This window comes from Falco cherrug, chromosome 3, assembly GCF_023634085.1.
Source record: "Falco cherrug isolate bFalChe1 chromosome 3, bFalChe1.pri, whole genome shotgun sequence".
NCBI lineage: Eukaryota > Metazoa > Chordata > Aves > Falconiformes > Falconidae > Falco > Falco cherrug.
In genome coordinates this window covers 15,647,599-15,719,687 of record NC_073699.1, presented here as the reverse complement: position 1 = coordinate 15,719,687, position 72,089 = coordinate 15,647,599, and positions in this window count along the sequence as shown.

The following is a 72,089-nucleotide window of genomic DNA, read 5'->3' as shown; positions in this document are numbered from 1 at the left end:
TTACAGTCTCTTTCCTATTTCTCTAAAACACATTGCTGTACTATAAACCTGAATTACTTACAACTATTACTGTTCCTGTCAAAAAAATAAAAACCTCCAGCCAGATTTATTAATGTCATATGAAGCATCATAAATACTCTCAAATCAACTGTATTCTGCATTTCCTTACTGTGCCTGAATCATAACTATTCAGAAATGCTTTACTTTCATTTTTTAAAATTGTGTTCCCTTCCAGTCATAAGATCTTTAGACTAAAAAGCCTCAGATCTGATTCATTTTCTTTTTGTAGGAATTAAAATCCAAGGCATGACCTTAGAGGACTGAAAATTGCTTCCTGATTTCATCTTTAAATCTGCATTCTACTTTTTTAATCCTCTGGGTAATAGCTAAAATAGTATGACAGTTGAAAACATTAATAATATGGGTGTTACTGCCATACCCTGGCTTGGAAAAGGTTTTGCTTTTTAACACAGAAGAGTACAATCTGTCACAACAACAACAGTTGCAAGAAGCCGAGGGAAAAAGCTTCCTTGTAGTGTAAGCAATGGACAGCCTTATCTTCTGTCTCACACAGCACAAAAACTGTTGTCTAGTCACTGTGCAGGTCTTCAGTCAAGGAAGAGCAGATGTTAGGTCTGAAATGAAGAGAACTGTTTCATCCCAGATGAATATGTGGCATCTACTCCAAGCGGAAAAGCCTCAGAGATCAGTAACAACACCACTAAAAAAGGGAAACATCTCCACCTTCCCCTCCCCCGGCCCCCTTTTTCTCTCTCACACACACTGACACAAGCTCTGAACGGTATCTCAGACAACTAAGAGCTTTGACAAAGTTGAATGTAACGTGGGTGCTGGGCTAGCTTCAATGAAAATTGCAAATATCTTATGGTTAGGGGATACAAATTCTGCCTAAATTAACTGATGGGATTCATGCAACACTTGGGAACACCAAGTCCCTTTGCAGTTCCAGGAATGACCCAGGTTTCTCAGGAGAAGATAAGAGAGTAGTTAAACTAAGCCCAGAACTACTGAGATGCCCTGGTAGGGGATGTTAACCCAGAGTATAAACCCTGGGCTCTGATTGTTACTGCAAAGATAACTAGCATCGGGATTTTTTCTTCCAATAGCTCTTTAATGTAAAATATCCACAAGTTCTTCTCAGCAGAGGTACAACCCTAGACTTCTCCTTTCCCATTTTGGTACCCTAGCCACCAGGAGTCTTAGCCTGTCTCCTTACAAAGACACACAGAGCCCTGTTATCTCAACAGTTACCTGGGCTCTGGCAAATAGTGAGCCAAGCACAACTCTCTTTGGCTAGCAGAGAGAATTGTTGCACAAAAAAAAATTAACCTGATCACCACTGAGAAAGTAGATCATGTATTCATGTAAGCAAGAATGTACAGAGTCAGATCTGTACAGTGTGTATAAAAAGCAAGACCCATGGGAGAATAAAAACCCTTTTGGCACAATGTGTGAGATGGAATATTCTAGTCAGCTTAGAGACGTTTTTGAACAACACAGGTGTCACAAAGACCATATCTGATGGTGATGGAGAACTTCAGCTTTTTTCAGGAAAATTTTACAGCAGTATAATCACTTTATCAGGTTCTGAAATGTACTAAAACCTTTTCTTTTTCCTTTTTTTTTTTCCATAAGGGGTTAATGAATTCAACTAGAAGAATGACTATTTCACCTTTATTTCCAGCTAATTAGGAGGAATTGACTGAGGATCCAAAGGTAAATAGTAATTTGGGAGAAAATGACTGTGAAGAAACATTCACTACTCTAAGAAATGGGTGAAAAGCATCAGTTGAGTGAGATAGGGAAGAACTTGTTCACCTGGTAGGCAAGAAGGTAGGTAGGATCTCTAGGGAAGATAGTCCAGTTCAAAGCAGGCAGGTGATCTGTTATAGATTGTATCACATACTGAGAAGTAAACTCTTCTAATGCAAAGAATAGGTAGGTAGCGAAGCACAGTGTGAAGTGGTTATGGCAGAATGGAGAGCCCTTAAAACTTTTGCAAACAGTGTTAAAAAATTGTACAAAATGTAAAAGTAAAACCAGATGACTTGGGATGAACGTAAATGGATAGTACATTGTGAGAAGAAAAAACCCCAGAAAAATATACAAAATAAGTTATTCCTAGTGTATAAACATTTTGAAGCAAGACTGAAAAAAAAACCCTACAGGGAAAATAAAAGTTCATTACCAGACAGGAAAGGAAATCCTGCAAAAGGCTAGTGACACACAGAAGGAAGGCTTCAGTGGTCTTTGCCTTCTCTTTTAAGGCGTCATTAAAAAGGTGACATATGACCCAAAGTCAGAATGAAGTTCAACAAAGACAGAGTGAAGAAGCAAAGAAAAAAATATTTAAAAGGACTGTTTAAGGAAGACTGGTATATAAACAACTCAGCAGTTCATCTGAAATTTGCTCTGCAGTACTTATGGGAGTAGATGGCTAGTCGCCACATCATTTGTTTGTATCTTTGGTACCACTTGAGGGATGGGTGGTAGTAAGAACTAAAGAGAGGCAAACATCTGATCCATCTTTAAAAAGAGAGAAGGATCTCACAGAGAAGTTAAGGTGGCTCAGCCTCACTCAGGCTGTTGGAATGAAACTCCAATACATCGCTACTGCATAAGCATTAATAATAATAATGTGGTAAGAATGAGCCAGCATGGAGTTTTCAAAACAAATCAGATCAAACCATTCCAATTTGTTGTTGTGGGAGGAAGGCGAAGGAGTTGCAGATAGTCTAGATAATTTGCATTGCAGATAACTTTTAAACTTGAATGTTTAAGGATTTGACGCTGTCTCCCTTTATATTCCTACAAACCAGCCAGGGAAAAATGTTCTAGATAAGATCATTATATTTGCACAAGTGATTGGTGAAAAGCACTTGAAGAGTATTTTACTGGGAGGTTACAGCAAACTGGAAGAGTACTTTACTCCATTTCTTCCTCTTTGTGGCATTTTAATTAATAAGTGCTGGAATCAAGCACGTAGTGATGAAATATTAGGATGACCTCCCAGTGAAATGAAAGTTAAACTGTGCACATCACCTTACATTGCAAATTTTATGTCAGCCAACACAGATACACTGGCACAGAAAGGGTGAGTGTATCTCTGTGTGGCATTAACAGCTGTGTTGCATGTGAGAAAAGGGGTAAATATGATTTTATGAGGCCCAACTGTAGTACTGGGAAACCTCAGTGTAAAGAAAGACAGAGAGGTATGTTTTTTGAAGGAAAGTTAACACACCTGGGCCTGTTAGTCAAGAAAAGGGAAAAGGGAGGCAGATGCAGAGCTGTAGAGCTGAATCCGCCCTCCTTGCTTTGCCTAAGGCAGGCTATATCTGTCTTCTTGTTTCTTAAAGATTAATATTGATAAAAATTCCGCTGCTTCCCCAAGGCATTTATTCCAGCTCCCCATTATTTCTAATGTTGTATTTTCTCTTAATCCCCCTTATCTTTAAGTTAGACCCCATTTTTCTCTCTTCTCTTGCAGGCTTTTTTTAGATCTGTGATAATTTGTTTTGCTCTTCCTCGAGTTCTGTGCAACTTCTCTAAGCACATTGCCCAGCCCTGATTGTTCTCTTTAATGTAGCTCTTTTAAAGAACTGCCAGTTCTTTTTAACACTTATTGTGTAGACTAGCCTCCCACAAGCCCTAATCTGCCAATTCTCTAAATGTATTGAAGTCTGCTCTCTTCCACTCTATTGTTTTATCTCTTTTTGTTGTTCATCCTTTGCAGTCTAAGGGTTGTGAAACCTGTCATTTCACTGGCTCTCTTAAGCTTTCCATTCTTCAATCATTATTCCTTATTAGAAATAGATCTGGTAAAGCCTCTAACAATTTGCTCTGAAGTTTCCCTACTGAAAACAAACCCCATTTCTTAGTGCATTGCAAGGACTGGATGAACAGATTTCTCTTTCCAGATGTCCCCTAGGGAGTGAAAGTTTGGGTTTTTCAGACAGGCCAAGCCCCATTTTCTGGAGTACTTCACCAGTTTCTCTCAAGGAGTCTGATCCACCTGGGCTTCACAGTTTGATGTTCTTTACGAGATGCCCTCTATGACAGCCACAATGTTCTCCTTCCTTAATTACTAAGACATTTTCAGCAGTTCTAACCCACTAGATTTCTGATCTATACTTCCGATTATATAAGAATGCAATCAAAACATAAGAATATGTGGCTTCTCCTAACAGGTAGAGATGTGAAAATTTTTGCCACAAGATTTAGCCTTGATGAAAGTAACTGTGAAGAAAGCATCTCCATTTTGCCTTAGTTTCTAGGCTGTCAGTCAGAGCACCATTTTCTTTTATTTACCCTTTGAACTTTTCATGGCTACACATATCTACTCTTTTCATATCGACATACCCTATTGGGAAACTCTTCTCCAACTTCAAGCCTTTGCTTTCTTTCTGACTTTCATCCCATGACATACTTGATTTTAATTAAAAGGTTAACAGGCTAACCATCTGGGGCTTGATGAAGCAGAAGTGTCAGCCATCTTCCAGTATAAGGAGGACAATGATATATTATTCTATGTCTTCAGTAGAGGAGGACAAAAAATATTTGGGTCAGTTTTTCAGCAAAAGACACAATACAAATTAGAAAAAGTTTCCAGGTTTAAGACAGATGAAACATAGGGGTGGATTTTGTGGAATATGCTTCAGTAAGAGGTTTAAAAAAATGGGTTAGATAAACATCTGTTGGCAGTCATTTAGATCTATTTGAAAGATTAATATCATTGTGACCTATGAACGCAGAGCTATACAAAGTTCTTGGAGACCATTACAAAGTCCTGTAAATATAGATATAATTAATGGCTTCATGTCATGCCATCTCAAAAAGTAAATAGCCTGCATAAATAGAGAAGACATTGTGTCTTCAGCATAAAAAATATTGAAAGAAAAAAAGAACCTTTTTAACATTCAAAAGAGATTTCACTGTTGTGATAAAGAGATATCACAAAGAGTAATAAAGAAAATGTGAAATGTCAATAAAATAAAATGTTCCTTAGACTCTTCACAAGATCCTGATTGAGTTTGAGCTCATTATATAAACAGGACCTTCAGCAGAAGGCAGGAGCTTGCACAGAAAATCAAAGTAAAAGAACGTTCTGCTGGTATTAATAACTCTAGAGGGCAAGATCAGCATTGTACTTGAATATAAAATTCAAACCTCTCAAATTTCATGCTTAAAAAATAAATGGCTGAAAAAGTGTTTCTTTGGCTTATTTGAAATTTCAGTTTTTATATATTGGGAAAACACATTCTAAGACCTGAAAAAATAGATGTTGAAAGACTGTTGTGGATATGTGGCTAGGCTAGAAATAAAGCCTATCGTCTCTTATCTTGTACTCTGCTATTGCCACAGGTAGCAAATATGTATCAGTGTGTTATAGCAGGTTTAGCAAACGACTTATCAGTTTGCATGATGCCCTTTTTTTTCCACACAGCTGGTACAGTAAGAATAGGGAGATACCAAAATACTTGGAACTATATGAAAAAATATAATGAATTGTAAAAAACAGTGCTTTTTTTTTTCAGCTTCTGGACTTAAAGCAACTGATCCATTAAAGTAGTAGGACCCTGTCCGGTGATTTAATTTGGCTGAAAAGAGTCCTGTTTTCCTTAGATGTTTTTCCTCAAGCTTTTTGATGCCAGCCATTACCATCAGATGGATCTTCAGACTGCAAATCAAAAGTCCTGAGTATAAAATCTGAATTGTAACCAGAAAAAAATAGGCTGTCAAACCTGTCTCTTTTTTTAGTAGCGTTTAACAACATTTGTTTACTTTTATTTGCTCAAATGAATTTGCTCAAATTTGCTACAAAATGAAGATCTGTTATTAACAATCCCTAGCGATCTGGGATGGAAATCATCATCAGCTGAACCATAGGCATTAGCTAGTAGCTGTTCTCCAAGCTCTAGTGAAGACATGACAATTTGCCACTGAAGCATGGTCCTTCCTTCATGACTAAACAAATTACCCCTTTTGTTCTTCACATTTTTTGGCACTTTCTTACTCTTCTAATGTAGTAATATAAAGGCATATATAATACAGGCATGCAAGTATACAGGCACATGGTATAGATATGTGTAGATATGTACATATGTACATGGCATCCCATCCCTCAGGCATGTCAACTGCAGTACTCATCTTGGTGTCATCAGAAAACTTGCCAAGGATGCACTCAATCCCACTGTCCATGCTACTGGCAAAGATGTTAAACAGCACTGATCCCAGCACAGACCCCTGAGGAACACCACTCATCCCCAGACTCCAGCTGGACCTTGACTCATTGACCGCAGCTCTTCGAGTGTGACCATCCAGCCAGATCCTTATTCACCAAGTGGTCCATCCATCTAATCCATGTCTCTCCAGTTTAGAGACGAGGATATCGTGTGTGACAGTGTCAAATGCTTTACACAAGTCCAGGTAGATGACAGTGATATTCCATTTATACACATTGGTTATAGCATATCAGCATTGACTTCAGCACCATTAATCTACTTTTACTGCAATGTTACAAAAGGTGTGATTGAAGTTGTACCTCTGTAAGAGTCAATCCCATCATCAGGAAATGGTTCATTAATAGGACCTTTAGGAACAGATGATGTTAAATGCTTGGTTATAACTGCATGAAAATAACTTATTTTATTATTACTTTAGCTAGGGGTCTTTTGGGGAATACTTAATGAGAGAAATACAATCTTATTTCCGAAGAGTTGCAAAGTATTTTAAAATCTCTTCACAAAAAAAAAAAAAAGGGCCAAAACACTGGGTTCTCAATGTGTATCTATTTTTCTATCCAGCCTTTTGCTTTTCAGAGCCAACATTTAAATCATCTTCTTGATTACATGGAATAATGTGTGCACTAAATTGAATGTTAATGTTGTTTTCTGTGCTTTACTAGGAAGAAATGGTTCGAGACACCTGTTTTATTTTCTCCAGACACATCTGGGAAATGGTATCATTTGTGGAATTGTGCTCAGAAACTGATAAAAAAGCCTTTGGTTAAAAGGCATTTTAGCTTAGACTTGATAAAGTAAATGAAATGGTTGTCGAATCTGGTAAGGTTGTTTCTGTTTCTTCAGGGTTTTTTCGTTTGTTAGGTTGTTGTTGGGGTTCTTTTGTTGGTTTTTTTGTAAGAAACAAGCAAGCATGTAATTTAAAATGCTTTTTGTTTCAGAGAAGGTGAACAGCAACAGCAAAAGACAAAATGAAACCACCCTGACCTCCCTACGTGACTGAGAGCTGCTAATTCTAAGAGTCGCTCAAACACCAGACATTGCTACAGACTGCTAAAGTGCATGGCAGAATTCTTGGAAAATCAAGTATGCGGGTCTCCTGCAAATAAGAACACATCAGTTAATACCCATATACATGTATATCACACAGAAAGCATTTACCTTCTAATCCCTACTCATAGACATTGACCTTCTGGAGAAATATGTGCAAACTTGTATTACAGCTTGTGGTAGCAGTAGCACTTCGGTAGGTAGTCTCTATGGCCACACTGCATGCTTCTTTGGTGAGAATATAAGAATAATAAAGCATAAAGGTCCCTGATGATTGTGGAGGTTCTCCGAAGCAACAGTTACATCCCATATTCAAGCACAGTTGGTCGCTTTGTGCACACCAAGAAGGTCTGAGAACGCTTCTGAGGAGAGTATCTCTTAATGTGGGTGCACAAATAGTTCAAGTGCCATCCTGAATAAAAATCAATAAGGTGACAAAGAAAAGTATCAACATGAACATGACATTTCTTTCCTGTTTACTGAGTAGCTCTGAGCTCTTGAATGCATCTGTTGCTTGAAATATGAGCTATTTATGCAGAAACAATAAATATTTGCATTTATACATTCAGTATATGATTTCCACTAATGAAACAAATAGATAACCTAGAGCTGTCTTAGTCAGAAACACAGGTAGTTTAAATAAATAAAAATCTACACTACAGACATTTTCACATATTTCAGTTAATATTACTGGCATTTGCAGTAAACAGAGGAGAAAAATTTATTTCAAAATGCACCTGACTTTAACTGTTCTTCCTCTCATCCCCTTTCTCTCTGAATAGAAGACAGCTGTGCAGATATTGAATGGTAATTTCTTTCTGGATTTCTCCACTGCTGATGTTTTATTTATGTAATTTTATTTTTTTATATTACAACTTGCTTGAATTCAATAGTTTTACAGCAAGCTGTACTCAGTAAACTATTTGGAAATAAAATTCCAACTTATTCCAATTCAATTTATATGATGAAAAACTGAATATTAACTGAAAGTATTTATTGCACCTTTGCTAATGCAGCACATCTTATCACTGTCATAGATAATTTGAAGCGATCTGATGCAGTGTAATAGAAGATGAACATTTTGAGGGGGGTCAAATTTTATCTTCACTAATTGGGTGCAAATGTGTGTAGAAAGTGATCCTTACAGTGAGCACTAGCAACTAGTGTAGTCCTCCTGAAGTGTGACAGCAGATGTTATTAGTCCCATTAGGTAGTACTAGTTTGGATAAGACTAAGGTGTGGGTTTTTTTATTTGATGGAAAAGCAAAAGGACATTAGATTCCATTTTGAAGGATTTGCCAAACTAAAAGATACTACAAATACAAAGGACAAAAATAAATTCCTGAAAGTTTAATAAAATAAACAGAAATCAATAAAAACAACAGTCTCAATGCAAGAAAGACAAGGTTAGAAAGGAATTATAGCTAAGAAATCTCAGTGCAACAGGCTATAGGAAATATGATGTGCAGTAATGGGCCATGGTGGTTAGGCAGACATTATTGGACTAAAAAGATAGTTTTGCAGTTTCTTTTGAAATCTGTTCAGAAAACAGATTGCTGTTCAGATGGCAGGTGTCCAAGGGCAGCCCTAGAAGACCTCAGGGTGTCTCATACAGTCTCAGGACACTTGTGTCCAAACAGCTCAGGATTACTTTGGATATGAAATTGTAAAATGCTTTCTTTTTATGCAGCACTACTGAGATTGCAGTTTGATTTCAGCCTGCTGTCAAACGTAGGACTGGTCATTAAAGATATATGGTTTCAGACAAGACACAAGAAAAGACACAACTAGAGAAGAGGAACAGGCAAAGTGGGTTTCCAGAGCTAACTGGCCAAGCTTAGTTAAAACCTTACAGAAAATGTAGTGCTACATATTCACAGAAAGAGATGCTGTTGTAAACCTATGATTGCAGTCTCATGCAATTGATAGGAGCTTATTTTATGTGAAAGAAACTGGTTTGATTGCCATTTGAGGTTCAAAATCGATGTGGGAATAAAGACAATGGAGGTGCAAAATGTTCCTACTGGGTGTACTGTAAGCTTGAGTTTCCTTTCTCATTCAAAAGAATAGCATACAAAAAAAAACCACAAACCAACCAACAAAAACCCATTCAAACCAGCTGATTCCCTTTATCATAGAATCATGGAATTATTTGGGTTGGAAGGGACTTTAAAGATCATCTAGTTCCCAGCCCCCTGCCATGGGCAGGGACATTTTCCACTAGGTCAGGTTGCTCAAAGCCCCGTCCAACCTGGCCGTGAACACTTTCACGGACGGGGCATCCACAGCTTCTCTGGGCAACCTGGTCCAGTGCCTCACCACCCTCACAGTAAAAAATTTCTTCCTCATGTCTAATCTAAATCTACCCTCTTTCAGCTTAAAACCCTCCCCCCTTGTCCTATCACTACAGGCCCTTGTAAAAAGTCTGTCCCCATCTTTCTTATAAGACCCCTTCAAGTACTGAAAGTCTGCAATAAGGTTTCTCCAGAACCTTCCCTTCTCTGGGCTGAACAACCCCAACTCTCTCTGCCTGTCTTCATAGCAGATCATCTTCATGGCCCTCCTCTGGACTCGTTCCAACAGCTCCATCTCCTTCTTATGTTGGGGGCCCCAGAGCTGAGCACAGTGCTCCAGGTGGGATCTTGCAAAAGCAGAGTAGAGGGAGAGGATCACCTTCAGGTTGGTGGTCACGCTTCTTTTGATGCAGCACAGGACACAGTTGGCTTTCTGGGCTTCAAGTGCACGTTGTTGGGCCATGTTGAGCTTTTGGTCCACCAGCACCCACAAGTCCTTCTCCTCAGGGCAGCTCTCAATCCATTCTCCACCCAGCCTGTATTGATCCTGGGAACTGATCCAACCCACTTGCGGGACCTTGCACCTGGTCTCATTGAACTTCATGAGGTTCACACAGGCCCACCCCTCAAGCCTGTCCAGGTCCCTCTGGATGGCATCCCATCCCTCAGGCATGTCAACTGCAGTACTCATCTTGGTGTCATCAGAAAACTTGCCAAGGATGCACTCAATCCCACTGTCCATGCTACTGGCAAAGATGTTAAACAGCACTGATCCCAGTACAGACCCCTGAGGAACACCACTCATCCCCAGACTCCAGCTGGACCTTGACTCATTGACCGCAGCTCTTTGAGTGTGACCATCCAGCCAGATCCTTATTCACCAAGTGGTCCATCCATCTAATCCATGTCTCTCCAGTTTAGAGACGAGGATATCGTGTGCGACAGTGTCAAATGCTTTACACAAGTCCAGGTAAATTATACCAGTTGCTCTTCCCTCATCTGCCAGCCCTGAAACCCTGTTGTAGAAGGCCATCAAATTAGTCAGGCATGATTTGTCCTTAGTGAAGCAATGCAGGCTTTCACCAATTACCTCCTTATTCTCCATGTGCCTTAGCACAGTTTCCAGGAAGATCTGCTACATGATTTTGTTGGGCAGAGGTGAGACTGACTGGCCTGTAGTTCCCCAGTTCTTCCTTTTTCCTTTTTTAAAAATGAGTGTTAAGTTTCCCCTTTTCCATTCTGTGGGAACTTCACTGAATTGCCATAGCTTCTTAAAGATGATGGATAGTGGCTTAGCCACTTCAGCCACCAGTTCCTTCAGGACCTGCGGATGCATCTGATCAGGTCCCATGGACTTGTGTACCTTTAGTTTCCTCAGATATTCTTGAACCTGGTCTTCTCCATCAGTGGGCAGTTCTTCATTCTCTCAATCCCTGCCTTTATTTACTATGACTTGGGCAGTGTGGCTGGAATACCTGCTGGTGACCAAGGCAAAAAAGTCGGAGTACCACTGCCTTCTCCAGATTAGGGGTATCCAGGTCACCCAGTTCCTTCCAGAGACAGCCCATTTTTCCCCAGTCTTCCTTTTACTATCATGGTACCTATAGAAGCTCTTCTTGTTGCCCTTGACATGCCTGGCTAGCTTTAATTCTATCAGGGCTTTACCTTTCCTAAGCTGGTCCTTGGCTGCTCGGACAATTTCTCTGTATCCCTCCCAGGCTACCTGACCTTGCTTCCATCCTCCGTAGCCTTCCTTTTTCTGTTTGATTTTATCATCATCCCCTTCTCTTCATGAAATGATTACTCTTTTTTTATTATTATTTTGAGTTCAGGAAATAATTAAGCTGACCTTAAATACATAGTGAAAGTTTAATTTGCATGCAGACTCAGACAGACACGCTGATCACTTTCCATCCAGCACCTCCTTTCTTCCAGTTAAGAAAGGACACAGATTTGGGTTTTTTTCTGAGAACCTCTGTCTGTCCTGCAGGCATTGTCAGGCCTGAGTCCTGTTTCTCTTGCAGCATTACAGCCTGGGGATGGTGCACAACACACATTATCTAGGAATGGCACCAATGAAATGGTAACTCCATAGGAAATGAGCAACTTGTTCCTTTTGTTCTCGGGATGGTTCTATCTGGTTGCTGTGCCCTGGCACTGGTGGCAGAGCACTGGGGTGGACTCTGCGGGGGGGGGGGGGCCGGGGCTGCCCCGGGCTGGGCCAAATGGGCCCCCGCAGGGCACAGCTGAGCCCCTCAGCCGAGCCGGGGGCGCCGGGGAGGGGGAAACAGGTTTGGGCAAGGGCCAGAGGCGGCCCAGGCAGAGGAGGAGGCAGCCGAGGGGGGAGCAGCAGCAGAGGCAGCCCCAGGCCGCAGCAGGAGGAGGGCAGGAGGTGCCGCAGGCCCGGAGCAGGGCTCCCCTGCAGCCCTGGCGAGCCCCCGCCGGGGCAGAGCCCCAGCCCGCAGCCCGGGGAGGGCCCCAGGCCGCAGCTGGGGGCTCTTTCCTGCAGGAGCTGCGGCCCTGGCGAGCCCCGGCGGGAGCAGGGGGTCCCTGAAGGGCTGCAGCCCGGGGCAGGGCCCGCGCTGGCGCAGGGAGACGGGGCAGGAGGCGGGAGCGGGGCTGAGGGGCTCACACGGGCTGGCACACGGCCCACACCAACCCGCCCTCCAGGGGAGACGGGAGCCAAGGGAAGCACCTGGGAATGCGAAGAGTCAGGAGGTGTATAGGTTTTGTCGGTGTTTCTCACCATCCAGCTCTGTTTTTGTAGACAATACATTAAATTATCCCCACATCAGGCCTGGTTTGCCCAGGATGGTAGCTGTTGAGCGATGTCTCTGTATATTGACCCATGAGCTTTTCCGTCCTTTTTTCTCCTGGTCTTGTTGAGCAGGGAAGGGATTGAGCAGCTGGGTGGGCAGCTGGCAGCTGGCCAAGGTCAACCCACCACAGCAGTTAATGAAAGCTGAAAGATTTAAGAAAAGTAGCTGCCTCAGCACTGGCAGATATGCTGCTGACACCTGCAAATTCAGTAGTTACCGTGTTAGTATTAATCATGGAAAACGTCAATGATTTCATCATTTTGAATGCTGTCACCACTCATTCTTCCTCTCCTTTTTGGTAATAATTGACAAACGTCAAATTTGTTAGTTGAAATGTAAGGTTTGTTGTGGGACTCGAGAAATCTTGCCAAAATGGCATGGAAAAGAAAGAAATGCGTTCAGGTATTCCTCTGTAGATTCCCCTCTTGATTTTATTGCCTTGAAGATGTGGGAGCCACCTTTGAATTGTAGTATTTTTTATGAAATAGGCTATTAACTAATACGTTTCAGCAGGAAAAAAAAAAAAAAAAACAACCAAGAAAACAAGCATTCACTCTGCGGTAAGCTTCCAATGGACTGATTCTTGTCTAAATAGTGTCCAATTAAGTCTTTGTTTTCCTGTAACTATTTAGGGGCAGAAGAAAAGAAAAAAAAACCAAAAAACCAACCAACCTACAACCCCATCAAACCTATACAAGGCAGAGGTAAAGGAAAAACTAAAGTGTAGATGATGTAATTCAATGTATATGATGGCCACAGGTATGCATGAGACTCAGTTTATTGCAGATTGAAGCTAGGTTCTGTCATTTTCACCCTTTATAATATCTATCAGAAATCATAGCAAGGAGATTATTAAATCCTGAGCTAATATCTTAAGTGATGTTACAAAAGCACCACTGACGTAAGAAAAAAAAAAGCCAAGCAGAATTTAGAGGTCTCCTGTATTAGCAAAATAGTTGGATAACTTTATTCAATTACTATTTAACCTGTCTAATATTCATCATTAACTTTGTTTTTATATTGATTTCCCCCCCTATGTTTATTATTACATTTGCAGTGTAGGTACAAACACAGCAATCATCTACCATATTGCAGTAAAAAAGGGTTTAATCTCATCTTAACTAATGTGTCTCCAGTGCTGATAACCTTGTCTGTCATAGCTGTCTAGGCTTCTCTTCTAGTAAACACAGACTGAATAAATGGTATTAATGGTGTTTCAGGTGTGTTTCATCACACAAAATGTAAGTAATAGCGCATGCTTTACGATAAGAAAATAGTGTTCTGAACTTCCCTGCTTAATTTGACAAGCTGTCTGTATTGACTAGAGGGGCTTTGAGTCAAATGCTCAAATGTATTTTGTATTGGGATATTAAATGTCATCTCATGGTCAGCTGTGAGTTTCAAGCATAATTTTTGAAGTATTTTTGGACAAGTGAACAACTGCTTTATGTGTAGTTGGTACTTGCTTCCTTTTCTTTGCAGGGTAGCTGTACAGGCAGGAGTTGGTTTCAGTTCTCCAATCTATGTCTTACCCAAATAAAATGTCTGAATTAAAGTAATTTTTCATAGTGTCAAGGTTCTGAAAGTGACCGTCTGTGTCTAGGAAAAGGGTAACTGATCTCCCTTGCGTTAACCTTCAAAGTTAAAGAAGATATGTCAGAACAAAACTAAAAAAGGTTACTGCAAAAATCAGTAAGTTCTTCTTCAGATTCTTCCTCTTCAATCTAAGTATTTAAGAATTGGAGAGACCTTTCCTCCCTTGTAAGCTGTAACTTGCTAACTAAAAAAATCTTTGTCTTAGTATGAGAAGCCTGTGTATCTTCAATAAATCAAGAATTGGGGAAACACATCAGTTCTCCAAGTCATGCTTGCTCGAAATTTATAAGTACAAAACTTCTGTTTTCACCTCTGCCTGTCGTGCAGTCTGCTCAGAAAGTACTTTTCCACATTGCAGCACAATATAAGCACTGATATGGCCAACAAAGACAATAAGCAAGGTAGGTAGGTAAAAGCTTCTCTTTCTCTGATTCAGTTTTTAGCACCTTCCCATAAGATGGCTATGAATAAAATAATGTGAAGTTGGAATAACAGTTGAGCGTCACATGTGGATACAAGAAGATTTTTTTTTCAGAAAATACGTGAAGAAATTGTTCTAAATGTATTATGACAGTTCTTTTTGTATTTTGGAGACAACAATGGCTTTTTCATTCTCTACAAAAAAAATCTCTGCTAAAGATACCTAAATCATTCCAGATATGAACTTCTTATGCTCAAATTCTGTTAAGAATTGACTGTTCTTAACCATTGACCATTCTTCCTAACTTTGATCTCATCACCCTCTTGGTTTTGCAATGGGTTCCATTTGTCAGCTCATAGCACTGTAAAATTCAAATAATACAGATCTCTGAGTGCATAACACAGAATATTTCTTTTAAAGATATAATTTTTATTATATTCTACATGTTTTTGGGTAATAGAATTTCTCTTTCCAACAACTTAAATCAGTAGAGTTCTATCTTATGGTCAAATGACATAAACCTGTTCTCTTTCTCCTACAAGGTCAATAGCATAGGACCGTCCTTTGACTAAGTATTCTCTTTTATAATAAAGAAATCTTGAAAACAGTGGAATCATTTTTTCCCCCTTCAAAAGGAATCCAGAATGAAATAAATTAAAAAGATCTCTCTTGTTTTTATAAACAAGAATATGTTTAATTCTTTTACTTAAATTGAAGTTTTTATTTAAAGTTAAATCCATTTCAATATCTTGTATATGCCCTTTCCATGTTCTCCTTTACAGTGATTATTAGTTACTCTTCTCAGCACTCCAAATTAGCTCTTTAACGTTAAACTGGGCATCCTTCTCCTAACTCAGCAAAAAAGTTATCTTATAGAAAACAAATTATTAAGTGAGTGTTAGCAAGGCTGTATTCTTCAGGTATTCATAATTTAGATTTTGATGGAGGATGCATAAACATAGCTGACTAGCATTCAAAAAGCTTCAGTACTGTGGTTTAAGCCACATTCCTGCAGTGAGTACCAGCTGTAGAATCTGAACTGCCAGCACTTTAAAATACAGGATCAATAAACAGTGATGTATTAGAGTGAAATCATGAAGACTAGAGTTTCACTAACCAATAAATTGGTCCACAAATACCTACAAAGAGATTTAGACCATGTGCAAGGAAAATTGAATATAAGGAACAGTTGCTAGTATATGAAAGGAAATGTCAAAATGAAGCAACAGAAAATATACAACACAAATGAAGAAGATTTACTTAAGGCAGAGAGCAGATGCAGCCTCTGTGCTGTGGTTACACAGTATTTAAGGAAACAAATCTTAAACATGGCAAAAAGTAACAAAGCAGGCTAGAAATGCAGCTCACAAATCTGTTTTCAGTGTATATTCAAAATCATATCATCTTTATTAAAACAAGTGGTTTTCAATAGTCTTGAATTTGGTATCACTGCAGCTCTAAGAGAATGAGTTAGAGTCTTGTCTGGCTCAATTGTCATGGAAACAATTATTTACTTGATCATTATGGACCTTTGAAAAAAAAGGAAGACACATTGCCTAGATCCTACTACACTTACATTAATAAGACAATTGTGTTTAACACAAATTTTAAAAAGATAAATGTCAGACCAGCCCTTTATTTTCTGAATCTCTTTTCAGGTGCAGATCCTGCTGTCATTCTGATTTAGGATTACTCTGATTTGATGGCAAGACCTACTGCAACATTGAGGTTATCTCTACTTTAATGAACCGAGCACTGTATGAGAATCAGAAGTCACCTGAATCCAGAAGCCTATCGATGCATTTGGTTAAGACATGTGACATTTTCTAACCAACAGCAAAGGAGAGAATGGCTGGGAAAATTTATAGCTAGGTCCTGTAGGGATAGTCTTCAGCAGGAGTCAAAAGCGAAGTTCATACATATGCTCCTGAACCATAACAAGAAACCTTTCTGTATAAGAAAACTCTCACAACTAGCTGGCCATCTCCAGCAGCAACATTGCATAAGGAACCATTGTGTGAGTTGTGATGCATCACACTTGGACAGGGAAGTCATTTAGTTAGCAGTGCAATGAACACGCTTAATCTGGAACTCATTGAGTCATCTCATTAAAACCTATGTTGTCATTTTTGCAAGTTGATTTGTCAGACTAGACCTCCACTTCAAAGAAGCATCATTTTAAACCCTTAAGTGAAACACATTACGCTTATCTCTGTGTAAGATTGTTTGTTATGGGCTGACATGTAGGGGATTAAGGAAAAGTGAATGCTATGTTTATGTCATTAGAGAATGATATTGCAAGAGTCGTTTATTGACTGAACAGTCTTATCGGGGAATAATTTGATTCTGGGAAGTGTTCTTATTAATTTCTGTTGTAAGTCAACCATCTGGATCAATGATTGTTTAATTCAACTCTACTCCAATTGAAGTAAGGCTGCTAATTCCCTGTGCTGGTGGGTAAATATGGATTGGTATTTTCCAAAACATAAGGTAAACACAATTTTCATTCATTTAAAAACCAACCAAACAAACAAATTGAAAGGCTGGTAATGGAAGAGAATGACAAAAAGAATTTGTTCTTTAATTATTTCATAAGCGAATGAAGGGTTGCCTGAAGGTGCTGAATGCAGATATTGAGTCCAGGCCCTTGCAGCGCACAGGCTTGAAGGGTCTTCAGTCCACCTGCTGACTTGGATCTGCAAGACAGAAGGAGTGCACTGCTGTTTGACCACCAATTCAGAAACAACATTTTATGTTTCCATTTTATGGCTGTTCAGCAGATGCCATGAGTTAAAGTATCAGTGAGGTGCCGTTCAGGTCCTAAAGGCTGAAAATGCACTGCAAAAGCCCCTGAGCTGAAATGTTCCCTAAAATAAGAGCTATTGAGGTAGACCTGTGTGCTGGAAAAGTCTTGATATAGAATGGACCATCCATTCACTGATATTATTTGCAACACCAAAAGCCAAGTGAAGGTCTCAGTGATACACTAAAGGCAATCAGGGTCATACTTACAGTATAGTAAATCTGGTTCAAGAGGAGTACAGGCATATACACATTCGTATTTGCCACAGTCTGTAAAGTGGCACACTGATCACTCCAAAATATCTAAAGACAAAGCATAGCACAAATAGATGGTTTTTTGAGTGGCCATCTCCACAACAAGAAGCCAAAGTAGTTTAAAATAGCCACTGCTTCATGGAAATGTGTTTGGTTGCAGCATTTACCAGATGTCATAATTTATCACGTAAGGAGGAAAGAGCCTGAGGTTGGAGGCTGAATTATCAGGTAATAGTCACTTGCAAGGTGTTTTAGAGAGGGCAGCTGAAAGCAAAGACATTGCAGCATCTCAAGTGTACCTGAATGCCAGCACAGTGTTCCAGGCAGAAGGAGTGGACTGACCTATAATACGAAGTAGAATAATAAAACTTGTGCAAAAATTACCAAGGACACAAAATCTTGATGTCTATTAATAGACCTGGAAAAGATCAGCTTTAGCCTTGCACATAGCTAAAAAGAGGACCTATGACCCTGATGGTCATTAGCTAGTATGTAGGAACTTTCTACAAAACCCACAAAATCATCAGGTCACGGAATATTAACATTTTTCATCATGTTTTTTCCCCAGTCATTTGCAACTGCCAAGCTTACCTGCTCCAGGTTACAGATTTTTGGTATATGGTATAAATTCTTGAATATTGTTCTGGTTCCCTCACTCCACAAGGGAATTGGCAGTCAGACATAACATACTGCATTTATGACACAATTTTTCATAATGAGAGCAACTCTATGGGTTAAAAGTCTGAATTCTAGAACTTCCAGACAAGAATATTATTACTTTCTCCATGTGCATGTGTTCCAATATTTTTAATGTGACTTCTTTCACACTTCACATAGTTCTGAAAGCTAGGAAAGGGACAGAAATTGTGTTGCAGCACCATGATGCTGATTCCCCTTTCATGATCCCTTTATTTTCTATGAAATCAACACATCAACACAATGGCCAAATTACATTTTGTATAATTCACCATGGTTACGGGATTCCTATGAAGTACTATAGTGTTTCACAAGCAGAGATTGTCTCAGATGAGGTTGTCTTCATCAAGGACAATGCTGACCAAAACATCCAATCTGTTAATTTTACAAGACATTAAGATTACAAGGATATAGATTTTAATTAGTTTCATACTAGAAGAAAACTTTTAATACAGGTTTTGTTTATTGGTGGGAAGGGGCTCAAAAAAATATTTTGCCAAACACACTTGACTGCTGAAAGAGCACAGTCCATCAAACCCCCCTAGAAAAACATTCTCATTATATATATGTCATTCTACTTATACTGGCTTTTGCTGTGTTAAAATTTAATGTGCTCAAAGGAACAAGTCATATATTTTTGTGACTTATAATAGAATTCACTATATATCCTGAGCTATAACGCAAACTTTTAGTTTTGAACAGCTGCAGGTTGGATGTAGATGATGTAGAGCAGATTTTAAATGAAAATAACATCCTTGACACAGAGCTCCTAATGGGAAGTAATGTGGCCCCTGTTATAAATGCATAAGCTTTTTAATATTTGAGGTGCAACTCCCCATTTCAGACAATGGGGATATACAAGAGTTAGCATTTGCAAATACTCAGGTGTGTGCAGAAGTGAGCTAGGAGGACCGGCTGAAGCTCACATGGTTTGATCATCTAGGATCGTGTATCATCTGAGTGCAAGTCCACCTCAGTTTTGTTTCCCAGCAATGCCCAGGACCCATAGGAAGACGTTGTTAGCTCCTGCTTGTGTGCTACTCCCAGAATTCTTCTCTGGATTAAAACTGAAATGTCTGGGTATGACCACAAGCTCTCAGTTAGAAAGACTTTGTTGTGTGTCTTCTGGTAGTAACAAAATGGGCACTGCTAAATAGACAACCAAAATCTATCATGGCCCCAAAATGTGATTGTTGGCTTTGCTAAAACAGATTGAACACTTCAGAAACCAGACAGGGACTCTGGGATACTATACTATCTAAATGGTCATAAACTTGGTGAAAAAAAATTGCTGAGAACCGCAGTGAAAAAGCCTACTAATAAGGAAATAGCCTAGATTTAGTTTTCAGATTCACTAAATGTGACTGGTATTAAAAGCACCAGAAATGCCATACTGAGTTGCAGTTAGATTGCATTGCTCTGGTATCTTGTTTCCAGCTGGATAAGTTTGGGGAAGGTTGTAAGAACTTGCAGTAGCTGAGTTTATAGCATAGTAACCTAGAAATCAGAATACGATTCACAGATTAGGTCAAGGCTGGAAGCAAGAGATTTACATCCCTCTCAGTCTTTGCTGTAAATGTAATGAATTATGATTTTCATAGCCAGAATTATTACCAGTCCTTTTCTAAAACCTCTTCACTTCCAGCCTGCCATTGCTTCCTGAAGCAAAGAGTTCTGTCAGATAATTACAGGAGGAAAATGCACTTATTCCTTCTTTACAATTTTTACTTTGTCACATTTCAACTTCCTTTAACATCCTCACATTCATTTGAGAACAGAATTTCTTGTCTGACTTTTTCCAGATATTTCAATATATGTACACTTTTTTCTTTTGACTTAATTTACTTATTTCTCTTCCGTTCTAAACAACCCTGTTGTTTTCACTTCTTTAGTTTGTTAGTTATTCCAGGTTAATGGACCCTTGTTGGCACTTCTCAGGTCATATAGCTGTGTTCCAATACCTTCATTAAGGTGAAACGAGGAACAACATATTCCGTTCAAGATTAGGTCACTTGTTACATAGAGAGTTTATGATATCCTCATTCTCTGTTTTCATTTTTTTTTTTTTTTATTTTGGGTTTGGGTTTTTGTCCTGGACCTGAGATTGAAAGTAAAACAAGGATTTCTACTGAATTTTCATATCAATTTAGTATATAACTACTTCTATTTTATTCCTATATTATTCACTACTTTGCATTTATCAACAGTTGGTTGCATTCAGAATTTTCTTGATTGCTAAAGCAGCTTGTTTTCTAGTTTCTTTCAGTCAGCTCTGGATTTGACTAACCTATCAATTTTTTCTCATCTGTGAGGCATTCTGTGTTCTTACTATATAATTCTAAATGAAAGGTTTTCATAACACTTACTGGAAAGTGGAAAGCCTAAACTTTACATTTCGTTAGATAATTGCAACATCAAAATAAGATTCATCACTGGTGCAATTGCAGTGACACAGCATTTTACCTAGGATGCCTTTAGCCTAACTCTAATGTTAGATATGTTTGTACATAAACCCGAAGACAATAGTGACTGACTTGGATCCTGATTCAGGATGCCATTTGAAGTGAACAGCTTCTGAACATTTTCAAATGTCTTACTGAAGAAAGACCAAAAGATTAATAATTGCTTTGAGATGCTTATCCCATGCAGTACTTTCCTGGTCCCAAATACCAAATGCCATGTTCTTATTAAACATGAAAAATGGTGCTACACAGAGAATTACAATTACATATACCAGAAACAAAAAACAACCAAAAGTTCTCCTTCACTTTTCAGATGGCAGGCAAAAGAAATGTAATAATTTTAATAAATATTTGAGATCAAAAAATAAAGCTTCTATCCTCCACCAAAATCATTGACAGGATTAGTCTAACAGGTTTTCTTCTGTGTGTAAATTGTTCAAGTGTCTGCGTGTCGATTTGTTGCACTGGTTCCTTAAAGAGATGAGAGAAGTGTGGTGGAATTCATGTTTTATAAAAGAGCAGCTTTTAACCTTGGGGTTAGGAAGCACTTGGAGATTTTTTATCGCGGATCAGTATCATAAAACAGCAGTACGTCACATGGAAATCACATTCGACGTAACTGTGAGCCATAAGTGAACGTTGGTTTAATGTGCTGCAGTTTTGAATCTTATGATGCAAACTGGAGACCTGTATTATTCAGGTAGGACAGCTTTATTAATAAAGACTTAACATTAAATAAATTTCAGCCTCCAACATGGTCATACGTCAGAATTGAGACACTCAGACTTGCTCAGGAGAGGTTTTTGCCTACCACAAAGATTTTTTTCATTACATGGCAATTAATTAATCATGTCTTGGGAGATTTGCAGACTCCAAGCCTGGAAATCCTTGCAATCAGGTATAAAATCCTCATGACATAGTAGTTACAACATAAAGGATAGTCCTAAACTTCAACCCAAAGCTGACACATGTCCTTCTTCATTTAGCAATACTTCTGGCTGTCAGATTTCAGCAGACTGCAGAAAGCAGGTGAAGCTTGTATGTTACGCAAAGAACATTTTCTTTTCAGTGTGCATCCCCCCACTTTTCTACAGTTCCTAATAGTTTTATTTTTCAAACAATGACAATTTCTCCATTACCTACAGGTACCTGGGGACTGCTTCCAGCTCTTTATTTCAAGATGCCCAGAGGGAGACAGCACAAGTGGTAGTTCTCCTGCCTCTGTGACTTTCTCAGGGAGCAGATTCAGCTGGTGTTTGGCACACGCCTGCTTTCTTCTAGTCTGTTATTTCTCAAATGTCTTGTTTTCACCGAGACTGAGAGCATTAGAACAAAATAGGAGCTATTTCTGCTGTAAATCCTTTTCAGACATAAGTGCCGCTTTTAGAATGTTTCTGCTTCTTTGACAGAGCAGAGTAACCAAAGGCAAGGACCCTGGTCACTCCTAGCAACTGAAGGTCCAAAAATCTTGTCAGAGTAAAGGTTACAGAACGTCCTCCAGAACTTAACATAGCTGTGGTCCTAGCTGGACCTCAGACATTCATCTGGAGGAGAGTAGGAGTTTCACTTCTTTAAGGACCTTGAAGCAAGCACTTCACTGCAGAGAAGAGGTGGAATCCACTGACCAAGAAAGCGACTCACATCTTCATCACTGACATCATTAACCCACTTGATGGGGCTTTAAAAATGTTCACAGGAGAGTGGGGCTACAGCCCACAGGTAGGAGAAGACACTTGTTAAGTCTCTGGGGCAACATCATAGAAGAAAGGTGCTGCTGGAGGAAGATCATCAGCTTATGGGTTTCTCTGACCGTAAAGAGCACATCCCACAGTTTATATTGCCTGGCACAGTCCAGAGGATTTGTACCCATAGTCCTGTTTTTGGTTGCATGAGCATCAGGGAAACCATTTCTGGCTACACAAATGCATGGTGGGCCTTCTTTCTCTGGCGCTCTTTTTCATTATCACCTGCCCCAAATGGCTTATAGTAAGATGCTAAAGGGGAGAGAGCACCTCACTTGTTTGAACACAGAGAGGCATGGAATGGTTCTCCCCGAATGAAAAGCCCACACAGCACTCCTAAGAAAAGCACAAATATTTTTGCTAGATAAAATTTTGAGATAAGCATTCAACAGCATCCTGAGCCTGAAGTCTCTCTTTGCTACCATTTCCTTGGGGCCTTCATCACTCAGTCCCTCTCTCTCTCTCAGCTTGGACAGTATAAACACTATTCACCCTATTTTAGGAAATCCACTGGCAGGCACAGCTGTTGTGGGGATTATATCTGTCTGTTGATCTCTGAAAAAAGAATTATAAATGCTTGTATACCCTTGAAGTATTAACAATCTAATTTATGCAAGCAACCTCTCTACAACACCCAGAATACCTAACACCAAATGCTGCTAACAGAATCAAGCAGATACTGTTCCTTCTCTCAATCTACCCAATGTTTAAAGATAAACTGTTGCAATCTAATACTCCTACAGTCTAAACCACCAGTGACTGAACAAAAAAGCAAGGGAAAAAACAGTTTAATAAGTGGTCTATACAATGCGTAGGTTGTGGGCTGGTGGAATGTGAGTTGGTTTGCTTTTAGCAATAACATTTAGATCTGATTTAAAATATGAAATACTCCATAAATCTTAAATTTTATTCTTCGGGAAGCTGTGATGGGAGGCATCAGATGAAATTTGAATCTCTAACAATACGCACCTAAACCAACACAGGCTCCTTTGACAGAAGCAGAGATCTATTTGTCTAGTCCTGAAGTAGGATTTGGTCATTTGATTCATATCCACTACCGATTTATTGACTATAGGGAGATCCCAGCATCTTAAGCTAGGTGACAAAAAAGACCCACACTGATATTCTGCACTTGTACAGAACAGAGCCATTTCAGAATTTCTAAGGAACTTACAGAGGAAATCTCAAATATTCATAAAACTGTACGTATCATTCGGGGTAGCTGAAAATTCAGTAAAAAAGCATTTAATGTAGTATCACAAGAATTAGCTAAGCTGGAAAGCAGGGAGAGCTAAATGTTAGAACTCCCAAGAAAAAGGAAAGTGATAATGTATCATGTTGAAGCATCAGGCTAAGGGGAGTCTGAACACAAAATCAACAACACTGTGGAGCACCTCCACAACATCTTCATTTATAATTTAGTAAATAGAAGAGAGTATTTGCAGAGGAGGTCAACCTAAGAGACATTATCAATACAGTTAAATTGAGAATTACATAAAATACAATGATCTAGAGCAATAGTGCAATAGAAATTGGATCAAGTCTTATGTTAACAAATGCAAGATCAGGTAACTCAGGACTATAAAATCCTATGCTATGAGCTAAACAAGGTTAACTGAAAATTACCAAGGAGAAGAAAAAGAAAAAAAAAAAAAGAGATAAAATTAAAATGTATTTTGTAGCAGCAGATCCAACATGACAATGTTTGACGTTTTATCTAAGATCTAGATCTCCAATATCTGTGTTTCATTACATGTCACACATTTTAGAGCATAGAATACTATGAAACCAAGAAAGTCCTTGAGTCTTTTTGTCAGAGTGTTAGAGCAGACCTACTAAACATTCAGATCACACTGAGCTAGGTCTATCAGTCAAACAAAAGGGCAGAGAAAGGACATGTGTTAGCTGGAGCTTTATGAAAGACTTATGGCTTTCAGTAAGATTCTCCGAAGTTGTTTTCTGCAGCATATTTCAAATATATTCAGAGGTGGATCTGACCTCCACAGGTTGATGATGCTTCCACTTGGCAGCTGACTGGCGCATCATTTTTACTCTCTCGAGCAGAATGGGGAAGACTGTACTGTTGCATAGAAAGATTTTTAATCAGGATGTGCCATCATCCATCTTAATCTGTAATATGCTGGATCAGCTCTTGACTTATGAAGAACTGTACTGGCAAAAAAAAGTGGTTTCTCCAGAACAGAATAGAGGACACTTCCTTTTTAATCAGGTTGTCTACCAAAAGAAATTCACCTTCAAGCATGACAGGAAACTTCATGTTCAAAAAATCAGTGGTTTCTTTGCTAGTACCAGTTTTCAAACACATACCAGAAAGGTTTATGCCTCTCTTGCTGTAACATTGATCACATTGGTTTCCAGAGTTGTTCTGCATTTCTTGGCCAATGCATATGGACCTTTCTAAGCCCCTTCTTATGATGGGGAGGAAGAGCAGGGAAGGAGCAGTAATAGGCTAAGAACTAAACAGAAATGTCAGGCTGATGGATATGGTCAACTGAAGAAGAGGGATTTCCACAGGTAAGATCTTGATCCTATTTGAGAAAAGTGGAAAAAATTGTCCATTCAGACTTTATTTTCAAATATTGCCATATTTTGCATGAGTTGCAGAAATCTGTTCAAACAGGATGAACAAGTTCCCATGAGCCTTTTTAAAGGATCCAGCACAAAAATGCCCTTAGGATCCTATGACACACAGAGCTGGAAAGCACTTTCCCTCCTTCTGAAAATATTCATCATTAAATTTAAAGCAAAATTTGCAGCCACGAAGATTTTAAACAAATTTTAAATTTAACCAAAACATGATAAAACTCAGAAATTTTACCATAGCTATTTCTTCTGTGATGCATATACTTTTTAGTAGCTGGTAAAGCATCTGGGGGGGGGGGGAGTTTGTCTGAACAAGAGCTGGAGAACTTGTGGAGGGTCACAGCTGCTCAAGGCTCTATTCACAGCGGCAGACAGTGAGCAAAGCAGGGGAGGCATTTTTGAATTAGACTTCATGAAGCCCCTTGCCACCACTAGAAGCTGTTGAAGACAGAAATGCTGTAACACTTATGGAGTAATAAACATAAAGCTGTAAATAACGTCCCCCTGGGTGTCACTTTCTAGAATTCATGCATTATTGATGGTAGAAAAGATAATTTCTGCATCCTCTTTAGGGACTGGTTTCCTAAATACTTCACAGTAAATTAAATATACTATTTCAAAAGAAATCAGCCTTTTATAGCTGTGTTATCTACAGAAAAGCAGCTACAGTTGAACAAGCTATGGTACAGAACAGAAAGACCAGTCTCTTTCATTCTATTCCAGTTGTTTTCAATCTCCAGTCTTCCCCTGCAAATCCACTGACTGCTTTTGGAAAACCCACAAAAGATGAAAAAGAAAACTGTATTTTCAGGCCGTCTATACCAGCCCAGAGTCACCAGAGATGGAAGTTCACACATCTCTCCGGCCAGCACTGTTCCAGTGTCTGAGTACTGTCTATGTGAAGATTCTTTTCCCTTCTACTTAATGAAAAATGCAGTTTCTGTGCATTGCCTCTTGTGCCTATCACTGTGCAACTCCAAAAGTATGGCTTCATCTTCCCTGTAAAAATCCATTAGGTAGCTGTAGAACCAAATAAGGTTTCTTCTCAATCTCAATTTATTAATAAAAATACATGAAATGTATTTGAGTAGACATAAAATCCATGAATGAAGTTTAAAAAACATGGTCACTATTACAATGACAGAAAACTGTGCTTTATTTACTCATTTATTACATTCTTAGTCACTGCAACATTGCTTGTGCACACTATACCAACCAAGTCAATTCTACTGCGAATTCCTACCTGCTGCCCCAGATCCGTGTGGTGTGTTAGTTCAGCTCCAACATATCTTGTGAAAGTATTCTGCCACCTAAAGGAGACATTTGAGACAATGCCTCCTAAAAATAGTTGTTTTGCCGTGATGAATTGAGGTTATATATAGTTTACCCAATTTTATTTTTATGATTAAAAAGATTCAGTTTTCACACCCTGAAACTCTTTCTCCTCAAAACAGTTAGTCCTTTACTGAACTTCTTTCAGTTCAGTAGACTTCATGGCCTCAGCCTGTCATTATCGCATTTCCCCATTTGTTAAATGTAAATGTCCTAGAATTAAAACAGTATTTTAGGGTTTTGTCAATGACTCCTATGTCTTCAGAAATGACTGCCATTTTTTCAAGCTCCCACTGAAAATTAACTCCTTCCATAGCATTTAAAACAAACATCTTCATGTCCTTTGGCATTCTAAAGAATTACTGTTGTAGAGTTAATTCAAATATGTAGAAATTCTGAGAAGGTGGCTGAAGAGATGAGAAAAGGCATACTTAAAATACTCAGGACCCTGACTCTAGATATGCATGTAGATATAGAGATGTACAGATAGAGATATAGAAAACTCTTCAGTTCCTTGACATATGAAGTAGTTCATTAAACCAGCTAACTGATAACAGATTCCTTATTCATGCTTTCACCTAATGAGCCAAATATGCTTCGCATTAATTCTGTTACCAGAGCTTCCTTAGTCTGAACAGAAAGCAGTGACATCCAAACCAATGCTGAACCTGAACATCCTCAAAGCTTAATGTTCAGATACAGCCCTGAGGTAACCAAGTTTTTACTTACCAGGTGAGTCCCAATTATGTTAAGAGAAAGGATTTGGGAGTGGGGAGAAAGTGGGTGGTCATACAAACAGAAGAACATATTTGTATTATCTAACAGCTTTGCATAATTTTTTTTTCCATATCTTCAGACTGGTTGAATTCAACAGTAATTCTTACTGGAATCCAATCGTAAAATAAATGTATGTTTGGGTACACTAGGTTACTATCATTATAGGCAAATATTTATCAATATAATGCTCATTTCTTATATTTTGTCAATTTTGTATACATTTGCAAAATACATGATTAAAACTTTCTCAGAAAGAACTGGGTTTTGTTCAATATGTAACATACATCGTAATTCAGAAGTAAAATTGGATTCAATCATTCCTTTTTTTTTTTTATTAAACACTGGAGTACCTATTTAGACTTTTGCACTGGGGCATTAAGCAATTGCTTGTAATGAGATCCAATGTTCATGCTTGCAAAGAAATAAAATCAAAGCCTTCCCTTAGTTTTATGTATATTTCAATAATCAGAGTTCTAAATAAATCTGTGCAATGGCTAAGTGATTGCAAGAATATTTAGCTGTGTGTAACTAATTTTCTTTCTTCTGGAATCAGTCATCAGTGGTTACATCATCCTTGTGGTCCTAGGAGGCATTGCTTTTGCAGTTTTTCAGGTTTTTTCTCTGTTGTCTTCAGTGAGGCAAAATGCATTCATTTACCTATAAGATACCTGTAAGAAAACCAATTCATTCTTGCCCCAATTTTTATGAAAAAAACCTGAGTGAGTGTTCCATATTCATAAACATTACAGGTTTCTGAGTTTCTTCTTCAGCAAATCACTTAGGTTATTTCTTTTTTTCTTTTGTACATTTTTGCAGTGCAGGGATAAAACTCAGTATTTTCTGATGATCAAAGCAAAATGTGTAAATTTAACATTTTGTATTAGTATCAACACTTCATTTTTCAAAAGCTTATCAACACTTTCTATTAGTAAACTAATCCCATTTCATCTAGACGTGGCGAAGTTTTTCTTAAAACTGTAACAAAGTTACTCAGTTCCATTAATAATTTATGCTGGGACAACTATTCTTTGTACTTACATGTCTGTGCATTTCATTTTCATGGTGTCATCCACTTAACACGAGGGGAGAGGCTACTTTCTCCTTTTTTGGGGGCATACATGTATGTTCAAGGAAAACAGACCCAGCACTTTGCATAGCCTTTTTTTTGGCCATCTTCATGTAGTTGCTTTAACCTTCTTTGATTACAAAGAGGAGTCAGGCAGGAACATAGAGAAATCAAGATCCTCCTAAAACTGCTTATGTGTCATACTGAATCCCAAGAAAATCAATGAGCCAGAACAATTTTTGCAAAAACATGGAAGTGCTTGGTAGCAATATCATCCCCATGCAGACATCCAAACAGATTTTTTTTGTTTATTTTGCACACAATTTGCATACAGTTCAGAAAAGAACATTAGTTTCGCTGATGCCAGCTTAATCTTCAGACTTCAATGTGACATCGGCTGCTATCTGAGATGATAAATGTTTGTAATGCTCAACAAATGCAAAGGATCTCCTGAGGAAGTGTCAACAAATATGCAATGTAATTATAATTGATAGGTACAAGTTTCTGGGGCAGCCTGAATTCTTTCAGAACATCTTTTAGCTAAAGCCTGAAAGCTGAGGTATTGCTCTAGATCATCATATCAGCTTTTAAAAGCAAGATTTCTACATTTTCTGCTTACACAGAGAATGGCACAGAGGAGTCCTGACAGGAGCAGGCTCATTAGCAGTTAAATAGTTATGGACTATGCCAATCAGCTATTTCTTCCTGATGAGGTTGAAATCTTTGGGAAAATTTTTCTTTGAGAACTGAAATATTTTTGCTCTATATTTATCAATATTAGTAGTTAAAATAATAATAAAAAACCAACCAACCTTTTGAGTTCCCTTATTTATATTTGGGATCCTGTTTTCATGTCTTTTAAAACTACTTTCTATATCTGCTCTGGTGGAGAATCTTTTTACACAGCTGCATTTGTAAGATGTTAAAGATTACTGGAAGTGCTGTAGGGAAACCAAGCAAAGGAAGCACAAAGCTGACTACCAGGGAACTCTCCCCATCAGTAAGGGTGAATGAGGAGCTGTGTATAAACAATAAGGGAATAGGGGAAGTTTCATTACAAAACATGGTGAAAAGAGGAAAGGACGAAACCATGGAACTGTGGAAAATCACCCTGTATTTCAAGAGTGAGGGATCACTTAGCTCTTTTGTTTTTCTACAAGCCAAATATTGATACCTTTTAAGGTAAATGCCATGCTGTTATCTGTGGGAGTCTTACTTGTGTAAGGGCATCTAGGTTTTACCTTATGATTTTACATACCTAATTCAGTCTGGGCATGAATGAGCATAATCACTGTTGACATCAATGAGATGAGACTTAACACAGTGCATGGCTTAATTGGATGATAGGATTTGCATTTCCCATGTGTGCAAGCACTGCTCGGTGGCACACAAGTGTGCTTAGAATATTATCAAGTATTAACCTTCGGTTTGTCTGTCTATTGCCTACAGTGTCTAGAATAAATGGTTGTACATTCATAACTAAAGTAAGAGCAAGCTTGAATATTGATGCTGCTTGCTTTTTTTGCTTTTTCTTTCCCCCTTCCACATTCCTGCAAGGACAGGAAGAATATTTATCTATTAGGGGTCCTGTACCACATACTGAACAAGCACCCTCGGCCCTCAGGTCTATGAATATCCTAAGATATCTAGGAGTATCTTAAAATCTCACAGTCCTCTTAAGTTCTGCTTTGGATATCTCTGATTACTTAAATTCCATCAAATCCCAGTAGGAACCGTAGAAAGAAGCACAAGAAATCTGCATTGCTCAGCCTTGAAGAGTGCAGCTTAACTGCGTAGATAGAAATATTTGCAAGTCATAGTTGCCAGCTTCACTAGAAGGCACAGCTGTCCGCTTAACGCATCATAGCAGAGATTGCAAGACTGTGACTATATAAAAAAGACAATGTAAAAATAACTATGTTTCTTCTAGCAAAAAAATCACTGTGGCATAAAGAACACAGCACAGTCAAAGAGATGGATAATTGCTCAGGTCACTGCATTTCTGCTCATTATAAATCAAAGCCAAGAGGCAGCCTTGTTTGGCCAGCCTGTGCAGTCCATGGCTGTGCATATTAGGCTTTGTGTCTCCTTTGTGTTGCCTCTATTCCTGTGCAAACAATTCAAGTTATAACACAGCAGAGTCCAGGAAGTACTAGGCCAGCAGCAGAAGAGCTAGGCTCCTAGCTAGGATAAAATCATAAAACATGTCTTTGCAGCTCTTGCTCTCTGCCAGCTGTTGTGAAGATTGATTGCCCATTCACCTTCTGAGCTGCTATTTCACAACTCCGACAAAGCTGTGCACACTGGTGTTATGATATTGCATTTTGTCACATAAATTGGTATGTAAAGAAGGACTGATAGCTGTAGAGTTGTAGAGATAGGAAGATCAGCTGAAAGGCAAGACCAATGCAGATTGAGCTCTGATTAGCCAACATATACTTACAGTCTCTAACAGCATCCCTCTGAGAGAGGAGATCAGCTATTATTGGTCCCCTCCATATGCCTTTCCAACATGACCTGAAGAATGAGATCAGGAAGTCCCTGAAAATTATATCCCTTCCAGTCAGTAACTGTGGAAGCTGGATTTTTCTGTCATGGGCACAGCATTTTAGTGTCACCTGCTAATCACAGCTGTTCTGGATGCTCCTTGGCATCTAGAATGTCTCAGACGGCTCTGAGAAATGTGCATATATGAAAGCATGACCCTTATTGAGCAAGCAACTGAAAAAGAAATGTAGATGTTCTCTTCCAGGTCCCTGGGCTTCTCAACTGGGATTGTTTCACCTGCCTCCTGAGTTTGATGGTGGCCAGGTTTATGGCAGAGTCCCTCTGAGCTGAGCCTACTGCAAGCTGCTGGTGAGAGTCCTAGCTCAGGGAACCAAGACAGTCATGATGGAAAGCAGCGCAGAGAAGTCTGTGAATATTCACAAGCATCACAGAATTAAGTAATTTGCCCATGCTCAGGTAGAAAGTTTGGGGCAGAGCTGGGTGGGATCCAGGACTGCTCCATCCTGGTCCACAGTCTGCCAGTGTGACTGTCCTTTGCTCTGCTGAATGCACCAAAGCAGGATAATCTGTTATCCTGACTTCTGGGGCTGTCAATGTCGGGTGGTAACAGTAACAGCAATAGTTAAAATGTCATCCTCTGGGACGTCCACTTTACTTTTCCATGCAGGAGCTGATCTATGATCAGGGGATATAAAATTCTTGAAAGAGAAGCCTGCTAAGTGCAGAATCATTGTCCTTTGCTGGAGTTCTGTATGTCATTGTATGACTGCTAAGCACAGTTAAGAGAAAAACAGTGGATCTATTTCCTGGTAATGCAGTCACCCTGAACCTGAAACTCACAAAAATACGTTTAATTTCCAGTTTAAGTAAGTATTATGAATGCTTTTGTATTTCAGTAGTACCCCAAAATGACCAGGTACCTTCATGAGCCCTAAGAAACAGCCCCATTGTGCAGGCTGTTGGCAGACTTTTACAGACATTCAGCTCCTATTGATTGCACTGGTGATTTAGCACTTGGCAGGGGGCTGGGGGCGTGTTCGTGGGTCCTGGGTGAGGACTACTAGCTCTTGTACTGCTATTTCAGAACAGTTAAGTGCCTAAGCTCAGTCATGTAATCTGAGACAAAAGCAAACAAACAGCAATGACAAAACACAGATGTGAAAGGGAGAAACACGGGATCTGTTATAAATCTTTTATGCCTAGGTATCTTTCTGAACTTATGTTACTTTTTATTTAATAAGGACACATTCATGCTCACATGACTGAAATTATGGTGGTGCTGTTAAAAAAAATGCCTATCTTGTAGCAGTTGTGTTTGTAACCGTTCTTCTTCCTTAAGGGTGACAGTTGGTTATTTTGATATCCTTATCATGATGTTTTCTTAACAAGGTTGCAAACAGACTTCTTATGGAGCATTTCAGAAAGTTTAATTTTCTATTGTCCTTTCTGTGAAGTCAAAAAATCCTGCAAAACCAAAATTTTGCATGATTATAAAATTCCACCATCCCTTTAATGCCTTTTAGGTTTTGGAGAGACCAATTTTCTAATTTCTCTGTTGTAAACCTGCTTTCAGTTCCTGCTTTCTATTGATATCATTGTAGTATAAACTGAGCAATGACTGTAATCAAAGTTTCAGTGTTTTCATCAGAATGCAGCAGGTTGCTATGTGGGTGGCAGCAGGGCAAGGAAAGTCTGCAGGAATGCTTTTTTGGGGACTTACTGTTGTCAGCAAAAATTGTATCTGGGGGCTGTATGGATGGAAAAAGAAGCTGGACACAATAAATTGAAGTGACCTGTATTTTCACAAGCTACTCTCTGTTGGTCACAGTGAATTTCATGCTAAATAACCACTGTTAACAGGTCACTGAGCTCGACAGCACCTGTTATTGCTTCTTCTTGTATCCTATTTAAATCCATTGAACAAGAACCTTGTGGAGGCCATTTAACCCTTTCTGCAGGGGGTCTCCTCTCAATTACAAATATGTTTCCCTTTACACTAGTGAAGTTGAGTTAGCATGTCTTTAATGGTTTTGATGTCATTTTAACTCCCACAGACCTGGATGAATATGTTATTTTGATAACTCAGAATCAAGCCATTTAGGATTCACAAGTCCCAGAAGTTGCAATATTTTGAACAGACTAAGACTCACTGACAAAATAATAACCAGATACTTCATTTTATTTAATAACATATGCAACTCAGCAAGCTTATTTCTTCACCACTAACCTGCCAGACTTCTCCCTGCTAGTTTGAGCCTAAGTTTTAAAAAATATATGCAGTATTATGACAGCCTAATACCTTTTAAGTGTTCCATGATGCTGACAGAAATCTCCCATTTCCTATACAACGCTGAGTATGTGTCCCAGATTTACGACTAATGAGTGTTTACTGTTCAGTATCGAAGGTAAAGTTTTCACTCCCTGTTTCCAGTCTGTAAAAGCAGTACCTACATTACATGTCAGACATGAAATCAGACCCTCACCTGAGTCCAAGCACATTCAATGGCCATGCTGCACCTCTCAGGCTCTGGATTTCATGGATCCATCTCCAATGATGCCTTGGCACAGGCGTATACATATGCTTAGAGTGCTTTGTACTGCAGGAGACCAACTTTACTGCACAAGCTGTATAGGCAGTGATTATACTAGTAAATTAGATAGAGCTGGGGAATGTTCTTGGTCATGGAAATGTGACGGACTGTACTACCAAGCTGTTTGAACAGTCCCTGGTGCAATTTTAGCCTGTGACTATTAGCAGTTTCCCAAAAGCTCCAGAGCACTGTCTGCAAGTTAGAGGAGTCCAGGGACTGTTCCCAATATGCAATGTGTATGGAGCCACTCTGCTTTGGAGGCTGAGAGTTTATTAAAACACATGCCAGTTGGCTTTAGTGCCTATGGATGTTCCCAGGCACATTCAGCTTTAAAGGTTGCTAGAGGATATCTTCAGTAGGCACAGATCAACTGCAAAGAACACGTATATGGCTCTAGACATTCCATGCACTGTTTCAAACTGGCCACCTCAACCAGGGCTCAGAAAGACGGGGCTTTCTGTCTTCATTGCCTCTTCTGGGCATGTCCTGGCCAACTTCTAGATACCTATGAAGTCTTTGCAATGCCTTCTTACGGCCATGGAAGTCATCCCCAAAGGGCTTGCTCACAAAGACTAATGCAAACAGGACCAGTAAGAATCCTAAATTATTATCATTCAACAGAAGGCAACATGGCACATATAAACAAGCTGGGCTGGATTTACAACTTCCTAGCCCAACACCTTAGCATCAAATAGGGTGAAATCTCAGTGGCAGCAAACCAAACTGAAGCCCGAGCAAGAAGCCTCATGGTGACTGGTATCAATGGTCTCAATGCTCAGCATAAAGTGTCTGTGTGATGGCTGAAGGAAGAGGAAACATCTGTGTTGTCACAGAAGCTGCAAAGTTCAACAACTTGCAATGGTTCACACAAGAGAAAAAAGCCTTCTTAAGGAAACAGAAGCAGAAACTTCTGATTCATTCTGGCAATTAAATCCAATTTGTGAATTTGCGCTATTATCAATTCTTTTCACAAGCCAGTAGATTTCTCAGTTAAACATAGCATAATTTCCCTCTGCCTTACTTATTTTCTCCCTAATTATTTCTAAAGAAAGAAACTGCAACGCATATAAAAATAAAGTTAAAGCATGCATGCAAATGGCAAGACCTGGCCTGAGGTTAATCCTGCAAAGTAAAAGTATGAGAAATTTTTTACCACAGTAAGCAGTGGAAGGGGAAAAGCAAGTGGCCCATGCCAAACTGCAGTTAAACTAATAAAACAATAATGGACAACCTAGAACATAAAAGGTATGAAATGAGTATTAGGAACTCCAGTGACTGAAAAATTATAAAAGCTACTAAAATGAGGGTACTGGCTTACCAGCAATCACTCACAAAAGCCAAGATTATCATATAAATCAGAGCCCATAGGAAAACCGTAATGCAGGAGTGGGCTATTCATTTGCAAGGGGAAAAGGGGGGGAAAGCAGAATGTAAGGTAGAGCAAGCAATGCGGTCATGGTTGGTTGAGGAGTCCCTGTTGAGCAGTGTGGCATCTGATCCCTGCAGCAGAGAGAGAAGTAAAGCTCTGTTCTCCCGTACCGTATGTATCTGCCTTGTTTCCTCAGTCAGGGGCACCTGGGGTGCTTTCCTTAACATATATTGAGGGATACTGTGGAGATGATGGAGGACAGACCAAACATCCAATGTCTAAGCAATCAGCTAGGTGCAAGGACTAGCACAATGTTACTCAGAAATTTTGGGCAGAACTCAATGCAACAAGCAGAACTGAACTGTGGTGTCATTTACTTAACATTACTGGGGATAAAGCTGACCTGGGTTTAGCAGATCAGGTTTTTTAAAACAGTTTTGATTTTCTGTGGGAAGAGAAACATAGGCAAAGAAAAGTAGGAGATTGCCTATCTAGGCCCAATAAAAGGCAAGGTAAAGCCTAAATGGAACATTCTCCCTTCTGGTAAATAAGATTGTAGTTACAGAGTACACACTTCTTGCTGCATCAAAAGCTGTTCCGGAATAGAAAGTACACAAGTGCACTGAAGTGAAATCTTCGATTTGAGTTGTTTTACTGCTGCAGGCTATGAAATTTGGAACTGTGCCATATAATTCAGTGCACAAACACTAAACCTGAGGTATTAGCTGATAGAAAAAGGAGCTGGGAAAGACTTTGCAGATCCATCTCAGAACAAGTCATTACCCACATTATCCCAGGAAGACAACCCCACTCCACAAACCAAACACAGCACCAAGGAGCACTGTCATCCAAGATTCATTTTTTTTCTCTCAACAAGCTTAATATTGGGCCTTTGTTAATTCCACACTACAAGTGAGCCAGGGTCATGATTTTCCACTGTCTGCATCTGACACGAATGATGGGATTTGGTTTGCGATTAACATAAGTGACTTTAGGTACCAGCTTGCAGGTGTGTGCTGCTTGAGTATGGCCAGTGGAGATGAAAGGTCCAGTGCCAGAGCATGAATTTTTATTGCCCATGGAGGTGCTGCAGGCTGTGCTGGCTGGCCTCCAGCTGTTGCTCCAGAAGAGCACAGATCTCCTATAGATCCAATATCGTATCTGCCATCTCCATATGGATGTGTCTGGCATCCTCAGGCATTTCAGCTGTCAGCAGACACATGCCAGGGTAGGTAGACTCTGCACCAAATGTCTACCTGAAGGTGACCTGAACAGCTTTAGGGACTGGATCTCCATTGGAGCCTAGAGCCTAGGTCACAGGCAGGCACATAGAGCGCTTTTTTTTTTTTTTTTTTTTTGCTTTTTTTTTTTTTTTTTTTGCCAAACAGTAGACACCAAGTGACATCTAAAACACCCTCAGATAGCCAAGACATCCACATGGGGATTAGATCTTCCCTAAGACCTATAGGTGACTCAAGCTTTCTTGGAGCTGAGACATCCTACAGAATCCCAAAGGACACGAGAAGCCTATATTTGGGCAACTCTGTTGAACTTGCCTATACCATTGCCTACAATGAGATGTTTGAATTGGAACAAGAGGAGATGTGTGTTGCTCCCAGCTGTATTGCAGATGTCCTGTAAATCTTCAGTCAGGCATTTTTAATTTCTGGGTTTTCATTTCCCAATGTATAAGGTTCATAGGAATCCTTTTCAGACTTAGCTGAAGAAGATGAGACAGAAGTTAAATCATTAATATTTAGAAGGTTTTATGACATTTTCATATACTACATTGCTGAGGAGGTAATTGTTAGCCTTGAGGCCTTAAACATCTTTAGCTCTTTTATAACCTATTTGGAGACTAGTAACAATTTTCAGAATTCTCTTCCATTATTGTCCTGACTTGTAGCAATGAAATGTTCAAGCTCTACTCTAGAAAAAAGAAATATGAAAGAAAAATAAAAAATAAATGACTGATGACAACTTCTCATGCATCTTCTGGACAGTTTCGGGGTGGGGGTGGGGGTGTGTGGCGGGGGGTGGGGTGTCTATTTATTTTATTTTATAATGATACTTACACTCTTTCCCACTATTGTTTCACCTATTCCATCCATAGCAACCCATTCCATTAAGTAATTAAGTGTTGTCCAAACAGTCTCCATTTTTCTTAATGCAGCTGTGATTTGGAGATAGAAATGGAGGTAAAGGCAGTTGTAAAAAGTGCTTTTACTGATTTTTAAAATGGCTGATCCAGTGGCTTTGGATAGACTATTGGTATTAGAGATTTAATTTTGACCTTTTTTTTAGAAAATATGCATTATATATATCTAAACTAGCAACTAAGGCAAAAAAGAATTTCAGCTGTCTGTGGGTTAGCTACTGTTAGTACTGAAAAAGCACAATGTGTGCAAGGGGCAGATCATGTGTTTGTATTCATAGGCTCATTATGAAGTTTTGTGTCTATTTGTAATGCAAGGTACCTGTCACAAGAAAAAGATACTGTCTTGCCATTGGCAGTCTCAACGTGTCTTCCTGACATAACTTATGTACATATGTATGTGTGTACGTATATGCATATGTACCATAAAACTTTGAAACACAGTTTCAAGACCAGACTCCAATAATCACCACGGCTCAGAAGCAATCAATCTACCTTGTATAAAAATACAAGTTCTGTAGGACCCATCAGCTGGCAAAAATTCTACCCAAAAAAGCCCACCAGCCCCAGAACGCATCCTGGCATTACAGATCAGACGTTTCCTCCTAGTATCTTCCTGAACACATGTAGAAACAAGCAATTAAATGTGAAGTGGCATATTTTAAATCAGCATCACTAAAACAAAGGAAAAATATAGCTTAGCTCTACCATTATTAAGAATAAAACAGAAGTCCAGCACTGTGATGTGAAGTTAAATAGTCACAATTTAATGGACTAAAGCAGATAAAACATGAAGATGTTTAGAAAAGCTGAGAAGCCTGACATCACTTCTTCAGCACTAATATTTGGTAAGACATACATGGAATTTGACACTAACCTAAACGGAAGTTTATCAAGGAAATCTGAATGAATGGCTAAAAACTGTATCCGATGAAGGGGTTCTGACGTGCCTGCAAAAACAGAGAAAGTGTTTACAGAGCTCTGTGAAGAGTGCAATGGATGTGACATCCAAAGCAACATGAGACAAATATAATGGCTTCCAAATAAGAAATGTACTGTAAGTTGGATTGAGACGAATTAATGCAGAATTGTAATAGGAACTTTAGAAGGTGACAGCAGTGGAGTACAGACACTCGGTCAGAAAGGGGTCTGCTCTGCGCTTGTATGAGTGTGGCACATTTGTGTGTGTGTGTGTGTGCATACATGCCTCTGACTAAGACTGTGCCTGATGGAATACTAAATCTTCTCACCCCTCACTCAAGGCTGCTTAGAGCTGGTCCCTCTCTGGACCAAGTCCAATGTGAATCATTGCTCTAAATTACCGCAACTGCAGAGAGGCAGATGCAGTTTGACAGCCATTTGTTACAGCTCCAGTTAAAGTCAGGTATTGGGTTTGTCATCACGGAGGCTGCTAATACAAGGTATTATCCCGGAAGACTAAGGTAAATAAAAGCAGTACAGGCAGCGCTGGCTCAGGTCTAAGAGCAAGTCAGTGCAGCATGGTGATACAGACAAAGCAGCGGGTCCTGTTCTTCATCAGAACTAATTATTTCAGACACGGAGACAGGCTGATTAGTTTATACAGCTTCCTGTCCTAAAGGTAGTGCTGGCATCTCTGCATCATTTTCCACCACATGGAGAAGACATTGCCTCTAGTGACTCTACTCAAGGCAAACCAGCTCAAGCAAGGGCGTTCAGAGTAGAATATAGAAAGAACTCTCATGAAGAGATTAGATCTGCACCCAGATAAAAGGGTGGATGTAACCAGTGTCTGTATTTGCGGTGCTGCATCCCGTTGCCATACCCAGCACACCAGCCAGAATGACTTGAGCTTCAGTTCACCAGCAGCAGCTCGGGGAGTCAGGCAGCATCACCCGAGTGCATCTACGCTATGGTAGGTGTGACTGTAGCATGGCAGGTTACTTCAGTTGACCTCAAACTTACCAGCTGACAGCAGAGCACTTAAGGTTCTACTGATCCCCAGGCAGCAAGGGGCTATGGTGTTTACCCTTCTTCTTGGGTGTATTTTCAGTTTGTATCTACACACCTCCAGTAGTACTTGATGTAACTATGAGGACTTCTGCGATATACATGTTCCCAAGAGTCGTGACTTGCAGGACTAGAATCAAAACCTGAAATACACTCCAAGCTCAAAATATTACAAGACAAACCCCTTCTAGTAATTTGCACCCTTCAGGAAAGATCTGAAACAAGCTGCTAATTCTCCTGGACATTAATAAACTAATTCTTTTCTTCTGTAGTGAGATGGACTTGGTTTCCTGAAGAAAACCATCCCCCATCTGTCCTTAACTATTAGCTGAAATAATGGATCTGACAGCAGATGGAATTTGTGCCTAGGAGACGTGCTGACCCTTTCTTGAGAAATGAATAAATCTTCCGTTTACCAAGCAGACTTTATATAAATAGAATGGCAGTCAGTAAAAAGGAGGCAGTCTCCTGGGAAGACAAATAACTGGTTGTGTTCCTGAGAGTAGGAATACAGTTCAGAGAACGGTACTTTAATTTATTTCACTTATAACAAAGGGGAAGTATTACCATGGAAAGCTGTTTTCTGAAGTGTTGTCTGTCTGCCTTGGCCTAGTCCATCTGGAAATAAAATTCTAAAATGAGCAATGGCCCAGATGATATTTATTTGCATTGTAAAACATGGCCCTACACAATTTCAGACAAAGTAGGACCTGATTCACTTCTTGTGAGGCAGTACACCTATTTGTAGTGATTTCCATGGGTTTGCTCTGTATTTTCCCCAATTCTAACGGCCATCATCCCTATAGCATTAGTGCTGACAGAGGCTCAGTACTGAAAATTAAACAGCCCAGACATTAAACAATTTGTGCTTGGCTTTGCTTTACTTTCTCTGCTTTATCTGAGGTTTTCCAGATCAACATGAACTGTCTGAACATGTCAATGTTCTCAACCTCTTAGATGCAGAGACTACCATCAAACAAAATTGAGCTTAAGCCAGCTGGGGTCATATAACAGCATTCTCAGTTGCAAAAGGGTTTAGATAAACTCAAAGACTTGCCTGGTGGCATTCAAGTTTGTTTCAAGCATGACTAAATAGTATTGCACTTGAGTCAACCTATTGCTAATCATTCCTCTGAGCTTTGATTTATAAGAAAAACAAATGAAATTTTGCTATTCTGGGGTATAGTTATAATTCTGCCACACGTCTCAGATGGATTCTCAGTTAATTATATAAACACAGTTCCTCCTCAGTTAATACAGCCTTTGCTTTGTTGTGGGTTGTTTGTTTGTTTGTGGGGTTTTTTTGGGGGGGTTGCCTGGATTCCAGTAACATAACTTTAAGTTAAATTAGCCCTGAACTTCACTCTATGAAAATCAGTCAAATAAGAGGAAGAATGATTTTGGTCTTCTATCTTTCTGTATGGATATATTGCTCAATATTTTGATTTGGCGTTAACAATTACAATCTCATCCAGCTTTATTTTATCCTCCCCTTTCCATTAATCTAGACTTTCAACTAAAACTCCCACTGGTTTCATTAGGAGTATTTCAGTGAGCACATAAAGAGTAGTGATAATTTTAGAAATGAGCTAACTCTCTTCACATTACGTACAGTGCACTGAAACTTAATCTCATCCTAAACTGTTAATAAATTCAGCCCATTTTCTTAGAATCTCCTTGATTTGCATTTGCTTTCCCAGGCCATGCAGACTAATAACTGAAATACTAAAACAGTACACAGCAGTTTTCTTTAGCCAACTCTGATTCTGATAAAAGGACATTTCTTCCTCCAAAAAATACCGAGCAATCCCATACGTGGTACAACTCATCTAAGTTCTTGACAGCTGCTCTGGTCATAACATGCTTTTTCTGGACTTTCTTTTACTCAGAAAATGTAGCTCTGAATTTCACCATTTCTGATGACACTTACCAGTTAGCTGATTGCCAGAATGTTCAAGGCTGACTTTTGGTGAGGAAGAATGTGAGGCAGACATAAGCATCTTGGTGTAGTCCAAAAAGGATGGACAGAAGTTGGAGTTCTATGGAATTAATTATCCTCAAAAGGAGGAGAAGCATGGTCTGAGGTTTAGGATTGTTTTTTTCAATCTCTGTTTAATTAGAGTTTCTTCCCATCTAATGCTATATTACAGCCTATGAGAAGAAGCTAAAACTGGCCTGATTCCTCCTTTGCGGTGAACGTGAAACCCAGATAAGTTCACAGTGCACTGACTATAGAAGTGGTATTAAAAAATAATCCCAACAATTCCTCAGGCAAGGAGGAGAGCAGCAGAACTGCTACCTGCTTCTGTTCCCTGAGGCATTCTCCAGTGTGGCAGTCTTTATCAGACAGAAGTCTGGAGTGCCAAGCAGGGCAGTTGCTCTGTCAGCATTTTGTTGCTTTTCCTCACATTACAAAACAGAGCACAGGTTTAGAGAGAGAGGGAAAAGAACAGGACTAATAGGAAACTAAATGAAACGTGACAGGCCATGCACTAGATGTGAACACACAAAGCTTATTCCCAGTTGGTTCCCTTTAGGAATACTTTGTTGAATCGTTTTAGAAACTCTGATATTTCCCAGAGCTGCTTATGCTATACTGAGTCTGTCTTAGGAAGGCCTGCACAATGTAAAAAGTTAAAATTGATAAAACTTCCTTGTTGCAGTTTCCATTTTAAATGTCCGTTGTCCTGTGACAGCCAATGATTTCTGTAAATATCCGAGGTTTCATATGGACCTAAAGAGGCTGAACTAAATGGAAATAGCCTCATTGCCATCTCCTATAAATGGATAGTTAGAAAATAGAGGGAGGTTGTTGGTCTCCAGGATCACTGATGTAGGTATGTCTTGTTTAGGGGACTTACTCAGATTTTCCTGCTGCAGTTCTGTCCATTCCAAATGTCTTTCTTGACACTCAGGGGTGCTGGGGCTTGTATCAGCTAGAGATGAATGGGTGAATGCTGCTGCGTAGAGATTTCCCCTCCTTTCTTCCCTTTGCATGGGGAACTTTTACTGTGATATTGCATAGTTAGAATTGATTTTTCTGTTGACTGCTATGGAGTCATACCAAGGATACTGCACAGTGTCCTATCTGACAACTTTTGCAGGTTTCTTGGTTAGATAATTATTAGCTGAAAGCTTCTTGACATTCCTTCCTGCAATGCTACTTTGGTAGAATAGATATCCATGTAATCTTTTAGTCAAACCTCTATTTTTTTCAAGCTTTTATTTGCAAAATTCTTAATATTTTATTTAATTATCCTTTCCACAGCTTATGCTTTTGTTCCTGCCGTAAAAAAGGTTGTTGTAATGAAAATCCTCTGAGGACTTCAGTCTGGAAAGACTTATTTATGTAAGAACTCCCTTCATGCTCAGGTGACTTCAGTGAACATCGGGAAATCTATGAGAACGGGTATGGATTAGCCCATGTAGGCAGGGCGTCGTCCTCTCCCTTGTCACAGGCATTGAAAATTGTCCTGGTTTCAGCTGGGATAGAGTTAATTTTCTTCTTAGTAGCTTGTACAGTGCTGTGTTGTGCATTTAGTAGGAGAGTAATTTTGATAACGCACTGATGTTTTAGTTGTTGCTAAGTAGTGCTTACTCTTAAGTCAAGGACTTTTCAGTTTCCCATGCTCTGCCAGTGAGCAAGTGCTCAAGAAGCCGGGAGTGAGCATAGCCAGGACAGCTGACCTGAACTAGCCACAGGGACGTCATGCTCAGTGTAAAAACTGGGGAGAATTGGCTGGGGGCTTCCCATTGCTGCTCAGGGACTGGCTAGGCATCAGTCAGCAGGTGGTGAGCAACTGTACTGTGCATCACTTGGGGTTTTTTTCCCTTGGGGTTTTATTCCTCTCTCTCCCTCTCCTTTTTATTACAATTATTATTGTTGTTGTTGTTGTATGATTACTTTATTTCAATTAATAACCTGTTCTTATCTCAATGCACAGGTTTTACCTTTTTCTGAATCTCCTCCCTATCCCACAGCCAGGGGAGGGGGAAGTGAGCGAGCAACTCAGTGGTACTTCGTTGTCGGCTGGGGTTAAACCACAAGTATGCTCAGGGATGGTAAACTCATTCTTCCAGTGTCTAGGAGAACAGCCGAAAGATCTAGATATTCAGCCGAGTTGCTAAGAAACCTAAAGAATTTTAAAGTATGCAGGGGAACAAGGCTAATCTAAAGTTAGACTAATACTGTGTAGCATCTCCATGGCAACCAGGAGTGAACGGCATGTGAGGTGAAAGTAGAGGGAAAGATAGAATAATAATCAGCAATAAATAAACCTTGACAGGGTTTAGTGTGATTATGTTGTCAATGAATTAAAGAATGCTGCTGCCTTGCTGTAGTTCAGCCACATTGCTGGAGGTCTTCTTGCAGATCCAGAGGAAACGATGGGTGGCATTTGAAAAGTAAGACTATAACGGCCAGCTCTGTGGCTGCTAACTCCTGAAAGGCTCAAATGAAGGAGACAAGGTGACCTGCACACATGCCATGTACCAAAACACTTCATTACTTAATATCCAGAAACAAATTTCCACTGCAGGTCTAATAGCGTGCCCCCCACACACCCCTTTCAAGCTCTGGCAGTCCTCATCTGTTTGCTGTTATCTCCTCTAAAGTACACTGTACATAATATTGTCAGCACTTAAACTATTTTGCATATGTGAACTGCCTCTAAAGCATAACCTGGGTACAGAAGTCAGTTCAAAAAAATCAACTTTTTTCCAATTATTCTCTTACAGCACTGGATTTTATCTGTTAATGTTCATTCTCCCCTGTAGCCAAGGGGCAAGACCCCTGGCTGAGCAGGTGTTGTCTAAATGCCCTATGGACCAGGGGGTCAGCGACTTCAAACTTCATAGCCAACACCAAGGCGCAGCAGCAGAGCTAACATTTTCTATCCTCAGCCTCATGATTCAGACACTAGCGTACATGAGCTAGTACAATGTTTCTTGACACACTGAATGTCATGAGCAAAATTCTCCTGAGCGGTCAATAAAAAAAAAAAAAAAAAAAAAAAAAAAAAAAAGCAATGACCCACTCCTGAGGTTCATTTATTCTGAAAAGGTCTCATTTTGTGCTTTTTGAACTCAAGAGAAGTTTTTTAATTCATTCTGTTGTACTGAATAGTACATCAAAACACTCTGAAAGCACTTTTCAGTCCTAGGTAATGCTGACCCTAAGACTTCACCCGAAATCTTCTTCTCTTCACAATGACTCCTTGAGAAGGTAACACTGATAAATTTGAGGTTAGTACTGTTCACTGCAAAGATACTAAGGTGAGTTTCTTAGTCAGCCATCGTCAGTCATATGCTTCTGAAATCTGGATTTACACAAATAGAAAACAGAGACTAGCTGACACTCTCAGCTGGACCAACTTGGATGTCTGCACGTGCATATAGTTACATGAATTTTCTTTGGGTCTAGCCCAGCAGAGTTTATTTGTGTTTCATAGCTGAGTGCCACTACAGAGTGGAGATCTGAGTTCTTGTCTGTCTTGTTCCTTCTCACAGGTCACAGACATGGGCCCTGCATAGCAATCTACATGGAAACACTTTCTATCCGTTCTACCTGAGCTGTAGTGCTTAATGTGTTTAATCCTCATTTTCTATGCTTTTCTGCTAAGCATTATGAAGAGAAGTAGAACAGGTACAGTATAGTAATCACCTGTTCTTAAATGCCCTCTGTGAGAGTGATGGGTACCAAAAGCTGGCACCCCTGAGCATCTGAGACACTGAGACTCCTATTTCCTGGTTGTGAAACAGTGGCCCATATAAGCACAGCAAAAGACCCTTTCCAGGTACCTGTTGCAGCATAACATCAGGGCATCTTAGAAATTGAGTTCTGATTAAACATGGATGTTTCCAGTGCAGGCATCTACACCTGACCCAATCACTTGAAATTCCCATTCAAAGTCATTGCAGGGTGAACCTTTCATCTTAAAGCAGGTGCATACAGCTGGTCAAATAAATCACATCCTTGACTTCACTGACCATACTCACTGTATCTCCATCAAGTGTAATGAAAGGCTCCCAAATACTCCCCTCACAGAGTGACAGTGTAATTCTTTTCACTGTACCCATCCAAAAGATAGAGATACCATTTTATCTAGAGAACAGGATTTAGAGAATACTCTATTTTCTGTTTTTGAAAATAGAGAATTTAGCTATCAACTCCATATGGGGGTAACCCTGGACATTTTTGGCAACCTGGCACGTAAGCAGGTTGGGTATGGAAGCTTAAAAGAAGTAACAAGTGATCTGTTTGTACGACAGTAAATTACTTGCTTAAGGTTACACAGTAACACTGAGGCAGAGCAGAGATCTTAATTCAGTTTCCTACAGCCTGTAGATGTCCCGCAACCGCTCTATCCTTTTCTTTACTGTGTTTGTCCCTCCTCAATCCAGTGACCACAATATCGCTCCTGTTCATTGGGAAAACTGCTTCCTGACAGATGACCATTTCACTGGCTCCTACTGACCTAGAGCCTCATTAGGAGCAGGGAAAAAAAACCCACCGTGAAAATATTGAGCTCAACTCAAAGCTCATAGGAGTCAATAAAAGTCTTTCAACGAGTTTCAGTGAGCTATGGATCAAGTCCACAATGTTCAGGAAATAAAACACTCTGGCATTCTCATTAGATAGTCAACGGTCCATGATGCCACATGTGGAAGTTCTCTTAACACTGTAGAATTAATCTGTTCCATGATGATAGTCAAATATTTGTTATAACCAGACAATCAAGGATGCGTGACTTTTTAATGCTTCAATCTTAAGTGCTTTCCCTGAAATTATTTATATTTTTTATGTTATACCCTAGTTTTCCCATACTTCCCACCTAACACATTTCATATGCTATTAATGCTGACTTGTAGAAATACCTAAGGAAAAAATCATCCATGAAATCATTAATCAAAGTAAAAAGAATAAAATAAAATTTGAATTGAGTTATTCAAAAAGCTCTTATTTTAATGTAATTGAGTAATTATTGCTATGTTAAGTAAACAAATTACTTAGAAAAGAACCTAATTACATTTGCTGATTATAAATCTAAATCCAGAGAAGTTGTCATTATAATATTACTGCATAATTGCATTATTATTTCGAGACTTGGGAAAAAAAAAAAACAAAAACCAAAACCAAACACCACAGAACTTCATTTGAAGTGTGAGGAAATAATCCATTGACTTTCTTGAGTTTTCAGACAAACCCTACTGCTACAGGTTGTGAGGCAGGATACTCTGGGACTCATACTACAAGCTAAAAATAGATGATTTATTACCCTTAAAGGAATCTGCTTCAAAATTTGGTGGAAGAGCAGGATGCTTTTTAAAAAAGTGGTTAGCTTTAAAGTATTTCCAGCCTGGAAGATTCATTGCCTGAAGTTCTAATATGTGATACACAGAGCTGGCTTATTAGGGGAAGAAACAACCTGCTATTTTAAGCCTGTGAGGGTAGTTATCAAAACATTTCCAGCCCTTAATTGGCTCTCAGCATTTTAAGCTTGCAATGATTTTCTAACTAAAAAGAAAAGCTTAATTTCTAAAATTCAGTTCTGCTTTGAGGTTTTTTTTCCTTTTTAAAATGTTTCCTTTCAATATATTAATTTCTCCAAAGTAACCACAAGCCATTATCAGGAGAGATGTCATTCCCTCTGCCTGGTAATGTCCTCTGCCTTTGCAAAAGGCTTTTCACAGATTAATTATCTGCCCATGATTCTGTTTCCAGTGTACTTTACTAAATCTGGGTTTAAGGGTTATTTTTCTCTCCTGTTTTTTTAAAGAGATTTCTTCTTAATTTGGAAGCTGCTGCTGCCACAAGCCATTCTTTCACTCAGCTGCACTTCCCAGGTCTGAAATTCATCCTGGCATCTGTTCCCTGAAACCCAAGCAGACGGAAGAGTCCAGGAGGGAGTACTTGTGCCAGCATAAGGTAGTTTTATCTTTCTGTGGTAAATGTTCTCCAACAGTAAAATTCAGCCCCAGATAAACTCGTAGAAAAGCTACAGCAGTTCAGAGAAGGGTTTTACAAGTGCATACAGTAGGATATACAATGCATCTTGTGGAGAAAAATAAATAAGTTAATATTAGCTAAACTACAAAGCAAAACTGTATTTTCAAATACATTTGTGGCAGTATTGAGTCATCTTCTTTTAACTCTTTTGTAATTACCCAGCTGGTAACCTGAAGTTCGTTGCAGATGCCTTTACATGTCTCCTGAGTAAGAGCAGAGTGGATTTTCTATACACATTTTCAGGCAAATACAAGTAAAATAGGCAGTTGTCCTATATATTTAAGAATTTAAGGACAACTCAGTGCAAACATATGCAAGGACACAGTACACCCTGTAAGATGGACAGAAAGGAAATTCATGATTTTATCTGCTTCTTTGCTCCTTGCAAGGCAACCCAGTAATCCTGAGAAACCCCAAAGAAATATGAATCTTCTCTGCACCAGATACTTGGGTGGTGAATCACGTCTTCTAAGGCACAGTATCTTCTGAGGGTCCCTTTAGGATGAACTAGCCCCATACCACTAAAAACGTGGTTCTGTGCTTTTTTAATTCATTAAATATGAATCTGTATTGCCTAAGAGTCCAAGAAAAACTCATTAGTTAGGGAGAGGCTTGGCTGCTGGCTGCTGAGATGAGCAGAATGAGGGACATTAATTTTGCATGGAGGCACTGCTAAAGGAATAGATAGTAGCTTTAGCTACATATTATTACATTTCAGCTGTCCAAGTTTCCCTTGTTTCTTTTGGATGGAGTACAATACTAACCTTCACAGGGAGACCAGTACCGAACCCTGGGAGTGCAGAGCTTGATGAAAGGGATCTGTCTAATTGACGAGGGCATTCCCACTTTAAACTCTCTCAAGAGTACATTTATTTTAATGGTTATTGTTCCAATTGTGCAAACAGAAAAAAAATATTGATTTTACTTCATGTACAATACAGCATAAGAAAACATCAACAAACATCTCCCATAAAGCACAATAGCTCCATTTTATGACTGAACCACTGACAACAGAATTCGTCAGGAATCAATTCCCCTCATTACGTATTCCTTGTATTTCTTCACCTTTTAACATCTTGCATTTACAGTTTTTACAGATTTTTCCTGTCCTTGTTGCATCGTGATACAAGCATACATGCCAACTTTTTATTGACTAAATACCCTTCTGTCTCACTTGACTGGTGGTTCGTGCTTAAGCCATAGTACCCTCTGAAGGAAGAAGTGCTGATCCGAACACTGTGAGTTATACTCTATGATGTAGAGGCCAAGATACAGTACAACACTTGAGAAACATTTGTTGATACTCTCTTAAGACTTGTGCTTCTTAGAAGTCATCTGCAATCTTAAAAATAATATGAATTGGCATATTTTGATCAGCAAGAGCCCAATTACTAGGGATGTTTTGGGAAAGAGAAAAAGAAGAAGGTTTATGTTATCAAAGAGCTAAAATTACCCCATTCCATTAACAGGGTTTTGTTATTAAACTAATAGTTATTCAGAGACTTTTTGCATTCATACCTGAGCAATTAGACCAGTATTCTTGAAGTTGTGTTCTAGCTGAGCTGTAGTGTTGACTTGCTTTGGGAGTTCAGACAAATCATCAACATTTTGGTGTAAACAAGAGAAGATAAAAAGTTTGGTGGAAGCACTAGGATTTCCATATTTCCTATGAGCATCCAAGAGAATTATAATGAACCTGTGTTCCTATTTTTTGACTGGTCACATTGAGATAATCACAAGTCATTTTCCGCCTGGATTTGTCCAGCTGTCTGCATTTATTCAGGCTATGATAAAATGTGACACCTTTTATTCATCCTTATTTAATAGTGACAGATATGAGTAGATTTAAGAATACAAGGTGTTTCCCTTACACTGTCTGAATAATGAGAGATTATTCTGTCTGCTAAATTTCAGAACCTCTAGCACTCCAAACCAAAGGATGTTATTTTACTACTTTCTAAATGACACTTAGAATTTTTGCTTAAAAACTTGATCCAATAAATTATTGAAGAAACCTTATTCTTACAATTCTCATCTAATAGGAAGATACCATTCCCATGCCACCTTCCACTTACCCATCTACTAGTTATTGCTGGAAAGGTGAAAATACACCTTTCATGGCCATCCACCTAATGAAGGATGAAAATAACTGTCCACATGGGATCACAGTGAAGAATAATCTTCAGTGATATGAACAATTTTTTTCTGACTTCAACAAGTCTTAAAGTCCTGTAAGGTTCATTTCATCATGGTTGCCTTCATGCTTCCAGTCCATTGCACTACGGCATGATTAGCCATCACAAATTTACCAAAGGCAAATGATGCCAGACAAACTTGGTCACCTTCAACAACAAAACTCTGTCTTCTGTTGACATGGGGAGAGCAGTGGTTATTGTTTACCCGGTCTTCAGCAAAGCATTTGACACCTTCTTCCACAGCCTCCTCCTAAACAAATTAACAAGATACAGAGTGGGTAGGAAACTGATTCAGAGGGTGGTGAGCAATGGTTGGCAGCCTGTCAAAAGTGGGTGCCCCAGGGATCAATACTGAACTCTGCACTGTTCAACATCTTCACAAATGACCACGATGACAGGATTCAAAGTACCCTCACCAGGTTTATTGATGAACTGGGTGATGAGGTGGACGTATCAGAAGGAAGAGCCATCTTACAGAGAGACCTAAACAAACTGGAAGAGTGGGATAGCAAAAAATGTATGAAATTTAACAAAGACAAGTGCAAAGTCCTGCACCTGGGATGACATAACTGAAGAGCCCAGTACAGGCTAGGCTCTGTGTGAATTGGGAGCAGCCTTGTGGAAAGGGACCCAGGCATACTGCTGAACAAGCTGCGCCACGGCAGCAATGAAGGCAAGTTGGATCCTGTGCTGCATCCACAGCCCATTGCTAGCAGAGATACAAGTATGGCCATCCCACTCGGCTCTTGTCAGGCCTGGAGTACTGTCCAGTTCTTGTCCCCACAGTTAAAAAAAAAAAAAAGACATGGACAGACTGGAGAGGGTCCAAAGGTAGGCAATGAAGATGATCAAAGGGCTGGAGAACCTGCCCTATGAAGAAAGACTGAAGGAGTTAGGTCTTTTTACCCTGCAGAATAGACGTCTTAGAGACGACCTCATCACAGTATTCTGATACTTAAAAGGGCAACTACAAAGAGGATGGAGGCTCTTCACAAGGAGCCACAAGGAGAGGTCAAAGGACAATGAATATTATGAGGAGCAGCTGAGGGAACTGGGGTTGTTCAGCCTGGAGAAAAGGAGGTTCAAGGGGGGACATTACTGCTGCCCATAACTACCTGAACGGAAGTTGTAGTGAGGTGGGTGTCCGTCTCTTCTCCCAAGTAACAAGTGATACAAGAGGAAATGGTCCCATATTGCGCCAGGGGAAGTTTGGGTCGGATATTAGGAAAAATTTCTTCACAGAAAGGGTTGTCAAGCACTAGAACAGGCTGTCCAGGAAAGTAGTTGAGTCACCACCCCTGGAGGTAAAAGACATGTAGATGTGGTACTTAAGGGACATGGTTTAGTGATGGACTTGGCAGTGCTAGGTTAATGGTTGGACTTGATGATCTTAAAGGGTTTTTTCAATCTAAACAATTCTATGATTCTATAATGATTCTATGATTCCGTACAAGTTGCACTGTTTTCATCTCTACATAAGAAGTAAATGTTTTACAGTGAGAGCAAGCAATCACTGGAACAACCTTCACAGGGATGTGGTAGAGTCCACATTGCTGACTATACAGGGTGCTAGATAATCTCATCTAGGTTCTTTTTTCCATGAAAGGTTGGACCAGTTGATCTTTCAAGGTCTCTTCCAACCTGGGCTATTCTATGATCCTATATCGCTTTGCTTCAGTCCCTCGCAGTGGTGATTTAAAACAAAATTCTGACTTACTGCTGTAGAGTATAGGCATACCCAGTTAGGAAGTCACACCTCAGCTGATGATCAACAGTAATACACCACACCTCAACCTTAGCTAAAACTTGCGTGGCTGTAGGACAGATCCAGAAATCCTTAATGAATTTTGCCAGATTATTTTTCTAAAAAACAGTGGCTGTTTACCTGAGTCATTTCATTTAGTGGGAGTAAGGGCTCCAATGAAATTTCTGAAGATGGATTAAAACATTTGGCCAAATAAAAGTAGAAGGATCACATTCCTCTAACCATCCCACAGCTGAACAGGGTCTATAGTGCTGATATTAACAGAAAAAAACAGAGATAACAGAAACAGATCCTTGAAAAAGGATGCCTATAGTAATTTTCCCACTTAATTTTAATGTAAGCAAGAATCTCATCTGCATGAGGAGCAGCTGAGTGATTCTCAGCAGACATAGGCATGGGCAGACAGGGAACTCAATCTGTGTTTTGTGTTACATATGGCTCCTGCAATTTTTACTATTTGAAACATTAAATTTTCCTATGTCCCTGAGCCTCCAGGGTCCTAAATATGTTTGGGAGTTTTTTATTTGTTTATTTAACAGACATTATTTTCTCCTCCATTTAACTAGTGGAATAAGGTCTTCAACCAGGAGCTCTGCGAAGCTGAATAAATTTGTGTCTGTGGAGAACTCTGAAGCACTGTGGGGAGACATGTCTTAAAACTGCAAAGTATTTTTGCTGTTACAGTCAAACTCTCAGCGGAGTGATCTGAAAAGAATGTTAAGTGTGAACAAACCTGCAGTTTGTGAATGATGCAGACATTTACTGACTATGGCAAGCAAACGCTGGAGGTCTGCCTCATCCACTCAGCTACAGAAACAGTCACTCAGCAGTAATTACAGCTTTTCTCCTCGGCAAACAGGTGTGCTGTGCCCTTCTTAAAACTGGGGAAAGACGGTGGCAGTTTATTGCTTTGGTGCTGATACGTCACTGCATTGGATTTCACAAGGTAATGACATACTGTGAAATAATTAAGTGGAAATTGGCATGTTTGCTTCTGCTCCTCTGTTTTCTGCTTTGAGTAAATGCAGTTTCCCAGTTTTTCCCATTTCCCTGGGTCACTTTTTAGTCAAGGCTTGAAGCAAAAACTCCTGCAAGGTTTTATTGGCTTTAGCAGGCTTTGGTCCAGCTTTTCAGTACCAGGTCAAGGACAACATTGGCTGTAGTGCCCGGTATCTGCTTCCAGAGCTAGGTCAGGATTTGTGCGCAGGTAATGCTCGGTCTTTCTTCACAAACAGAAACCAAGAAAAGATGCTCAAAGAGAAAAATCTGATACAGAGATTGGTCATCTGTAAGCGAGGCCAAAGACATTAATGCCTCACCTACAAGCAATGATACTTTAGCCATCAGGGGTGTAGAAGGCTTCAGGATATTCATCCCGAAGTGCTTTTGCTCATAAAGAGATTGGTATTAAGCATTTAATTACCCTGAACTGCCTGATAAGCCCTATGCAGGTGTGACATTGGGTACTGGGGAATCTCAGGGTTAGATGGCTACACTCGGGATCATTCCAGTTTGACCAGCCAGGAGGTGTTAAGTATGCAGGAACCCCTCTGTCCACAGCCTATTGTGTTCACAAGGGAATGGCTCTCCTCCTTAATAATCCTCTTTGGCACCAGTGACTCTAATTGTGTGGTCCCCAAGCCCTTGTTATCAGGGGACTGCAGAGATGACTCCATGACATGCTTTCACAGGCTCCTTACAAAACTGAGAAAAGCAAGTTTATGGTAATTTGGAACAAATTCCTTATGTAGAGGTCTGCACTAAAACACTTTTAGGGTTATGCAAGTGAAAAATAAGTGATAACGTGATCTGTAAATACTCCCACCTTTACTTACAGAAGAAATGAGCCTAAGTTGCTCCCTTTAATGAAGGTGGTGTTATTTATCTTACTAGAGAGCTCTCTGTGGCTGGACATTTTCCTAAAACACAATAGGGTGGCAAATGTAAGGTTAGTGATCACAGATTTTGTAAGTGGGCTGGAAACTGCCGCTGAACTAATGACTCATTTTCTCTAGCTGCAGAACATAGACAGAAACAGCAGGTGTTTATTTGTTGGTGTTGGTTGTTTGTTTTTTTTCTTTCTGCTGCTGTATCATCTAGGAAGAAATATGTGTTGAGAGAATGAGAAAATAATGAAAAGATAAAATCTTTGGACATGACACAGCTAACTTATGATAAACTGGCGAAGACCAACAAAAGCATCAAAACTTTCAGAGCAAAGTTTACAAAGCAGTTAAAAAGAGAGAAAGCTTGTCTTTCACACTCTTTAACTACAGTAAATATCATCACCCACCACCCTCCCAAAATGATTCTGCCATTTGCCTTACAACTGAGAAAGAATGACAGAAATCCTAGATGAGACAGAGGATAAAAGCAAAGCACAAAAGATTAAGTGACTCATGCAAGATCACTCAGGAAATCTGGCAGAGATGCTGCAGGGTTCCCAAGTTCTATCCCATCCACATCAGTGCAGGAGTTTTATACATCCAAGCAGGGTACTACACAAAACTGTTTGGAAATGTTCAGGCAAAATATTTTTGTTGAAAAATTACCATTCATTGCAACTTTTCATATGACTACAAGAGTTTTAAACAAAACTTTGGCCAGAAGAGATTCTTCAGATCCAAGATGGAAATTCTAGCCAAAACCAGAGTATGAAACAGCAGCTAGCCAGTGTCTCAGAGTCTCACAGTGCCTTAAGATGGAAAATCAGACCAAATCCCTGATTCAATTAATATTCCACTACTTAGGAAGGATGAGACAGCGGTAAGAGGAGAACCCAAGACAGCCTGGAGGGTAAGATATTAAGTATGAGTACAGATTTTCATATCACAGGTTCTTGCACTTAGCCATCAGCTAAAGACTGTCCTGAAAGGCTTTCACTGTTGGTTGCTGTAGCTGATCAGTTAGTTGGATTCTTTAGGGTTTTAGTTTAATATTGTTCTTTAGATGGGGAAAAAATATTGTCATCCTGAAATACCATAGAACTTCCTTATTTTCAGCTTTAAAAAATGTTCCACATGGAGAGACAGCTGTATCCTACTTTTCTTCCCCAGGTTTACTGTTAACAATATGTTTAGAGTTACACATGAAAGAAGGTATACTGGGCACAAAGAGTGTGCATGCTTTAAAAGTTCAACCTACTGCATGTTGCAAACAAGCCCTGTCCACACACAGTAAAAATGTCTATGCCTTGCACGCTTCGGGCAGCCCATTTTGCAGATATAGTTGTTATGTACAGCTTTTGACTACTCAGCCCTCAGCAAGCGGTGCCTGTACAACTTCACTGCTCCTGCAGAGAGCTTGGATAAATTTCCCTTCCTTTCAAATGTGCTTCTGGGTCATGGTGGTTTACACTGTTTCCAGTCTCTACATAGTGATTTTTTTCCTTAGATGGAAAAACTTCAGTGCTTAAACTGACAGATGTGTTGTTTGTTGCTGTTGTGGTTGCTGTTACCTTTTGTTTATGAGCTGGGATGCCGAAATTCCAACCTCATTTCTCTCGTGCATTTTCCGCATCATTAACTGTTTAAATTTCCTGTGCTTGGACCGCTGTTACTTCTCACTATCAATTCCTTCCAACATGGTTGTGTTAAAATGCAGAAACTGTTATACAGTCAGAACAGGAAGAAGACCAGATGGCATCAGTAACTTCTAATATACCCCCATGTTTATGCTCCAGCATGTGTCTGATAGATGGGATAAGTGCTAGCCACTGGTATTCTGTTCGTGTCATTGTCGAGTTTGTTTTTTAATTAACCACATGCTGCCAAGCAAACCTTGAAATCTTGAGGACATTTCACATGGTTCCCCAAAATATACCTGGAATGTACCTTAGAAATGGAAAGATTTTTACAACACAAACCCTTTTTCTTTGTAAAGAGGAAGTATGTCCCATGAAAAGAAACTGAACTAGTTTCTCTCCTGAGTTTCTATTCCTGCTTCTTCCCAACTGCTTTCTAATGAAGAGATATCAGTTCACCTGTTTATTGGTCTCTAAGCTGCACAGTCTCCAGAGCTGTGGTTATGGTATACATTTTCTTTTTATCCAAACACCAGAAGAAATGTTAATATGACCAAACAATAGTTGGCATCACTTTCATTGTTGCATCTCCTAAGACACCTAAGACTCTTAAGACACCTCTTAGATGATTGTGAAAGCAATGCAGGATTCAGACTGTCACACACTGACTCTCTGTGCAGTCAATGAAGAGAACCAGTCACGTCCCTGAAAGCTGGGATCTGTAGTGAATGACTAAATATGCCATCCTAGTTCTGCCTTTCCACCATTCATGCAGTCAGCTTCCATCTGGCAGCCTTAGGTAGCAGGCTGCTGGACTTGTCCCACGGTCTTGCCACTCTACTGTGCTCTCACATGTGCTCAAAGCGGAGAGGTCGTAGTCATGGTAGAGGGATTGTTTCTGTGGTCTGTGACTACAGATCATTCTTAGAGGGAAGGGACATCTTGTCATGGCAAAGGGGAAGGTAATTTTAGCCAGGTTTTATTGGTATTTGTTTGATTCTAACAACAGGGTTAGAGCAGCCTGGTTTCAGTGGGCTTAATGGGGATCTGAAAGCATGTTATTTGTATTCCCTTGTGGCTTTTAGGGCAGGGTTTGTATTTCCTAGCTTCCCAAAACTTCCTTAACTAAATTACCAGCAATGTAATCATTGACATCTGACCAAGTTTCTTGTGTTTCTATTATAATTAATAGAAAACAAGTCCACAGAGTCAATGAAGCATAGGGTGAGTCATTTAACCAAATGTAGGTATCTACTTTAGGATGACATGAATCACACCCTACGCTTCATTGATTATCTAGAAACCCAAGGGCAACTTATAAAGATGCTGATGCCACCTTACATTGTCTCATATGGTAGCTTAATTACTGTGCTTTGCCTCCCACCTTAGTTCCTTGACTTGTGAAAGAGAGATCATACAATCAGCCACCCAGTTTGTGAGAGATGCAGATAATGAGTTCATGTTTGTAGAGTGCTGAGGAAATATTAAATCCAACAAGCTGTGCCTTAACGATATAGTCTTAAACCATACTGATGAAGACATACTGTTTACATGTAGACAGCAAGAGAGCCATAAGCTCTAATTATGCTAGCAGCCCTTCAAGGTCTCTACATGGCTTTCAACATTAGGCAAATAGGAACGTTAGGGCAAATCTGTTGGAAAACTTGCCTAGAGTAAAGCAGAAGTTTAGCAGCTGAGCTGGGGTAGTGAATTTTTGTGTATAGCTCCTGTGACAATTGCTAATTGTCAGCTATAATGTAACTCTGCCTTCAGCAACCCGAGATTCTCTCATTTACTCCTGAGGGAACACAGCTGACTTTTATGTCTCATTTTCTGTGTTGGCTACTGAATGTCTAAGACATGTCTTCAAATCTTTCAGGATTAAAAGAGCTAGATAAATATTATTAATTATCGTTGCAAGTCAGGTAATTTGTGCCAAAATTTCTGCAGTGTTCATGTATCTAATGAGTCAGGGTGTTTCATAACTCATCAGTCTTCAGCTGATGTTTTATGGCTTTCCTGTGTCAGAAGGAATAATTGATTATGGTTGTTAAAAGCACAGCTCAGTACAGAATTATAGCTATCATCTATATATTATACAAATATCTTAAAACAAATCTTGGCTATAATATATCATCAAGGCAACTGAGTACAGTAAATCAGTGTCTGCAGTAATAGTTGAAATTTGTGGTATCGGGCCACCAAAATTGTTCACTTATTCTCCCTGACAAAATTTTCAACAGCAGATAAATTTCCATGTCCTTGAAGGTGGGGTAAGATACTGTAGACATGAGATAATCTCTGAAGTGATAAAGTCAAATGATAAAACTTTTCATTACAGCCATGTACATAAAAGATGACCGGACAGGATAATCGCTTTAGGAGAGTAACATTACCCACATAGACCTAATCTATTCAGGAACAGCCTGATTTGCCCTTCTCCTCCCCAAAGTAATCGTGAAAATTACAGTCAGAAAACCTAAACTGCACAACCACATACAGCTGTAATGGAATTTAAAAAAGGCAATCGGGATAGCTTGTACAAACACATCAGGAGTAAAAGCAACAGCAACAAAGGGAAATGTACGTCTATTTCTGAGCTTGAAAAACCAATAATAGCAGAACAAGAAAGTAAAATTAATCTTCAGTCTTCAAAACCAGTAAAGTGAAATGGAAGTATTACATCTATTCTATTTAAGAAGAGGGTAAGAGTTCAAGTTAGAATAAGAAAGAACAGACTAAGGAAATTTTGAGTAAATTAGGTGTATTCAACATAACAGTATATTCAACACCCAGTAATGACTAGTGTCCCTCAAGAATCCGTATTGGGACCAGTACTGTTTATTATCTGCATCAGTGACATAGACAGTGGGATCAAGTGCACCCTCAGCAAGTATGCCAACAACACCAAGCTGAGTGGTGCAGTTCTTCATCCAGAGGTACCTTGACAGGCTTGAGGAATCGGACCATGTGACCCTCAGGAGGTTCAATGAGGCCAAGCGCAAGGTTCTGTACCTGAGTCGGGGCAATTCCCCATACCAATACAGACTGGAGGATGAATGGTTTGAGAGCAGCCCTGCTGAGAAGGACTTGGGCACACTGGTGGGTGAAAAATTGGACATGAACTGGCAACATGCTCTCACAACCTAGAAAGTCAACCCTATCCTGGGCTGCATGAAATGAAGTGTGGCCAGCTGGTCGAGGGAGGTGATTCTGTCCCTCTACTCTGCTCTGGCAGCACCCCCAGCTGGAGTACTACATCCAGCTCTGGAGTTGTCAACACAGGAAAAACAGACTTGTTGAAACAAGTCCAGAGGAGGACGACGCAAATGGTCAGAGGGCTAGACCACCTCTCCTACGAGGAAAGGCTGAGAGAGTTGGGGCTGTTCAGCCTGAAGAAGAGAAGGCTCCAGGGAGAATTTGTTGTGGCCTTTCAATATACAAAGGATGCTTATAAGAAAGATCAAGAAAGACTTTTTGCCAAGGCCTGTAGAAACAGGACAAAGGACAAAGGTTTTAAACTGAAAAAGGGTAGGTTTAGCTTGGACATAAAATTTTTATGATGAGGATGGTGAGACACTGGGAACAGTTGCCCAGAGAAATTGTGTATGCCCCATCCCTGGAAGTGTTGAAGGTCATGTTGGAAGGGGCTTTGAGCAACCTGGTCTAGTGAAAGATGCCAGGGGGGAACTGAAACTAGATGATCTTTGAAGGTCCGTTCTAACCCAAATAATTCTATGATTCTATGATTCTATGACTCCAGTGTTGATTCCTGCTACAAAAAGCAAATTTATTTTTTAAATTATCTTCCACGTATAACATATGTACAACATCAGTCATCATTTTTCCACTCTTAGTAGTAGTAGGAGAGGCTGAGCTAGAATTCAGTGATTACCTCTGGGCAACATGTTTCTGAAAAAACTGAGAGAGTGCAGAAAGTAAAAAAAAAAAAAAAACCAAAAAAAAAACCCCAAGATAACAACCAATGTGGTAAGCATGATCTATGAAAGAGTCAGAAAAAAGTAAGATTAGAGGAAATTATGACAACAGTCTTCGAACATGCAAAAAATTAGTATTTCATGTTCTCAGTGAAAAGAACAAGAGGAAATCAGTAATAATTTGAAGCAAAGATGACTTCAGCTACAGAATGCCATGTGTGAGGATGGTGACACCGAGTGATAAAGTATGCTGCAGACTCGTTCACTGGATGGCTCTAAAAATGGATCAGACAAGGTCAGCTTATCTAAACAAGGAGATTGTCTAAACAATCACTCAAAGTCCCAGACAGTTACAGTTCTATTCCCCAAATATATTCTTACTCTTTTCTGTAGAGAGAGGATAGAGGGCAAAGGCTGACAGACAGACTCTGCTCATAAGAAGCTGCAACTGCACCTACACAGATTATCTGAGTTGTACAAATGGACCATTTTCAAAGTACTCATTGCACTGTTCGCAGGGGAGCTAATATGGAAGATGTCAAAGATAGCATTCTCGTATGAAAGGCACTAACAAAGAGAGGCTGGATTAGCCTGGGTTTGGAGCATCCCTTCAGTTGCTATCCAGAGGCTTTTCTTACAGCACATAGAACAAGAAAGTATCATGAATACATTCTGTCTGTAAGTAGGAATCATCAACTGAAGAAGTTTGCTCATTCAGACTGTTTTGTAAAGGCAGGTTTCCATAGATATTATTGTAAATTTGACATCCAGTTGCATTAATTTCCAGTAGAACTTGGTGATTTGCCATGGAAATACATTTATCTTGTTTTAATTGAAGGCCACTGGGGAAGGTATATCCTCAGCTAATATCTCAGCCCCGGGTTCCCCTCCAAGCAGTCTGCTCCATCTCAAAGCCTGTACCCACCTGCTTGCATCTCCTTAGAATTTTCTTCAAGTTGCCACCTATTAATAGATTCCCTTGAATGGTGCAGCACCCTCCTCACCAGAGCCTATTCCTGCTCACCCCTTCCCTGGTTCACCTCTTTAGTCTACTTCACTGCCTTTAAGCCTAAACAAACATCAACTACAACTATCCTTTTCTCGTTGTCTTCCAGCCTCCAGAAACCAGGGACGCAGAAGTGGCTAATTGTATATGGCATCTTGCTGGACTTGAATGGCATTGAGGAAAAGCAAGTGTGATTAAGCTAAGGGCTGTTTGGGTATGTCAGCAGTTATGAAAACCCCACTTGGACAGTACAGGAGTGTGAAATGATGCTTCTTTTAGGAAAAGTGTGAGGCCCTTGAGGTTATTTGTTTAGCTACATGCTCATTAAGCGCAGTGTTGCCCTGAAGCTGTTTTGCTTTCAAGCCTCTGAACAGAACAAGGTCAGTCTCTACGTTTGCTTCCCTGCTAAAGGAATTTGTTAATCTTGTAATATTTATGGTGTTTTAACAGCATTGCTTCTTTTGAGCTTGCTTCTTTTGTGACACAATATTTCTTGTGCTTTATGTGAGGTAGGTACTTTGGGACAAACCAGCTGTGGATCTGGCTACTTGGCAGGAGAACACAGGGTATCAAATCTCTGCTTCCCTCATCCTTACAGAAGGCTGCTTCCAATTTTCCACCCATACTACCTTCTACCTAAAACCATCAATAGAATCTCTTCCCATGTACTTCCCAGTAGACTATATCTGATTTAAATAAATTATATTAAATAATTTACACCGTGTAAAGAGATGCAAGCCCAGTCTACTTTCTAGCGTGCTTTCATCTGAAACAGAGCATACTTCTATCGAGCAAAGACCCTTCAAACTGCAAAAAACCTTTTTCTACCAAACAGACTTACACAGGAATTTGAAGAAGTGAAAAACAGACTGGATGCAGTAAAATCCTGCCTCATCTCCTTAGGAGAGGATAGAAAAAAAAAATACTATACTGTTCAGTGGCAGCTCCTTGAGGAAGCTGGAGATATGTTTTGGAAGGATGTGTGGAAAGAGACAGTGTAAAAAACTGTGGAAGACAGGTTATATGAATAAAAAGAGTAATCAAAGTCAATTTTTGACACATATCTTATGAAGTTCAGTAATGCAGTGGCTTTCAAGTAGCCCAAGAACGGACTGTCATATTGACCGGTCTCAAATGGTCAGCTTGACAAACTCCTTCATGTCTACTTACCTACCACATGTATGTGGTATCAGATCCATATCAGACCCAGTTACTTATTTTATGAAGTATTTATTGCCTTTCTATTGAAGACTAGTGCAGCAGCTTCCTAATTTCCATTTTTATTCCTAGCTGAGGAACTCAGAGCACTTGACACTAACCAATTAAGCTTCTCCTTTGCCTAAAGCAACATATATCATTAAATAGACTAGGCAAGAGACCCGCTCAAAGTTGTGCAGTGGTTTTGTGACTTGAAGTTACAGCTTTTAACAGCTGGGTAAGGTTTAATCATCAAGCAAGACCTTATTACATGAACTCATCGGTAAGACAGTTGCAGATCTCGGGCAGAAACTTTTAAAAGGCCCTTTAATTAAGATGTAAAGAATGATTGACCTAATCAACAGAGACTGTGGGCATTTCTCCTAACATAATCAGCAGCCACTGCCAAATCAGGATACACTTTCCTGCACCGTGTTTCCCCTTTCAGGGTGTTGTTTTGTGAAGAACTTATGAGAAGCAAAACATCTCTTAGGAGCACCTCCACATTGCCTAATTACACATTCTGCAATAGCACACACTAACACAGTCTCCTCTCCTGGCTGGAGATACACAAGCATACGTAAATGAATACCCCTGCCTGAGCAAACTACTCATCTCAGAACCAAACCTCCTCACAAGAAAATCAGCTGAGTGATTCCAGGCTAGTTCAGACCCTAAGGATGAAGTCCTGGCTTAAATAAAATCAAGGATAAAAGCCACACCAGAATCTGTAGCCTGTTTGAAGTAAACAGGAAACTTTCTATGGATTTCAGTAGGCCATGATTAAATCGAGAAAGCAAGCCTTCTCAGGTAGATAGTAAATATAGGTGTTGAATAGGAAGACAGCCTATCAGTCACAACCAGGTGTTTTAGCACAGAGCAGCTGCATGCACTAATGACTGCTCAGCACAGCTGTCCAAAGCTCTTCCATGAAACTATATGAAAGGGACAAGGCAGAAGTTCAAGTGTTCTGAGGCAGGAAAAAGGGGAGCTGCTTTCTGCAAGAGAAGAGAAAGGACAATGTCCTATCGTCTTCAATTACACATGGACAAAGCAGCTGAATGCCTACTGAAAGATTAAACCTTTAGAAAATGGTCTGCTCTCTTCATACATCCATTTTATCTTTTACCTACTGTTTCCAGGACCTGGATAGAGATGTTTGTTGAGAAACATCTTTCAACATACTGATGTGGTCCAAAGCCAGATTATGGGGATGAGTCCTCTGCACCAAGCCTTGTCAGACATCTCTACAATCTCCTGGCAGCAAACTCTGCCGCAGTTGTATTTCCTCTGCTCACCTCCAGTTACTTGTCTCCCATTGCTGGTGAGTGACCGACTGAAGTCCTCTTCCCTCTGCTGCTGTGATGTGCCATGCAGTAGAGGGTAGCGCTGGCTGCATGAGGTCAGCGATGAGCAATGTGCGGTTAATGTGAAGGAGTTGGGCATGGAGCACACAGGGCACGCAGAGTACTCACCATCTCAGAGAAACCCAAAGCTCATCAGACACCATCCATCTTGTCCAGGCTAACTGGAGAATATGCTAATGTCCAGACGGCAGGCAGCCAAACACACACAGGAAAAACTGCTGAAAAAAAGCAATTGCTTCACGTGGAAGGCAGGCTGATCTGGCATTTTGCACAGTTTGTGCACCCAAACCAAACAGTGCAATTGTTTCTACTTTAATCTGGGGGAAAGAATGAGCCAAGAACATTATTTTTTTACCAAAGTTACCTCTAGCTGATTACCTGTCATCCCCGCTCATTCCTTTGTTTGCTCAGCCTTCACCTTTCTGTCCTCACCTGTACTGGAAACGTTCTCATCTGAGACCTCCTCTTCAGTTGCCCATAGGATACTGTGTACTTTACAGCCCAGATTTCTCTCACACTGAGCTTTAATTTAACACACATGATTAATCTTACTCTTCCCATCAATTCTCAAGGGAGTCTAAAATTTGCAGGTTTATTTAAAAAATAAATAAAAAATAAAAAAAGAAAGAAAGAAAGAAGAAAAAACAACATAACCACAACTTTTCATGGCCCAGAGCTGAAAAGATGATTGCTCCTGGGATAGCATTCTACCGAGAAGGCTGAAAATTAGCAAAAGGCCAGGGGATCATAAGCAATTGTGTTATAGCAATTTAATGAGCTCCCAGTCACCTGCCAAATCACAGTAACTTTTAATAATTATTTTCATACACTATCCCACCTGCTGCATAACATACAGTCTCTAAAATCAGTTTGACTTGTTAGACTGCTTGTAGTCAGTTGTTAACGCTCTGAGGATGTTTATTTACAATCAGGACTGTCCTCATTTAACATGCATATATGAAAAGCAATAACAAAACATTAATAGATGATTCATGTTGTTTCTCTCTGTTTTGCATGAAGGTCTTGATGAATAACAGAATAAATTATCAGTAAATATCCCCTATGATTTTGAAATTAACCCATTTCTTCTTTACTGATGCAAGTTTCATTCTCCTTTGTGCAAATATGCAAGTAATTGCTTTTTCCTGTCCATGGAAAGTGAACTTAAGAGATGCAGTTTGCACATGACATTATTTGTGCTGGCAATGATTGTGTATGTTCAGGAGCACTTTGGGAAAGAGGTGTGAGTTATCTGAGACAGCAGCACAGCTCAGACTTTGAATATACCAAATCAGTCTGTAAAGCTAAATATTAGTAAAAATAGTCATTAATTAAGTTCTCACAGCAAGTTCATTTGAGAAAGTGAGAATCTGTTTTCCAATGTTCTAAAAACACTTTAAAAGGCTAAATTAACATATTATTCACATGCACATCTCTTCAGATCTAATTACTGCTCTCTTTACATGTCTTATATGCAGGAGGATCTAATGACTATGAATAAATAATATGCTTTTGGGGGAATGGTTACATGGTTTCAGATTCCACTTCCTTGAGTGAAGAAAGAGGTGGCAGATTAAACTTCATGAGCTGTTGTTACTCCACCCTGTCTGGGGCAACAGTTTAATATTAGGCATTTTCCCATGTACTAGTAGCAAAGGCACAGCCTGGGAGAGACATTTGCTTCCAGATAAGAATTCAGGCAAAGTGCAGTGGCATTTCTGAGAGGGGCAAGTCAGATCACATCCGCTATCACACTTTCTTGGTCTCAGGAGAGAGAGGCACTATGGTTTGACAAGGGCTGTGCAGGAGTTACGTGCAAATTACATGTGAGCCATTTCAATACGTCACCTCTACTCCTCATCTCACCTGCTTTCACCAAGTTACATGGCCTGGCAGTTCCTCTGAAGTGCATTTGCCTCGCTGAGTACTGAATTCCCTGGACAGTAGTTTACCTACACACACTAAAAAAAAACACAAAAGAGAAAGTAATTCTAGAAGGATATTATTACTCACGGAACATCATTACAATTTTGTCATCAGGAAATTACTGACCTACATAATTTATACTCAGAAGTGTAAGTGATATTGTAGACAACCTATCTCCCATTAGATCCCTGCATGGCAGCCTGGCATCTTTTTAACTGATACATTCGTATGTGTTAGATTCAGACAGCCATCTGAAATTACTAGCCATGATGAGTATAATTAATTATCTACTATTAGGTGCGCCCATATTTTGGTAGGACCCTTTCAGAGAGTGAGCTAATTAGATGTATTAGCTGAAAAACATCCGGACAGTTTATATCTAAAATTATTAGGAGGTAATAAGACACATTTCCTGCTTTCACAAATAATTCTGTATGTGAGGTTGTAGAAAAACAATGAAGTTTACAAGTAATAAATCAGGGCATTGTTAAAGCTGTTGATAATTACACTACAAATAGAACTTGGAAAAATGTTCTGGCAAAGAGTTTGTCATTGCTGAACAATACAGCTGTGAGGACTGACCCTATTCACAAATTCAGGCAATGGTTTGATCAAAGGAAGAGGTGATCCTTTGGTGGAGATGACAGAATATTACACACTGATGCTTTATTTCTGAAAATGGCTTTTTGTTTAAAAAGTGAATAAGTAACTTGAAAAGGCTAACTAAACCCAAATCAAAATTACCTTTCCTTTGTGATCACTCTCTTCTCTTTGTGACACAAAAAGGGGAAAAAAAGTGGGTTTGTTCAAATAAAAGACTGTCAATTCCAAACCCAAATATTTTTCTTTTTTTTTCTTTTTCAAGGAAAAAAAATCATATATCTAAAATAAATTGCTTCCCCTCATGCTTTTTTTTTTAATGTTCAGATGAACAACAACAATTCTTTGCTCTGCCTTAGGCGTGACCCCAATAGAAATTTTTTACACTTCAACACAATGTGTAAGCTGCGTTTTATATTCCAATAAGAAGCATTTCAGACAGAACAACGGTTTCTCCATCGGACTGTAAATTTCACCAGCCTCTGCTGTGCTGCTCATTGAAACCCATCTGTGAAAAAGAGGAGGCAAGGCATGAAGGTATTACTGGATAAACACAAGTAAGAGATGCACAAAGGTTATGCTGTCCTTATGAGCAATGCAATAATGGCAATATACTTATATTAATAACTATATGATGACAGAATTAGGTCAAAACACACTACAATTTCATAGTTGCAATCACACCATGAAATGATGAAGCCATACCTCACTTGATACTGTCTCCACACTGTACAGTACCATAGGGCAAGGTACTGGCTCAGGCCTGAGACCTATTTACAACATCCATGTGACTACTGACAGCTCTGATGTTTTTTAGCTGGTGGGGATCTCAACAAAATGATGTAGCAGAACTGAGTCTGTGTGCATGTGTATAACACAACGTAGGCTTAAGAAAATGATATCGTACAAAGCAAGAACAGTAAAAGTTATCCTTTGGCAAGATACAACTAACAAGACAAGAATATTCATTTCTTATAGATTGGAAAGCTGAGAACATGGCCGTTACCTGTAAAGTACCTTATAACTTCCTCCTGCAAACCCCATTTTTGCCCAGTTTGTCTCGATGCACCTCATGATAGCTGGCAAAATCCCCTCTGAGGGTTATTGTGCTGGCACACAGATGCACAAGAGCTCTGCAACATGTTGAAGCCTTCATTAAAGATATATGAGTATGTAGGTATATGGACATTGGTTACATGTTGTAACAAGCTGCTGTATGTCTTCAGTTTTGCTGGCCCCATCCAAACTCACAGAAGATGAGAATGTAACAACAGACTGAGCTCAAGAAAGGATGTGTAGGATGAAGCTGTAAAGTCCTTTACAAAGTATTGGAACTTTTTTCCCTCTCAACACATAACAATGTAATATTCTCAACTTGTTAGTATTATCTTGACAATTAATAGTATCTATTGTTGCTGCTTTGTACAAAACCGTTCTCCTAAATCTTTGTTGTGTTTTGCCACTGCTGCATGCCATTGTTGAGGCAGAAAACAAGGAAAGACTTTTGTGAGGTTTATAAAGTTCTGGTGGGTATGAGCCCTGCTGTCACTGAGGTCAGAGCCACCCCTGCATGTGACAACATGCTAAGGCTAATTCTGGCTTTGAGTGGCTCACTGTGTGCTAAGGGCATTACGTCATTGCACAATTGGGATCATCACTCGAAGTATGACAGGCTGCTGCTCATATTAAACCAGGCTATTTGGGGTCAGACTATCTAGCAGAGTATCCTGTCTCCAACGAGGGTCAGCAAGCGGATACAAAGGAAGGAGCATAAGAAAAAGGCAGACATGCAGTGATTGCTCTCCAGCCTCCAAATCACATATGACACAGGTTTCATAGAGGCTTGTCTTTGCTTTTAACAGCCTCCAGGAGACCTGGACTCTATGAAGCTGCCCAGTCACTGCATGTAAACTTTTAGTACCCACAGCATCTTAAGATGGGGAGTTCCCTGTTCACTGTTCCCATGGGCTCTCTCATCAAAGGGCTTGCTATCACACTCCAGGAGGTTCATTTCCTTGCCATTGCCATCCAGCAGCTCAGACTTAAAACCAGCTGCAACTCTAAAGAAAGGAAAACAAATTCCAGATGACCAATAACCTGTCTTTTGAAAACCCGAGTACCCAGCATTTTTTTCTACCTCTGTCTGTGCGTAATCTACACTCATCACCAGTTCACCCACACATCTCTTCTGGCTGTGAGACAATTGGATTTTTTTTCCCAAGGACAAGAGAAATGTTTCCTAAACCAGCTGCCAAAATCTGCCAACTCATTTGTCCTTCTGCCAACCCTTACCAGCAGTAGGTTCCTTCTTGCTCCACCAGAAAGGAGCAACTCCATCTTTTCTGCACTCCCACACTGACCAGAAGTGGAGAGGAAGGGTCAAGACACCAGGAAGGACTGGTTGAGGCAACACTGGGGTCATAATTACCAGTGGACTAGTTAGTTGCTCCCAGCAGACTCCTTATCCAGGCAGCTGCCTCTTCTTCTGATGCCTGCAGCCAGACCCATTTTATTTTTTTTCCAGGACATCTAAGACCTCCATCACAGATTAAATGCCAGCAGAAAGACTGATTTTAGAAATGTTTTTCCACCATTTTCTGCTTCTAAATTTGTAGCATGATAAATATTTAAGTACAAACGATTCTTCTCCTCCTTCAGTAAAAAGTTAACTGTAAACTTTCTGCGAATGAAAAACAATGTAGTGATGAAAAATAATTATAACAGATGACTCACGAGTCTACAGTGGGTTTTGCATCAGCAAATAAAACTGGTCAGGGTAGATGGAAAAAAGTGCATTGAAATTGAACTACCAAATGTATCTTCCAAGCCCTCATTACCAATCCCCTTTCAAACAAAGTCTTTTTCATCATAGATCACCCAGCTACATTTTGCATTTGCAATTTTTTTTTAATTAAAAAGTGAAAAAGAAAAATGTAATGAACACTCAAACTGACACCTCTCCAGAACAAAGGGCTCTCCAAACTTCAAAATGCAAACAATTACGGAGGTCTTCTAAGCTGCGTATTCACTCACAACTCACACACAAGGGGGAAAAACGGTGAAGGAGGAATTACTGTGACAAGGGAAAAACCTTGCCAGTTTTTACCTATTCACTGTTTCTCCCTTACAGTCTTCTGTTGAAACTCTTGTAATTTATCAGCTTTTTAACTCAAGGGCTCTTTTTCCCATAGGATCCTAAACTTTGCCAGATTGAACAAAAATGGCCCATTAATATGGTACGCTATTGCCTATGTTCTGCGAAGGAGTTGCCAGTAATGACTATTTGAGGTGAATATTGAGTGGGTGGGGGTGAATTAAATGTTGGCTAGAATACTAGGGTATTACCTATTTTCTATTTTAAAAACATTTTCTCCCATTATCTAATATTTGAGAACAGGAAGGAAGGAAGGACTCCTTCCCTTGAAACAGACACCTTTTTCCTTCATAGTCTTTCCTGGACCTGTTTTTCTTATTTACTAGTCTGTTCTCCATTATAAAATTATTTGCATCCTAATCAGTCCAGGGAGAATGGGACCTCCTATGCTTAACAAGTCACTGAGAAGACAGTCAAAGAACAGGTGGGAAATACAAACATAAAGAAGTTAAATGATTTGCTCAGTATTGTGTCAGTAATAGAATATTTAATGAGGACCAAATCGTTAGCTTCCTATGCTAGGGAACGGCTTGATATCTAAAAAGCAGCTGCTTTATCTCAACCAAATGAAGCAGCAGGATGGAGTCAGGTACTTTCTTCAGCTAACACAGTCTGCAAAGAATGATCAAGGAGCCATGTAGAAATAGCTGAAAGGAAACACAAGTTATCACAGAGAAACACTAACCAAGGAAAACTGAACTTGCACCCTTCATGGAGCTTGTATGTTTACTTTTCCCCTGAGCACAGATTACTGAGCAGGACTCGCACTGCTGTTGCCATCACCCATCTCCTGAATACAGCATGGTGCTTACAGCATTCACCCAACAACTTCCTAGACTGAACTCCCTCCTTAAAAAAGAGGATTCATGGCCACATTTGCCCCATATTTAACCACCAGGATATATCAAGTGGATAACAATACCTCCATCCCTCAGTTGAAGCTGGGTCACTGTGGCCGGACCACAGGACGTGGATTACTCAGCTGAGTGGGTGTTAGGGTCATGTCCCTCTTTCATGGACTGTTCATGCACTTTGCATCAAACAGCTGTTGGCTGTCTCACGACCACCACTGTTCTACAGCCTGCTGATCAAAGTATCTGCTCAGGGTCTGAATCCTTGATGGCTGCATGCTAGAAACCTCCCAATGAGATCAGTCGAGCCCGTAGGAGTTAGGATTGCAATAAGTACTCAGGTTACCACTGTACTGAACACCATCCCTCTGTGTTTTCCTTGAAGTCAAGTGTTCTTCAGTATCTTAGTGCACTGCCTTTGGGGAGTTTTTCTACTGTCAGCAGTAACACAGTGCTATGGACACAGGAACCATGACAGCCATCCTGCTTCTCACCCGCTACAGCAAGGATATCTGGTTCTGTGCTTATAGGACTGTTCTACATCCAACAGGTAAGGCTGTCCCAGGGATCTCTGCATGAATATACCACCTATTATAAATATATGCATAATGCTGACTGCATTCAGCCTGCAGTCACCCTTCCCTGTCTCTGTCATACCTTAATGTTCCTATCACAGTTGTCAATGGGAACTTCCTAGACAGCATTCTGAAGATTTCTCCCTGCTTCTGGGCTGTCTCTATCTGTGGGTAAAAAATCCAGCTCTACAGGAAGGAATTGTAAAATTGTCGCTGGCAAACTGCCCATGCTCAGTGCCTGTAGCACTTCCAAAGTTCCTAGGTGTGACAGAAAACATTAGGCCTGGAAGGTGGAAGGACGGAACCAGACTCAAACTTGGGAGTTCAGCAGAACCTGCAGGGTCGAGCTAGATGGGCCCCAGGAGATGAGGCTGGGAGATTTACAGTCAAGACAGTTGTTGGCTCTGGGCATCAGGCCAACCTCATTATCCTAGACACAGGCAAAGAAGATGAACTCACAGAGTACAAACCTTGCACTGCAAACCACCTATACAGCTCTGCTGTACCAGTTATGTTAGTACTGGCTTCCCTTTCCCTTCCCGTCTAAGCAATCGCTGCTTTTGTCTCACCTGGCATTCTTACTCCTCCTCACCTCCTGCACAAGTCCTGCCATTTAGTGACCTGTTCCATATTAACGGCTGCTGTGCTCACACTAGCATGACATATATTTTGGTTTGGTAGTGGATGTTTACAATTTATAAAGGGCTCTGGGATGAAAGACAAGACACTATCATCAATTATTGAGGTTTATCTCTGAACTTTTTTCCAGGTTCCATAAATGTGTCTTCTCATAAAGGGCTTGAAAAACTTTATGAGATGAATAAATAACTCCAGATTGAGGGGTCTGCACCAGTTCAGCCTACTCCTGCTAAGAAAGCTCTGGATCAGCACGTGGGAAGAGCCTCAGAAAACGTCTCTTCTCCCACCAGCTGTTGTCCTGGCTAAAGACAATAAGCTTTTTTCAACTGTCTGCTACTTTCCTTTCTTCATTCCCTGAATAGCCCTGTTCAACTTTGAAGTCACAACATGACCAAACCAAGAAAATGCTTTCTTTGCTTACCCCACAACCTCAGGAAGGAGAGCCCACATAGAAAACAAACACATAAGCACATTAACATCTTCAAGCATATACATGCACCTATCTTTTTAGACAAAGGCTCGTAAAGAGCATGCACACAGTTAATTTTTTGGTTGAACTGGGCTCAGTACCTTGAAGATTAACTCATGGATTAGGATTTGGAAATCACTAAAATATTGTTTCTATTTGAATTACTGGCACATGCATCTGAAATACTAACTTTTGTCAGAGCACCACGAGGCCATTATCATATAGGTGGCTGGGCAAGAAAAATACAAGGCTTTGCAAGGAAAACCAAATGTTAGATGAAATGTCTTCGTCAGAGCCAACCTCCCATTAATCACATAGCATTCATATTACTTGGGGTATCTGGCATCTATCTTCTGGTGTTTGCTTTGGGTAGGATGACATTGCTTCAAGTCTCTACCATGCAGATAGTCCACCAGCAGGTGCTTGGTTAAACGCAGTGCAGCATGTTTCACGCTTCTAAATGCTTTTATCTAGGGAGCAGGACTAAGTTAGAAGATGGCAGCTGGTTTGTAATAAAAATGGAGTGTTCTGTCTCCACAAGTTAAAGCTCTGGACTGCCTACTTATTGATTACAAATAAACATTAAAAATGTTATAACCTTCCTGGAACTTAAAATGGGCACTCAAGACATTGTCACAGTTTGAGGAAAGAAAATCTTGTTCCATTGACATCTTCAGAAAATCAAGGATGTCTGCCATTCTCCCAAGGACACACAAGCATACATACACAGTCCATCATTAAAGTGTCTTAGCTTTGTTTTATAATAAATAATGTTGAGAGTAGCAACCACTTTTATTTCGGACTGGAGGCATTCACTAAACAAGGCTGAGGAGCATTGATCTGAGCTACTTAGCTAATCAATACATCTTTTGCATGTCTGTCTGAAAACTTGTGATCCTCATAACTCCAGTTTCATTTCACCAATTACAGTAAGAAAGGGTAAGCTTGGGTTTATTTTCATAAGCAACATGATCAAGAAAAAATAATTTTTTGCCTTTTTTTTCAGTTCTTACAAAGTTCATAAAGCCATCATCTAAGTAGTAAAGTTCATATTTTTTTCTGAGGACTGCATCTCTTTTTGATGGCTCAGTATTGTAGTAAGAACCCTTCAAGGAAATGGAGGTGTGATGCAGATAGCACATTAATTACTTTTAGAAACTGATAGCATATTCCTGCATATTTGGCAAAACTGTGAAGTCTGTTGTGCTGGGTAGAAGGATGCAACGATTAGGTATGTTTCCACTGCACCCTGCCTAAGCAGGAAGAAGTACAGGATGCCTTCAGACAATGGGAAGAACCCAAAAGGTCACAGGCCTTAGTATTCATGGGAGACTTCAATGATCCAAATATCAGTCGCCAAGGCAAGCAGTGCTGGTGCCAGCATGATTAGCAGCACAGGGAGAGTTCCTGGACCAGGAGAACCTGAGGTAAGCAGACAGATCCACCAGGAGCCCACAGCTTGGGCCACCATGACTGAGGAGACCTGGGCAGGGCCAGGAGCAATGGCAGGCAAGGAACCTTAAAAGTAGCCTCTGGCAAGTGGTAGCAACCTGGGCTGTTGCAAACAGCCTTTGTCACTAGTGCCCTGGCCACACCAGGCCCATAGTTCCCCTAGTCTTCCTTTCACTGCTAAGATACTTGCAAAAGCCCTTCTTGTTGCCCTTCACATCCTTTCTCAGGTTCAAATCCAGATAAACGTTGGCTTTCCTAACCCCATCCCAACTCCCAAACAATGTCTATACCTCTCCTGGGTCACCTGCTTCCACTCTCTCTATCCTTCTCTTTTAGTTCAGTCAGGAGCTTCTTGTTCATCCATCCAGTCTTCCTGATGCCCTTGCCTGACTTCCTGCACATCAGGATTTTTAAGCTTGTAGGAGGTCATCCTTGAAAATCCACTAGCTCTTCTGGACCCCTCTTTTCTCCAGGCTTGTATCCCATGGGATTCTTCCTAGCAGGTCCCTGATCAGCCTAATGTCTGTTCTCCTGAATGCCCGGGCTGTGATCCTGGGTTGGTTTTTTTTGTCTTGTTCCATTCTGTCATGATCCTGAACTCCACTATCTCATGGCTGCTGCAGCCAAAGCTGCCAC